This window comes from Periplaneta americana, chromosome 8 (assembly GCF_040183065.1).
Source record: "Periplaneta americana isolate PAMFEO1 chromosome 8, P.americana_PAMFEO1_priV1, whole genome shotgun sequence".
NCBI classification, from domain to species: Eukaryota; Metazoa; Arthropoda; class Insecta; order Blattodea; family Blattidae; genus Periplaneta; species Periplaneta americana.
This window is the reverse complement of record NC_091124.1, coordinates 179,266,793-179,338,881: the sequence shown is the minus strand read 5'-3', so window position 1 is coordinate 179,338,881 and position 72,089 is coordinate 179,266,793. Positions and strand designations below refer to the sequence as shown.

At 36.4% G+C, this 72,089-nt stretch overlaps 1 protein-coding gene across 1 annotated transcript; it reads left to right on the top strand.

The window, feature by feature from the left end:
- The first annotated feature begins 34,708 nt into the window (after nt 1-34,708).
- On the top strand, nt 34,709-54,610 carry LOC138705280 (uncharacterized). Its single transcript, XM_069834125.1, has 2 exons — nt 34,709-34,842; nt 52,370-54,610. The coding sequence occupies exons 1-2, from the start codon at nt 34,831-34,833 to the stop codon at nt 53,546-53,548; spliced, it is 1,191 nt and encodes a 396-aa protein (XP_069690226.1). The 5' UTR covers nt 34,709-34,830; the 3' UTR covers nt 53,549-54,610.
- Nucleotides 54,611-72,089: the final 17,479 nt, after the last annotated feature.

Here is a 72,089-nt window from a genome sequence, read left to right as displayed (position 1 = left end):
TTCACGTCGTATAAGTTTTTCTTGCTTATTAATTTACCTCATTTTGCAGTGGTAATAATTTTGCGCTGAGAGTTCATTTCTGTTGCTTCAATTATTTTTTTATTGTTAGTGAATGCTGGTTTGGCTGTGATTTCGTAAGTAAGATGTTTTATTTCTATAAAGGTAATTACTTCTTTCCCCTAAAAACACGGCTTAGGCCTAAGCAATGAGCGTTTTTATTGCTTTATGTCAGCTTTGTTGTTCCACTTTCATGACTTCTTGGATAGTGATGATGTCTAAGTAATTAAATTGTAATAATTGTTCTTCAACTGCGCGTTCTATAATTTCTTTAACAATTGAAAAAGAAAAAAAAAATATTCTGCGACTTCTAACCCACATAAAATCAATAACTTACTTACTTACTTACTTACTGGCTTTTAAGGAACCACAAGGTTCATTGCCGCCCTCACATAAGCCCGCCATTGGTCCCTATCCTGAGATAGATTAATCCATTCTCTATCATCATATCCCACCTCCCTCAAATCCATTTTTATATTATCCTCCCATCTACGTCTTGGCCTCCCTAAAGGTCTTTTTCCCTCCGGCCTCCCAATTAACACTCTATATGCATTTCTGGATTCGCCCATACGTGCTACATGCCCTGCCCATCTCAAACGTCTGGATTTAATGTTCCTAATTATGTCAGGTGAAGTATACAATGCGTGCAGTTCTGTACTGTGCATTTATTTGAAGGATTCGTAACAAGCTGTTTTTTTTACTGTGATGGGTTGTTACCCCTTCGCCCAACCCCCAAGCTGGAGGACCACCCCTCATCGGCTGTCCGCGACTGCTTATTCAATATATTCACAGCTACCCTCCATATCTGGAGGCCGTCTCCTCTATCCGCAACCTGAGGACGCGCCATGCCGTGGTGATAGGGACCCACAATACATGCATAAAATCAATAACACTTACTGAAAAGGGATATGTAGTAGCGTATAATTAAGAGCTACAAAGCTTAAGGTCGCAGGGTTGATTCTCGAAGGGATTATGGATTTTTTTCTAATTGATCTTTCGGCTGCACTATGGCCTGATGTCGATTCAGCCTCTAACAGAGAAAAGTACTCGGAAATTTTCCTATGGTGTGAAGCACATAGAGTCCTCCAAGCAAGAGCTCGCCTCTGCCTGGGTAATGAGGTGCGGAGGGGTCATTCCACTAGCAGGTGGATTCTGCCATCCTTAATTAAACATTATACAAAAAAGTACAATTTTAATTACAAAAGTTAAGATTCTTCTTCTTATAACTCTCTCATGCAAGTTCAAAGCGACCCACATAAGTCTTTACAATTTTAATGCGTTATAATTTCTCTCTGGAAGCTAGTATAAACTTGAAATTGAGTTTAATGATCTCAGTGGCTCTGGGAGAATCTATATTGGTACCCCTGCCATCCACTGTTGACTATTAAGACTATTGTTGGCTATTAGCAATTGGTTCGCAGTCTCTAGTTCTTGCAGTCATTACACGAACATGCAGTTTTCAATTCGGCAGCGTGTTTTTATTTTGGAAACATATTGGAAGGCAAATTCCTTGGTTCAAACACAACGGGCATTTCGAGAGAATTCGGTGTGTTCAATGTTCCAACCAGACCAACAATTTTGTCGATGCCAAGAAAGCTGAAAACAATGGCCCGCTCCTTAGGGAGAGTGGAAAATACAGTCAAGATTGTGTTGATGGTGTTCGAGGACGTTTAATGAATTTACAAAAGAAATCATTGCGCCGATTGAGGCAGAAGACAGCTACTTCCATCAAGATGGCGCAATATGTCCATGAAACTTACAGGAAGCTTCTTTGGTGGTCGCCTAATCTCAAAAAAAATTCTGTGGCCACCCAGATCACCCGACCTAACCTCTCTGCACTTATTCTTACAGCGCTACCATAAGGGCAGAATATACAAGAATAGACTGTGATCACTTGCTAAACTCCGTAAGGCCATTAGGAATGAAATCAGCAATATTGAAGAGGATACGCTTCGGAGAACATCACTGAATACGGTGCGACGAGTGCAGTTGTGTAGGGATGCAGGTGGAAGACATTTTCATAATTTACTCTGGGAAATCTCCCACAGTAAAGGCTCATTCACAATGAAAATTAAACATAACATAAGCGTTAACTTAACGTTACAGTAAAATCAAGAAGTCATACCATCATTCACAATGGGGACATAAACATAACAGCAAACATTCTTGGTAACCATGGAAACATAACAACGACGCCATTTTCTCATATTCTGTCGTATACTTTAGCGCTCCACAATTGTGTTCTGTTTGCAAATCACGTAAGCATAAGCATGAAAGTTTAGAGTTTGCAAACTTTCACGTTAACGTCTTACGGTAATGTTTATGTCAATGCTTATGTGAATCTTTGTGAATGATCCCATTTGGTAGCCTGGGCGCAAACTTCTGTGTTTATGTTACGGTTATGTTTAATTTTCATTGTGAATGGGCCTTTACTTTGTAATTCAGAACAGATTGCGTATATTTGCTATTATTGGTTCAGAAGTTATATTATTAAAATTATACAGGTTTATATGGATCGCTCTGTACTTTCATACATATAACAACCATAATAACTTAAGACTAACATGGCGACGGGCTTTGGCCTAAGACAACACAAACATATTGAAATTGCACAAACGTCCATGCAGTAGACAAAATTCAGAACTACGATCTTAGCATCTGCTTACACTAGGAAAATACTTTCTTTGGTTATCTACAATGGCCATCGTAGCTATAATATTTCTAGTTCTCATTGATATTCTTTTTGAATTTGGTATTCCCAAGAAACTAGTTCGATTAATTAAAATGTGTCTTAGTGAAACGTACAGCAGAGTTCGTATATGTCAGTTTCTGTAAGATGCGTTTCCAATTCACTGTGGGCTAAAGCCAGGAGATGCACTATCACCTTTACTTTTTAACTTTGCTCTAGAGTATGCCATTAGGAAAGTTCAGGATAACAGAGAGGATTTGGAATTGAACGGGTTACATCAGCTGCTTGTCTATGCGGATGACGTGAATATGTTAGGAGAAAATCCACAAACGATTAGGGAAAACACGGGAATTTTACTGGAAGCAAGTAAAGAGATAGGTTTGGAAGTAAATCCCGAAAAGACAAAGTATATGATTATGTCTCGTGACCAGAATATTGTACGAAATGGAAATATAAAAATTGGAAATTTATCTTTTGAAGAGGTGGAGAAGTTCAAATATCTGGGAGCAACAGCAACAAATATAAATTATACTCTTGAGGAAATTAAACACAGAATAAATAAGGGAAATGCCTGTTATCATTCGGGTGAGAAACTTTTATCATCCAGTCTGCTGTCAAAAAATCTGAAAGTTAGAATTTATAAAACAGTTATATTACCGGTTGTTCTGTATGGTTGTGAAACTTGGACTCTCACTCTGAGAGAGGAACAGAGACTACGGGTGTTTGAGAATAAGATTCTTAGGAAAATATTTGGGGCTAAGCGGGATGAAGTTACAGGAGAATGGAGAACGTTACACAACACAGAACTGCACGCATTGTATTCTTCAACTGACATAATTAGGAACATTAAATCCAGACGTTAAGATGGGCAGGGCATGTAGCACGTATGGGCGGATCCAGAAATGCATATAGAGTGTTAGTTGGGGGGCCGGAGGGAAAAAGACCTTTAGGGAGGCCGAGACTTAGATGGGAAGATAATATTAAAATGGATTTGAGGGAGGTGGGATATGATGATAGAGAATGGATTAATTTTGCTCAGGATAGGGACCAATGGCGGGCTTATGTGAGAGCGGAAATGAACCTCCGGGTTCCTTAAAAGCCAGTAAGTAAGTAACTAAAATGTCTTTGTCGTCTTCAATGGTGTTGGAGTTACTGTTTTAGCCGTTGGACTCGGAATTTGAGAATTGAAACCCAGCGGAAAGCGATGGATTTAAAGCGCGATAAAATGCGTGGCATTGCTTCCTCCGGGAGGGAAGTAAAGCTGCAAGGTAAGGGTCGTAGATTTGCGGCATGTACAAGAACTTGTCCATTATTATTGTTATTGTTATTATTTTATTAATAATATTATTATTATTACTATTACAACTTATAAATGACTTTCAGAGAACCCCGAAGTTCATTGCACCCCTCACATAAGCCCGCCATCGGTCCCTATCCTGAGCAAGATTAACCCATTCTCTATCATCATATCCCACCTCGCTCAAATCCATTTTAATATTATCCTCCCATCTACGTCTCGGCCTTTCCAAAATTCTCTTTTCCCTTAGGTCTTCCATCTAACATTCTATATGCATTTCTGTATTCAACCATACGTGCTATATGCCCTGCCCATCTCAAACGTCTGAATTTAATGTTCCTGTTGGGTGAAGAATACATTGCGTGCAGTTCTGTGTTGTGTAAGTTTCTCCATTCTCCTGTAACTTCATCCCTCTTGGCCCAATTATTTTCCTAAGCACCTTGTTCTCGAACACCCTTAACTACTTATGTTGGGGTTTTCGTAACAAGCTCTTTTTTACGGTTATTAGTTGTTAGCCCTTTGTCCAATCCCAAAGATGGAGAACCACCCCTTATCGGCTGTCCACGACTGCTTATTCAATATATTCGCAGCTACCCTCCATATCTGGAGGCCGTCTCCTCTATCCGCAACCTGAGGACGCGCCATGCCGTGGTGATAGGGATCCACAATACATGGAGTATTATTATTATTATTATTATTATTATTATTATTATTTATTATAAATGGAAGAACTCTAGTGCTACGTCTATCTCAGTGAACTTTCGCGCTGAACCCCAGCTGAACGAATTTCTAACCAAAACCAACCGACTACATCAAAGTTCGCTGGTTACCCAACAACCTCCCCCCTTCCCATAGACCTACTAGCCCCTCTCTCAGTGTCGCCAGCCTACCATCGAGAAATACTATGAAATGATAAAGAAATGGAGATCAAACAGATAACTAACGTAGGAGACAGGAGAACTCCGAGAGAGACTCTTGTCCACCACAAATGTCACTTCGAAGTTTTCAATTAAAACCTCAGACCAAACCAGGACTCGAACCCGGATCACTGTGTGACAGCCTGACCGTCTAGACCACGCAGACTCCGCTGCAGTTTCTCGCTCACGCTGATTTCAATGCTGATGGCATCTGCAGTTGAGATCGTCGTAAAATGAAATACTACCACTGCTTAAAAGCGGTCATAATAAATTTGTTTAGATGTCGGAATGTCCACTTTCTCGAAGGGAGAGCAACGTTAATTTCACCATTTCTATTCCTAAAGTAGGTATTTTGACTCAGTCATTTGAGTGTACTATTTAGCCTATATCTTCGTACAGAATTTTGTCCAATATTCTATTGAAAAGATTAACTCCATGTGTAGATTAAATTATTAGTGATCATCAGTGTGGTTTTAAACGTAACAGATCGACTATTGATCAGATATTTTGTATTCGACAGATATTGGAGAAAAATGGGAGTATAAGGGCACAGTACATCAGTTATTCATAGATTTCGAAAAGGTATATGACTCGGTTAAAAAAGAAGTTTAATGTAATATTATTATTGAATTTGATATTCCTAAGAAATTAGTTCGATTAACTGAAATGTGTCTCAGTGAAATGTACAGCAGAGTTCTTACAGGCCAGTTCCTGTCTGACGTGTTCCCAGTTCTACGTGCGAGCTAAAGCAAGAAGATGCACTATCACCCTTACTATTTAACTTTGCTCTAGAATATGCAAATAGGAAAGTTCAGGAAGACAGGGAGGGTTTAGAATTGAACGGGTTACATCAGCTGCTTCTTTATGCGGATGATATGAATGTCCACAAACGATTAGGGAAAACACGGGAATTTTACTTACAGCAAGTAATGAAGTAGGTTTGGAAGTAAATCCCGAAAAAAACAAAGGATCTTGTTAATGTCTCGTGACCAGAACATATTACGAAATGGAAATATAAAAATTGGACATTTATCCTTTAAAGAAATGGAAAAACTCAAGTACCTTGAAGCAACAGTAATAAAATATATAAATGACATTTGGGAGGAAATTAAACGCAAAATAAATATGGGAAATGCCTGCTATTATTCATTTGAGAAGCTTTGTCATCTAGTCTGCTTTCAAAAAATCTGAAAGTTATAATTTATAACACAGTTATATTACCGGTTGTTCTGTATGGTTGTGAAAGTGGGACTCTCATTTTGAGAGAGGCACAGAGGTTAAGGGTATACGAGAATAAGGTGCTTAGGAAAATATTTGGGGCTAAGAGGGATGAAGTTACAGGAGAATGGAGAAAGTTACACAACACAGAACTGCACGCATTGTATTCTTCACCTGACATAATTAGGAACATTAAATCCAGACGTTTGAGATGGGCAGGGCATGTAGCACGTATGGGCGAATCCAGAAATGCATGTAGAGTGTTAGTTGGGAGGCCGGAGGGAAAAAGACCTTTGGGGAGGCCGAGACGTAAATGAGAGGATAATATTAACCCCCTGAATCCTGAGAGTATAATATACTTAACCATACTTCATACATGATTATGATATAAGATGTTATGTACAGAGATACGAAGTATAGTATAATATGCCTGCATTTGTGCTCTATCTGTAACCTCCAGAATTTTTTAGCTTTTTTTTCCTCATGACAATGACTTTTTTTAAGGGTAGATTTATATTGAATTTTAAAAATAAAACAAAATATCTCAGAACTCAGGAGGATATAATAGATTTGAGAGAGGTGAGTTATGATGTAGGACTGGATTAACCTTGCTCAAGATGGCGGGCTTACGTGAGGGTGGCAATGAACCTCCGATTTATCCAAAAACTATTTGTAAGTATTTAGCCTATGTACCAGCAAGAATAAAATGTAGATCACTTTGGCGAGTTCCACGTTGCATGTATAGAGACGCAGGTTCTATCAGAAGTTTAAGGACACCCCTTCGAAAAGATGTTTCACTCCTGTCCTCATACTTAAGTGAAATCCCCTGATGTTTATACAGGGACCAAATGCCTGTGAAAAGTGACGTTTTTTGTTGCAAACCCTATCTCTCTATCTTTCAAACTGTGGATTATATAACAATTTTTGTGTTATGAAAACTTACAGAAAAATAAAATTTTTTGTAGGAAAAAATTAATTATTCCGGAATGGATGTATTTGGGTCAATGAATTTTGGGAAAAGTGTTAGATATTACCTCAAGTCGTTCTTCTACATCTCCATAGCCTGCCACTTCACGTTCACACTCCTGAATTTCGACCCGTTTCCCCTTTTTTTTCAAGGAAGAAATTTAATCTTTTCACACTTGTAGCAAACTCCACAACTGTTTAGGCCCTACCAAAATGGAGGGAATAAGCTGATTGACCAGTATTAACAACTCCCAACGTTATGATGTAAGTGACAGTGACGGTCCAGGGTCATTTTTCTGCGAATTTCAAACTCAAGAGAACATTATATCATGACTATTTTTCCTAAAAAAAATCTGGATTTTAATACGTGAACAAGGTATCCCAATTTCACAATTTGTTTAAACAAAACTTAATATTTGCGCAGTGGCCTTTCAGATATTTCTGACTCTGTCCCAAAATTCATTGATCTAAGTACATTCATTCTGGAGTAACTGATATGATATAATATCATATGATATGATATGGTATGGTATGATATATGATATGTTATGATGTGATGTAATGTGATGTGATTTGATATGTTATGATACGATATGATATGATGTGATATGATATGGTATGATATGATATGATGTGATATGATATGATATATGATATGATATGATAAGATGTGATGTGATATATGATATGATATATGATATGATATGGTATGATATAATATGATATATGATATGATAAGATGTGATGTGATATATGATATGATGTGATGTGATATGATATGATATGATATGATATGATATGATATGATATGATATGATATGATATGATATGATATGATATTATATATGATATGATGTGATATATGATATGATATATGATATGATAGGAAGTGATATGATATGCTGTGATATGATGTGATGTGATATATGATATGATATGATGTGATATTATATGATATATGATATGATATAAGATGTGATGTTATATATGATATGATATGATGTGATATGATATGATGTGATATGATTTGATGTGATGTGATGTGATATTATATGATATGATGTGATAAGATGTGATGTGATATATGATATGATATATGATACGATATGATGTGATATGATTTGATATGTGATGTGATATGATATATAATATGATATGATATGGTATGATATGGTATGATATGATATGATATGATGTGATATGATATGATAAGATGTAATGTGATATATGATATGATATGATATGATATGATGTGATACGATTTCATATGATGTGATGTGATATATGATAAGATATGATATGATATGGTATGATATGATATGATGTGATATGATATGATATGATATGATATGGTATGATATGATATATGATATGATATGATATGATATATGATACGATGCCATAAGATATACTGTATGATATGATATGATATATTTATTTCTACAGCTCTTAGTTAGTAATAGGTCGCCACCACAACTTTTTATTTTGAAGTAATTAATTTTACTTCTATAGAAAATATAATTTTTCAATAAGTTTCCGTAGCAGAAAAATTGTTACATAACCCGCAGTTTGAAAGATAGAGATACAGGGTTTGCAGTAAATACTTAATTTTTTCTGAGACATTAGGTTCCTACATAAACATCAGGAACTTTCATAGAAGTATAAAGACAGGAGTGAAACATCACTTTTGAAGAGGTGTTTTATTTTTATTTTTTATTTTATTGGGTTATTTTACGACGCTTTATCAACATCTAGGTTATTTAGCGTCTGAATGAAATGAAGGTGATAATGCCAGTGAAATGAGTCCGGGGTCCAGCACCGAAAGTCACCCAGCATTTGCTCGTATTGGATTGAGGAAAAACCCCGGAAAAAAACCTGAACCAGGTAACTTGCCCCGACCGGGATTCGAATTCGGGCCACCTGGTTTCGCGGCCAGACGCGCTAAACGTTACTCCGAAGATGTGGACAATCCGATCTTAGGCATCGGAATCCAAACACTAGTTATTCCGATAACAATGCTCATACGCTTGTTCGAAATAATCTCAAAATTATCGAGTTACCAGATTTGTATATTTCGTGAAATGAATAACAGCCCACAGTAACGAGCAGTTAAGATAATCGTGATTAGAAAAAAGCACAGTCCTTTAACCTAATGTTCTATTGTGTTCAGCGATACAAATAGCCACGACGATGGATCATTTCACAATACACACACAGTAACTGTCATTTCTAATAGTCATATTTCTCTGGAAACCAGTCAGATAGAGGAAAGTGGTCGTTGGACACTTTCTTTCTTCACATCCATCACCTTGAATTTGCGGCATCCAAATTCCAAGCAAAGCGTGACACGAATGTTAAGGCTTCGTAGACATAAGCTGCCAAACCGTAAATTCGTCACATCGAAACAGTTGTAAACAGTAAAGTAAATCGTGACTAAAAAGAGCTGTGTATTATTAGGCAAGTATGTCAGACGGGAGTGAAATGAATTTCTTGTCTTACAATCTGGAAACAATTCAATTTCTATGAAAATTCATTGCAATTTCTTCGTTCACGCAAGATCTTTCTGTTGTAGACTAATCCAGTTGCAACCATTCCTTTCAACTTTACTTTCTGTTTTTTTATTTTATTCACATATTATCCTCATATGTTTGCGATTCTTGAAACTATCTTTTGCAGTCCAGAGAAATGTCATATATTAATTGAGGCGTTAGTTGCAAAATCAGATACATCACTAAAACATAATTTCTCAGTATGAAGGAGAAACGTTTGCAAGGAACCAAAGATTTTCAAGCAATACTATTCTTTCATCATACAAATCCATGTGATGTACCTTGCTTTGGGGCGTAATAGCAGTTGTAGAATCATATGAAGATATGAAATACAGCATTAACTGATTTTCGAAGATGTATCTAAGTGATGTATCTAATTTTGCAACTACACACCTCAACTGTCTTAGTATTTGTACTAGGTACTTATTTCTATTATTCATAGTGTATGGGGTATAATAATAATAATAATGATAATAATAATAATAATAATAATAATAAATGAGGAAAGGAACTGGCCACCCTACCCCAATATCTCCTGGCCTAGTTGCCTCATAATATGTTCCTTTTTGGTATCACCCTAGATCATATATGTAACAGATATGTCGGGGTTATAGGCTTTGAGGTTAACAACTTTTGTCAGGTTTACTACGCTGCCATCTAGTTGTTACCTAAGGAGTCACGTCATAATACCCATTTGAATTGCATTAGCGACTGTGCTGCCATCTCGTGTTCGTTTACGGTGGACGGGTGGCGAACCTGGCGGTTGTTCTCTTCAAAGTGCTGCCGATTTTAACGTAGCGATGAGATATCTGTTACATATATGATCTAGGATATCACTTGTGAGGTTCAGACCTGTCTTCGGACAGTTGACTAGATAATAATAATAATAATAATAATAATAATAATAATAATAATAATAATAATAATAATAATAATAATAACAATAATATAAGATTTATTTGTCCTATTTTGATCTTTAAATTGGCGGGATTTACATAAACTAAATTTAATTGTAAGTATTTGATTATAGTAATAAGGAAATTAAATTTTTGTCTTTCCATTAAATTAACAATGGAAAGACCAGCAACGATATGATACGGTTTCAAACTTTCATGGTGTTGAAAGTTATGCGAGATTTTTTTTACCGTGTCATAGATTTGAAAACATAGAATTTTTTATGGTAGCCTACGTGTTGGCTCTTTCAAGAAAAAGTGGAAAAATATCTGCGGTTTGATCCTTGTCGTTGGCTATTCTCATTTTCTTGCCTTTCCAGAAAGTGAAAAGTATATCCATGATTTAGTGAAAAATATCGCAAAATAAGATGGCACGACCAATATTACATTATTTTTCTTGTTACAAAGAAAATGAATTTGACTGCAGTTCATTAAGTGGTTTGCAATTTATTTTTTTACTATTTTTCTTCCATTGATTATTTAACTATGCTGTATCAACTACTAGGTTATTTAGCGTCGGTCAAATTAGTGATAGCTAGCTGGTACAAGGTGTCTCAAATAAATAGGTTGCGTAATGAGACGAAATAAAAATACAAGAATTGTAACATTATATATTCCCATTTATGTAACAATATCAGCCACATTCAGGTTTTGAAAATGATGTCCGGCAGGAGACGACCTTGACTGCATCTGATTATTTCCCTTGGGGGCACCTGAAAAAAAAAATTGTATTGAAGAGCTCAAGAATAACAACCGTGTTGAAATTGAATTCAATCCTATTGCGATGTTGGAACGTGTCATGATTGATCTTCATCGCAGGCTGTCTGATTTTAAGTCAGGGGACCTTGGGGGCCAATCAATGTCACCATTCCTGGAGATGACGCGGTTGGGGAAAATTTGGCGCACTGCTTGCACAGAAATTCTCTCTGAATGTGATGTTGTTCCGTCTTGCTGGAATCATTATGATCTCTGTGTAGGGAATCTAAGAAGTTCCCGCACGAAGAATGTGTTTACCATGTTGGCATATCTGACAGATGTTACCGTGGGACAGAACCATGTCTTCTGATTAAAATAACGCTGATATTCTCTTCGAGCAGCTGCAGCACTACTTTTATAGAAAGCTTTAACAGCTATTGCTCGTTGAGTTCCATTCCATCGAACCAGGTTTCTGTCGTAGTAGCCTATTGTCAAACAGATGGCGGTCAAACAATGTTTCTGCAAATGGCGCAGTATTGTTAAACAAATGACGGTCAAAAGTAATTGTTGGCAACATCAAAAAGAAACATTTTTTCAGCAAATTAAGAGACCCGTTTATTTGAGACACCTTGGGTCGATTTCTAAAACGAGGTCTAGACCACGGCCATGGCTTTAAACCGCGTTTGGATTTATAAAACGAGGTCTTTTTCATTTTTCTGAGCCATGGCTCGAAACCATGGTCTGAAGCAGAGACCACGGCTGGGGTAGGTTTAAGAATAGAAGATGGAGGTAGTAAATCAGCTGGATAATTATCAAAGGAAAATTTGTGTCTATGAGTATTAAATCTCCGGATTAGAGTGATCAGAGACAGCAATAATCCTTTGTAACTATATAATGGCGATAATTTCAGCCGAATATTTCTATTTTCGAAGAAATCAACGTAAAATTTAGCAAGAATGCTAAATAATAATCTGCAACGAAATGCAAGAGGCGGCGGGTTGACAATTTTTATACACCTTCTTGTTGCTTTCAAGGAAGTGAGATATAATATTTTTATAATTATACCTTTATGCCTATAGGACGATATATCTTAATTCTTAGTCTTTACAGTAGTTTTGGACATTTCATTTAATACTGGAAAATGATATGGACCTACAAGAATATGAAGCAAACGTGATTTTATCTTCTTAATTTAACTTTTATGCTACTGTGGCTTTCCACGTAGCACTGCCTATTATATGTGAAAACAGAACCATATTACATTTTAGTTTCAATTGAAATTTTAATCCAGTTAGTATTTAGGTGAATTCCTTAGAGCCGGAATTTCAGGTTGTTAATGTTGGTAGTAGTTATGAACAAACGGTAAACTTCAACATAAACGCTTGACTTGCGCTAATTATTTGGGTAATATAATTCTGGTACCTAAAAATTCGTTCGCTATTAAATACTAAGTAATGCTAGTACCGGTACTTTAAATGCACGTAATACTACTAGGTTCAAAAAGTTCCCGGAATTTTACTACCATTTTTCGTATTAATATATAACAAGGGATATTATACATTTGTTTTGTTGGTAACATTCATGATGTCATTTCCTTAAAGTTTGCTGATAATGGCAATTATTGGTTTTGAGTTGTAGGCAATTGTTTATCATAGTGTTTTGTTTGTTCGTCGCATTTTGTAATTATGTCCACAGAGCAAAGTACAAACATCAAGTTCTGTGTTTTGCTGGGGACATGATCAGTATGGCTGATGAAGATGGTGATTTCTTAAACAAAATGAAACTGGTGCTACTTGTACGACCCAGTCCCTAAACGACAGTCATCTGAGTGGAAATCGAAAACATCTCCTCGGAAGCAAAAATTTCCTAGGGACACTTCCAAAGGCAAAGTTATTTTAAATGTTATGTTTTATTTAACGACGCTCGCAACTGCAGAGGTTATATCAGCATCGCCGGATGTGCCGGAATTTTGTCCCGCAGGAGTTCTTTCACATGCCAGTAAATCTACTGACATGAGCCTGTCGCATTTAAGCACACTTAAAGCAAAGTTATGTTGGAAGTTTTCTTCGACTCTCAGGGTCTCATGCACCATGAGTTCATTCCAGAAGGTCGTACTGTAACGAAAGAATTGTACGTAGAAACCCTCCGTCGCCTCTGGGACGCAGTGAGAAGGAAACGTCCAGAAAAGTGGGTAGAAAACAACTGGTTCCTTATGCATGACAATGCACCTGCTCATCGCGCAATTATTGTAAAGAATTTTCTTGCCAGGCACAACATAACTGCTTTGGATCACCCACCATACTCTCCTGATCTCTCACCACCTGATTACTTTCTGTTTCCCCGTCTGAAAAGTCATCTGAAAGGACGGAGATTCAATGCTGAAGAGGTTATCGCAAACGCGACGAGAGCACTAAGACGGGTTTCACAAAATGGCTTCCAGGCCTGCTTCCAGGAACTCTACACGCGTTGGCAAAAGTGTGTTGTTGCGGAAGGCAACTATTTTGAAGGGAATGCTGTAGAATAGTGTTTAAGGTACGTTGTTTCTATGATGCTAGCAAATTCCGGGAACTTTTTGAACCTAGTATGTATATTCCCTAAATATAACAATACCTTAACTGAGAACAAAAGAACGTGACTTACTGCAATTCAATAAAAATATTAATCCCGATGTTCATTTCTTTCTAATATCGACTAAAAATCGATTCTTAGCTGCGTTGCCATATATAAAACCCACGAACCTCGGTTTCTTCACAAGCCGCGTCTCGACTTCGTTTTAGAAATCACATAAGGATTCAGACCTCGATCGGGGTTTAAAAGCCGAGGTTTGGAACCACGTTTTCGTCCGTGTTTTAGAAATCGACCCCTTGTGTTTGATGAGTAAATCAGCAAAAATAAAAGTATGGAAAAATGAGCTTAAAATATCGATTTTCCAACACGAGAACCTGTAGGGATTGTAAAATATAACTAAAGCATTAATTTCAATTTTGAGAGCAATTATGTTGAGAAAATACCAAACATATAAATGAAATGTCAATGATTATTCAAAAATCTAAAAATGAGCGAAGTTTCATTCATCTCCTCCATAATGGGGGGCCGCGAACGAAATGATAATTACTGTAAGTTTTAAATTTAATTTAATACCGGTATTGTTTAATTCTTTGGATACTTGCATACACTACTTAAAATACAAGTTACCACATTAATAATATCCTAACGACCAAATCCTAATACATCTAGACCTTGCAATGTTTTTAAAATAAACCGAATTTCACACTCATATGCCACCATGTTCTACACAGGGTGTCCCATTTATCTTGTGCACCTATTATAATTTTTTTGTTTGGATAGCTATTGAAATTTTTGTTTTTGAGAGTTACGTTAGAACGAGGGACTAACATGAATGTAGAGATTTGATGCATGTAACTACATTATGGTACAAGATACACGTGACGTCATCAAATTTTTCAAATAGCACCACATACTTTAATCATGTTGCATTGATTACACACATTAAGACGATTTCAAAAATGTATCACAATGTCACCTTCCCAATCCATAACAACAACAAAATGCAAAATGAATGCCATCAGAATGTGCCATTTGCTGTGGTGCCCCATTCATCTTGTGCATTAACTTACACAAAAAGAAAGACGACTGACGTCCGTACACGTCATATGTTGTGTGATTGCTGACTTGACATGTAAACAAACCACAACAACTGTCAACGCCACAATTCACGTACAATGGCCTGCACGTTCTCCGGACGTGTCGCCACTCGACTTCTTCCTGTGAGGAACTGTAAAGGACAGTGTGTACCAGAACATTCTGACAACACCAAACGACATGCAGCAACGCATTCGACAGGCTTGTGTGTCCATTCAGCCACAACATGCCGGGCAGTCATACGGTCTTTCGGGGAACGCCTTCGAATGTGCTTAATGTGAATGTTCACCATTTGGAACATCTTCTGTGACTCTCAAAGCATAACATTATGACATTGGAAGTACGTTTTTGTTTAATTTTGTTGTTATTGATTAGGAAGGTGACATTGTGATACATTTTTGAACTCGTCTTAACGTGTGTAATCAACGTAACATGATTAAAGTATGTAGTGCTATTTGAAAAATTGATGACGTCACGTGTATCTTGTACCATAATGTAGTTACATGCACCAAATCTCCACACTCATGTTAGCTCCTCGTTGTAACATAACGCTTAAAAACAAAAATTTCCATACCTATCCAAACAAAAAAGTTATAATAGGTGCAAAAGATAAATTGAACACCCTGTATTGTACACCTAAGACCAAGAGGCCGTATTAAAATAACGAGAGGAAAAGGGAGAGCCTCATCCAAAAAGGTGAGAAACACTGGAGTAGAATGTACGCGTAGAACAGAGTAATATTAAATTGTGTAAGCTATCAATTAAAAAAGGAAACAAATTGTCTTTATTTAATACAAAATAGTTGCTCCAACTGTACTATTTCCCTATCGATGTCTGGCGAAGAGCAGAGGAGTCTGGTCTAGGGAGAAGACGAGCTGTCTGCACAAAACGTAGACAAGGCGAACCTTAGCGCAGTGTGCTGGTGTGAACTGGGAATGAGTCTCGCTGGGAGTTAAAGTCTGTGTGATGTATGTCTCACTGTGAAAAGAGAGAAAGGAGATATGTCTTACTTCGTCTGTGTTGTTATGGTGATGGGGGAATGGAGCGATGCCGTCCATCCATCCAGTGGCGGAAGGGACTAGTTGATACATTCTGTAGCGCAAAATAAAATTACAAAATATCTCTCTTCGTACTGTGTAGTTCCGTCACTGAGCTTGTCTTTCAAGAAACTGAGTTCCGGCAGCCTGTACAATAACAACGTTTTGAAAGGAATCCTGAAAATTTACAACCCTCCTATAATCTTCACCCTCATTTGAAGGGACTTGGTTTTATTGCTACTGAGACAAGATAAACCTTACCAGGTATAGTAAAAATACTACAAGGTCATACTGTTGAGTCACAGTACCCCTCCTCCAGTAATATCTGTATTAGTACCAGGACTGTGGTTAAACATGACAAAGGGACAAGCTTCAGATAACCAAATACTAACAACCAATCAATCAATCCTCAAGAACGTTTACACTAAAATGTAACAATTATGAATCAATACATTATAAGTGATTAAAGAAACGTTTCTGTTCAGAAATATTCACTCACTCTCTCTTTCTCTGTGTGTAGTTACGTAAATACAAAACCGAAACTAATTCATTTGACGCAAGAAGAATACGTGTTTGTAAATCCGAGCATTTCACACTGATTATCTAATAACACTCCATGGAAAATTCGATATTCCTAGTATTACAAGTCATAATAAAATTACTTGCTTTAGATAAACGCTCACATGTCTCGCTGTAATCTCTGTGAAATATAAGATCACATTCTGTTACATTCACTTCATTCAGACCTAGTAATAATCGCCAATGGCAGTACAATTAATTTACTACGAAAGGTAACTAAAAGGAAATATTATTTTAAGCACACCTTGAATGTAATGTTAGAATTTGACTCTAACAGGTGAAAAATTACAAAAAAAAAAATCAAATTAGGTTAGACATAGTTTAGAAATTGGATCTGAATAACAGACCAAAGAAAGAAAATTAAATTCCGAGAATGACATCCTGGAAAAGAACCGTTAGATTTCAGAAGACAAAACCAAATTATATATAGTTCTGAATTTCTGACACAAACAAGAGAACAAGGATCAAGAATTGAAGTTGCGAAAATGAAATTCCTGAGAAGTGTAGCGGGCTTCACAAAATTCTACAAAAAGAGAAAGGAAGACATTAGACAGGAATTGAACACATTCAAATTACATGACGAAATAGCTCAACACACAACCAATTGGCTGAAACACATTAATAGAATGGATGACTCCTTCTTCCACAAAAATTCTATCTTATAGTTCAAGAGGAAGAAGGGCTATTGATAGGCCTAAGAAACGTTGAATTCAACAGTTTAATACTTCATGATAATAGATAACCAAGAGGAAGAAGGGCTATATATAGGCCTAGAAAACGTTGAATTGAACAGTTTAATCATTGATGAGAACGGATAACCCAGGGTGAAAAAGGGTATATTGATAGGCCTAGAAAACGTTGGATTGAACAGTTTAATACTTCATGATAATGGATAACCCAAGAGGCAGAAGGGCTATATATGGGCCTAGAAAACGTTGGATTGAACAGTTTCATCATTCATGACAACGGATAACCCAGGAGGAAAAAGGGCTATTGATAGGCCTAGAAAACGTTGGATTGAACAGTTTAATACTTCATGATAATGGATAACCCAAGAGGAAGAAGGGCTATTGATAGGCCTAGAAAACGTTGAATTCAACAGTTTAATACTTCATGATAATGGATAACCCAAGAGGAAGAAGGGCTATTGATAGGCCTAGAAAACGTTGAATTGAACAGTTTAATCATTCATGAGAACGGATAACCCAGAGGGAAAAAGGATTTATTGATAGGCCTAGAAAACGTTGGATTCAACAGTTTAATACTTCATGATAATGGATAACCCAAGAGGCAATGGGCTGCTGATAGGCCTAGAAAACGTAGGACTGAACAGTTTAATCCTCCATGAGAATTGATAACCCAAGGAGAAGAAGGCTATTGATAGGCCTAGAAAACGTTGGACTGAACAGTTTAATCCTTCATGAGAACGGATAATCCAAGAAGAAGGCTATTGATAGGCCTAGAAAACGTTGGACTGAACAGTTTAATCCTTCATGAGAACGGATAATCCAAGAAGAAGGCTATTGATAGGCCTAGAAAACGTAGGACTGACCAGTTTAATACTTCATGAGAACGGATAATCCAAGAAGAAGGATATTGATAGGCCTAGAAAAAGTTGGAATGAACAGTTAATCCTCCATGAGAACGGATAACCCAAGGAGAAGAAGGCTATTGATAGGCCTAGAAAACATTGGAATGAACAGTTTAATCCTTCACGAGAACGGATAACCCAAGGAGAAGAAGGCTATTGATAGGCCTAGAAAACGTTGGACTGAACAGTTTAATCCTTCATGAGAACGGATAACGCAAGGAGAAGAAAGCTATTGATAGGCCTAGAAAACGTTGGACTGAACAATTTAATCCTTCATGAGAACGGTTAACCCAAGGAGAAGAAAGCTATTGATAGGCCTAGAAAACGTTGGACTGAACAATTTAATCCTTCATGAGAACGGATAACCCAGAGGGAAAAAGGATTTATTGATAGGCCTAGAAAACGTTGGATTGAACAGTTTAATACTTCATGATAATGGATAACCCAAGGGGAAGAAGGGCTATTGATAGGCCTAGAAAACCTTGGACTGAACAGTTTAATCCTTCATGAGAACGGTTAACCCAAGGAGAAGAAAGCTATTGATAGGCCTAAAAAACGTTGGACTGAACAATTTAATCCTTCATGAGAACGGATAACCCAGAGGGAAAAAGAATTTATTGATAGGCCTAGAAAACGTTGGATTGAGCAGTTTAATACTTCATGATAATGGATAACCCAAAAGGCAGAAGGGCTACTGATAAGCCTAGAAAACGTTGGACTGAACAGTTTAATTCTCCATGAGAACGGATAACCCAAGGAGAAGAAGGCTATTGATAGGCCTAGAAAATGTAGGACTGAACAGTTTAATCCTTCATGAGAACGGATAATCCAAGAAGAAGGCTATTGATAGGCCTAGAAAAAGTTGGACTGAACAGTTTAATCCTTCATGAGAACGGATAATCCAAGAAGAAGGCTATTGACAGGCCTAGAAAAAGTTGGACTGAACAGTTTAATCCTCCATGAGAACGGATAATCCAAGAAGAAGGCTATTGATAGGCCTAGAAAATGTTGGACTGAACAGTTTAATCCTTCATGAGAACGGATAATCCAAGAAGAAGGCTATTGATAGGCCTAGAAAATGTTGGACTGAACAGTTTAATCCTTCATGAAAACGGATAATCCAAGAGAAGGCTATTCATAGGCCTAGAAAATGTTGGACTGAACAGTTTAATCCTCCATGAGAACGGATAATCCAAGAAGAAGGCTATTGATAGGCCTAGAAAATGTTGGACTGAACAGTTTAATCCTTCATGAGAACGGATAATCCAAGAAGAAGGCTATTGATAGCCCTAGAAAATGTTGGACTGAACAGTTTAATCCTTCATGAGAACGGATAATCCAAGAGAAGGCTATTGATAGGCCTAGAAAATGTTGGACTGAACAGTTTAATCCTTCATGAGAACGGATAATCCAAGAAGAAGGCTATTGATAGGCCTAGAAAATGTTGGACTGAACAGTTTAATCCTTCATGAGAACGGATAATCCAAGAAGAAGGCTATTGATAGGCCTAGAAAATGTTGGACTGAACAGTTTAATCCTTCATGAGAACGGATAGTCCAAGAAGAAGGCTATTAATAGGCCTAGAATAAGTTGGACTGAACAGTTTAATCCTTCATGAGAACGGATAACCCAAGGGGAAGAAGGGCTATTGATAGGCCTAGAAAATGTTGGACTGAACAGTTTAATCCTTCATGAGAACGGATAATCCAAGAAGAAGGCTATTGATAGGCCTAGAAAAAGTTGGACTGAACAGTTTAATCCTTCATGAGAACGGATAACCCAAGGGGAAGAAGGGCTATTGATAGGCCTAGAAAATGTTGGACTGAACAGTTTAATCCTTCATGAGAACGGATAATCCAAGAAGAAGGCTATTGATAGGCCTAGAAAAAGTTGGACTGAACAGTTTAATCCTTCATGAGAACGGATAATCCAAGAAGAAGGCTATTGATAGGCCTAGAAAATGTTGGACTGAACAGTTCAATCCTTCATGAGAACGGATAATCCAAGAAGAAGCCTATTGATAGGCCTAGAAAATGTTGGACTGAACAGTTTAATTCTTCATGAGAACGGATTTTCCAAGAAGAAGGCTATTGATAGGCCTAGAAAATGTTGGACTGAACAGTTTAATCCTTCATGAGAACGGATAATCCAAGAAGACGGCTATTGATAGGCCTAGAAAATGTTGGACTGAACAGTTTAATCCCTCATGAGAACGGATAATCCAAGAAGAAGGCTATTGATAGGCCTAGAAAAAGTTGGACTGAACAGTTTAATCCTTCATGAGAACGGATTTTCCAAGAAGAAGGCTATTGATAGGCCTAGAAAATGTTGGACTGAACAGTTTAATCCTTCATGAGATCGGATAATCCAAGAAGAAGGCTATTGATAGGCCTAGAAAAATTTGGACTGAACAGTTTAATCCTTCATGAGAACGGATAACCCAAGGGGAAGAAGGGCTATTGATAGGCCTAGAAAACGTTGGATTGAACAGTTTAATCCTTCATGAGAACGGATAACCTAAGAAGAAGAAGAAGAATAAGGGCTATTAATAGGCCTAGGAAACGTTGAATTGAACAAAACAAGTCTATTGGGCTTAACATATGTTTGGCTGATAATGATATTGAAGACCAAGTTTATGAATAGTCAATTGGCAGTTTTATTGACTGTCATTCATAGAAATTTATTCAAGTTAATTCCTTTCATGATCATTCATTATTGTATTATACGAATAAGGATTTCAAGTTGAATCATTTCGACTCATAATTATGTAAAAAGTTACGAAGACAATTTACATTGAATTGAAGAAGGTATCTTGGTTTCGTATTCTTCGTCATGGACTGGACTCAGTTGTAATGATCTGTTACACATTAATCATGATTATTCAAAATGGGGTTACATGATTGGCCAATTATTATAATGAGGTGTGAGAAACTCGTATTGTAAATAGAGCAGTCTGCATAACAGTAAGGGGAGAGGCTAATCTCTGAGAGAGACTGTTTCCAGTCCCTGATCATAATAATTAAGATCTTATTTCTGATACTTAATGTTTAGGCAATTATGAAAATCACTGACTGAAATAGATAGGAAAATGAAACAGCAAGCCCAGCACTCTTCAGTAGACTGGACTCCATACTATGGATCTCACGCACTGAATGTGCAAAATGTGTGGAAGATTATTTTTTAATTTTATAATCTGGTACTACCATAACTGTGGGCTAAAGCGGGGAGATGTACTATCACCTTTACTTTCTAACTTCGCTCTAGAATATGCCATTAGGAAAGTCCAGGATAACAGAGAGGGTTTGGAATTGAACGGGTTACATCAGCTTCTTGTCTATGCGGATGACGTGAATATGTTAGGAGAAAATCCACAAACGATTAGGGAAAACACGGAAATTCTAGTTGAAGCAAGTAAAGAGATAGGGTTGGAAGTAAATCCCGAAAAGACTAAGTATATGATTATGTCTCGTGACCAGAATATTGTACGAAATGGAACTATAAAAATTGGAGATTTATCTTTCGAAGAGGTGGAAAAATTCAAATATCTTGGAGCAACAGTAACAAATATAAATGACACTCGGGAGGAAATTAAACGCAGAATAAATATGGGAAATGCGTGTTATTATTCGGTTGAGAAGCTTTTGTCATCTAGTCCTCTGTCAAAAAATCTGTAAGTTAGAATTTATAAAACAGTTATATTACCGGTTGTTCTGTATTGTTGTGAAACTTGGACTCTCACTTTGAGAGAGGAACAGAGATTAAGGGTATTTGAGAATAAGGTTCTTAGGAAAATATTTGGGGCTAAGAGGGATGAAGTTAAAGGAGAATGGAGAAAGTTACACAACGCAGAGCTGCACGCATTGTATTCTTCACCTGACATAATGAGGAACATTAAAACCAGACGTTTGAGATGGGCAGGGATATAGTACGTATGGGCGAATCCAGAAATGCATATAGAGTGTTAGTTAGAAGGCAGGAGGGAAGAAGACTTTTGGGGAGGCCGAGACGTAGATGGGAAGATAATATTAAAATGGATTTGAGGGAGGTGGGATATGATGGTAGGGACTGGATTAACCTTGCTCAGGATAGGGGCCAATGGCGGGCTTACGTGAGGGGGCAATGAACCTCCAGTTTCCTTAAAAGGCAGTAAATAAGTAAGTAAGTAAGTAAGTTGTGGTATTTGAATACCAAATAAATGTCATCGTATCACAAATACAATACATTTTAAGCTCTACAATCTACATCTGTTCTACTTAGATGCCGAATCCACATATTTATGTGTTGCAATATATTTATCCATGTTAAATATTCTTAATTTTTTATTACTTGGTTTTGTGTATATTCTTTTGTTTACTACCGTGCTTTAAAAATTTCACTTGATTCTGGACGAGTTTCGTTTTCTGCCTCATCACCCACTTTTCACAATCCACTCATCAATTCAGGTTAACGATGACTTACAACCCACGAAATGGATGTTGTAAACCTAGACACCTTCGAATCGTGGCTATAACTCGCTCTTCTGAGCAAGTTTCTGGTAAGATTCCAAGTTTGTCACTTGACATGCAATATGAGTACAAGCTAGTGAAAGCGGATGACATTTACAGCTAAAATTAAAACGTTATGAAGCGGATAATGCACAGTGCTATAAGAAACTTCGCCAGAGAGTTTATCGATCGTTCTGGATATCAATACCTGCAGAAACATAATGAAGGCTGGTGTATAGAGTACATGTTATTATGAGTATTATTGATTTAAATTAATGCGTTAGGCCTATATTCATACGCTAATAATGTCCTCTTCTTTTAATTACCTATAAGCTTACGTTTTCCAACTAAAGGAAGTCTCTCCATCTCTTCTTTGGTCGATCCACATCTCTTGTACCAATTGAAGATTTGTTACATGGTGTTTGTACGACTCTACTGTAATCCATTTGACTCACATGTTCGTTCCCATTTTTGTCTTCGTTCTTACCCATATTGTTTATTGCTTTCATTTTACAAGTTCTTCTCAAGTCTAGACTACACTCTGTTCTAATCTGGTTTTCTCTTACTTACTAACTGGCTTTTAAGGAACCCGGAGGTTCATTGCCGCCCTCACATAAGCCCGCCATTGGTCCCTATCCTGAGGAAGATTAATTCAGTCTCTACCATCATATTCCACCTCCCTCAAATCCATTTTAATATTATTCTCACATCTACGTCTCGGCCACCCCAAAGGTCTTTTTCCCTCCGACCTCCCAACTAACACTCTGTATGCATTTCTGGATTTTCGTCCATACGTGCTACATGCCCTGCCCATCTCAAACGTCTGGATTTTATGTTCCTAATTATGTCAGGAGAAGTATACAATGCTTGCAGCTCTGCGTTGTGTAACTTTCTCCATTCTCCTGTAACTTCATGCCTCTTAGCCCCAAATATTTTCCTAAGAACCTTATTCTCAAACACCCTTCATCTCTGTTCCTCTCTCAAAGTGAGAGTCCAGGTTTCACAACCACACAGAACAACCGGTAATATAACTGTTTTATAAATTCTAACTTTCAGATTTTTTGACAGCAGACTAGAAGATAAAAGCTTCTCAACCGAATAATAACAGGCATTTCCCATTTTTATTCTGCGTTTAATTTCCTCCCGAGTGTCATTTATATTATTATTGTTGCTCCAAGATATTTGAATTTTTCCACCTCTTCGAAGGATAAATTTCCAATTTTTATATTTCCATTTCGTTCAATATTCTGATCACGAGACATAATCATATACTTAGTCTTTTCGGGATTTAGTACTTCCAATCCTATCGCTTTACTTGCTTCAAGTAGAATTATCGCGTTTTCCTTAATCGTTTGTCGATTTTCTCCTAACATATTCACGTCATCCGCATAGACAAGAAACTGATGTAACTCGTTCAATTCCAAACCCTCTCTGTTATCCTAATGGCATATTCCAGAGCAAAGTTAAAAAGTAAAGGTGATAGTGCATCTCCCTGCTTTAGCCCGCAGTGAATTGGAAAAGCATCAGATAGAAACTGGCCTATACGGACTCTGCTGTATGTCTGACTAAGACACATTTTAATTAATCGAACTAGTTTCTTGGGAATACCAAATTCAATGAGAATATTATATAAAACTTCTCTCTTAACAGAGTCATAGCCTTTTTGAAATCTATGAGTAACTGATATACTGTACCCTTATACTCCCATTTTTTCTCCAATATTTGTCGAATACAAAAAATCTGATCAATAGTCGATCTGTTACTCCCAAAACAACACTGACGATTCCCAATAATTTCATATATTTATGGAGTTAATCTTCTCAAAAGGATATTCGACAAAATTATGTACGACGTCAACAAAAGTGATATTAGTCGAAAGTTACTACAGTTAGTCTAGTCCTCCTTCTTAAAAATAGGTTCTCTACAATCTGTTATTCATTTAGGAAGTTTCCAGTACTGTAAAACCTTGAATACGAGCATAATTTGTTTCGGAAACGTGCTCTTAATCCAAAACACTCGCATATCAAAGCTACGTGCTCCATAAAAACAATGCAAACTCAGATTAATTAGCTGGACAACATTTTATTCATATAAAATACAGTATTTAGGTAAAATTCAAACAATAGTGCAACACAAATTACTTTACTGTATTTTGTATTTGAGTGTATTTCACCTGTTTTACTACTTAGTAAACTTCTTGAACATATAAAGAAAATATTTTCACTATCATTAACATAATCACTTCTAACTGCTTGACTGACTGGAATCTTTTGCTTTGACTAAGAACTTATCCGATGACACCTGCTTTTGCCTCGTTTTGAGGATTTTGCGGAAATGTGGCATTACGTTGTCGTTAAGCAGATTTATCCCACTCACTGCTACAACCTTATCAGGGTGGTGAATTTGAACAAAATTTTGTACCGAATAATTTCGAGGGAAAAATTGTTCCGGGCCAGGGTATCGAACCCGGGACCTTTGGTTAAAAGTACCAACGCTCTCCCAACTGAGCTACCCGAGACCCTACCCAACACCGATCCAATTTTTCCTTCTATATCCACATACCTCAAAGTGGGCTGACAACCTTCAAGCAACCAACACTGAGTGCACACTAACTCTGTGTAACAATTTTTCCCTCGAAATTATTCAAATTAACTTTACAGGGACTTATACCTGAAAGCTTTATTTGCATGATACACGTCACTGTACGTAACAAAAACCCACAATTTAAGTCACACAGAGTTAGTGTGCACTCAATGTTGGTTGCTTGACGGTTGTCAGCCCACTTTGAGGTCTGTGGATATAGAAGGAAAAATTGGATCGGTGTCGGGTAGATTTCCCGGGTAGCTCAGTTGGGAGACCGTTGGTACGTTTAACCAAAGGTCCCGGGTTCGATACCCGGCCCCGGAACAATTTTTCTCTCGAAATTATTCAAATTAACTTTACAGGGAGTTATACCTGAAAGTTTGATTTGCAAAATTTTGTACCGTTTTCTACTTTTTACACATCTCTTTAATCTCATTTGAAGCCAGTAATTCGTCCGCTCTTTTCTCCTCTTCCTCCTCAGACGAGGTCCCCTCCATTGCCTCTTGCTGTTGCTCCCAAGCGAAGCAAGTTACCTACAAATCGTGCTGCTCGTATTACAAGACATCGCTCGTGTATCAAACAACTTCCTCATTGTTCCCTGTTTTGCAAAACACCGCAAACCAAGTCACCGCAATCTAAGGTTTTACTGTATTTGTTTAGTTCTTGTTGTGTCGCTTCGGGTTTCAGAACTTAAGTTCATAATGTTCATACAGCACTTTTGTAGATGCGGACTTTAGTTTAATAATTTAGATATTTATTGTGATATGTCAAAAAATGAGGAAGGGACATGGTGAGGAGATAGTAAAAGATTTAGGGTGGGGACCTCTCAAATCAAGGCGACGAAAAACCAGACTCACCGCATTGTTTAAGGCACAAATGGGACACAAATCATGGACCGATATCAATGCTAGATTAGCAACAACATCATACTTAGGAAGGGCTGATCATATTAGGAAGTTTAAATGTAGAAAACAAAGAACGGACGTGGCAAAATTTTCCTTTGTTAACGCACAATAGTAGACTGGAACAGCTTACCTGCGGCAATCTTTCAGGGTGGTCCTCTTAAAATCAATACATTTAAGGAAAGGTTGAGAAGATTAGACTGAAAATGTAATTGGAGGTGCAATGTAATTATTTAATTTGTGTCATGTAACTAATTGAGTTGATATATAATTAATTAAGTTGATATGTAATTAATTAAGATGATATGTAATTTAGTTGATATGTAAATAAATTAAGGTGATATGTAATTAATTAATATGATGTGCAATTAAGTTGGTATGTAATTAATTAAGGTGATATGTAATTATCTAAATTGGTAATATTTGGGTGAAATAGAAGTACTTATAAGTTAGATTTACTTTTGCTTATTGTCATTATTATAAAATAGTTTTTATTTATAGTCCTAGATTTATTGCATCTACTATTTATAGATTTACGTTTATTTTATTTACGTTTATTTTATTCTATTTCATGTAATTGTAATTATTGTATATTATATATCACTGCCACCGGGTGTATACCCAATTGTAGTGTTAATAAATACGTACATACAAATAACGTCGTTTATGTATTCTGATTTTTGGTTGTTTTCATAGCATGGTTGAAAACTTCTTCTTTGGTAAGACGTTGGCCTGCAATATTAATTCCGAGATACTTGTAGCTGAAAAGTTATTATACAGGGCGATTCGAAAGGTTGCGCACAAACTTAAGGAGCTTATAGAGGGTTCGAAATATAACAACTTTCGAATAGGAACTTATGGTCTAGGACAGCGGTCATCAGAACACTGCACCCTCGGGCTAGCGTTTCTTACCCGCGGACAAGACACTGCCCTAGCGTGCATTCGTGGCTGCTGGCGGGTATGCTGTCTTTCTATCCCTTGTACACGAAGGAGCATATTTCTTTACCCTCCTTGCACTCTACTCATTTCAGCGACTGCTGACGACCACTGGTCTAGGAAGTAATTCTGAGTCAAGGCACGCATGGGAATGTTAGGAACGGTATTACAGATGTAAGCTTACTTTGCAATGAGACACTGGGTTCGATAAACTATAAAATAATGAAGACGTTCAGTCTGATGTCTTACCGTTAGGGTACAGTACAGTATTACTCGACCGAGGCCAGTGGAATCCTGCAGCCCGGAGCACCACTTGTACTGCTCCTGCGTTCGTATAGCGCAGCCGTGGCGAAAATGTGATCGTGCGCCGAGCCACTGTGTAACCTGCAACGTGCATAGCACCTATGGAGGGAGGCGGACACCCGAAGGGGAAGTGAAGCAACTGTCTGACTTATTAAAGGATTTCATTTTCCTTACGTCAAGCACTTAAATATAATTTTATACAGTACAAGGCTACAAACTAATGTTTAATACGTGCAACTAAGAAAGGAATGAACAAGAAAACATAGGACACATTATCACAACCTAAAATTAATTGTCTTCAGAATGTCTCTGCGACAGAGTTTCAAAATCAGGAATTATGTCACTTATTGCCAGTCGTAGTTGATCACGACTTCGTGATCTAAATTTGGTTTCTACTATTTTCATTGTTGAAAATAATTTTTCACAAACGTAAGTTGTAGCGAACATGGCTTTAACAGAGGAAAGCGAAAGAACGAAGCTTCGGATATTTATTTTTTGGAAAAGATTTGAAAGGTTGAACAATTGTTAAGTCCTTACATCTAGCTTTCATTTAACATCACATTGTAAATCTGTGAGTTTAAATTGAAGATCTAACCGCATTATTCGTACATCTGCTGAAAAAGGCTCGACGTACAGAGATAATAATAATAATAATAATAATAATAATAATAATAATAATAATAATAATAATGATAATAATAACAACAATTAACCTTTTAATGTTTCATCAGTAACATGTGGTAACTTATAATGCCGTTTTATGTTATATAACCGTTTTCCTCGTAATACTTTTGAAGAAATCATACAATTAATATTATCATCATATTGTCAGCAAAAAAATGCGTCCTCCCATCCTATTTGAAACTTTCGTTTTTGTACAGCTACATTGTTTTTTTGAGAGAGACATTGCGACGATACGCCACTCGCAGGTCAGAGACAAATACAAATGGAACGCAGTTTGACTCCAGTGAGTGAGAGGGTGGGGGTTGTGGAAGGTAGAAGCAAGGGAAATGCACAGATATCATTGCGAGCCACAATGTGCTCGTGAGTCACATTTTCGCCACGACTGGTATAGCGTCATCGCGATAGCTCACATTATGCCTGCGACTCCACTCGCCTCGGTCCAGTAATACTTGTGTATCATTTTCTGTTTACCTCTGCTAGGCATTCATGCACTCTGCAACAAATGGATTGTTTGCATAGCAGTAATATATCGGTAGTATACACTATGGCATTATGGTAACTGTAGTTTGTGATATTGTATTCGTGAAATGGAACAATACCTGTACGTGTTGCCAGAACTCCGAGACATGCATCTCATATATGGCAGAGCCGATGGTATAACACGAAGCTCAACACGGTCTAGGAAGTAAACCTGGGTGAGTGCAAGCCTGGGAATGTTGGACAATCACACACTTAAGTTACATTGAGAAATTCCCATGATATGAGGGTTGGTACGTGTGCTGGTAGATGGCTGCAGCGCCCAATATCCAAACAGACGTCAACCACAGCCTCGAACGTTTCAAAACGTTTACCACCGACTCGGGAAGACAGGTTCCTTATATCTAGTGCACCATGTGTGTCGACCACGTAGGACTCGAACGGTCGCTATGGGAGAGGAAGTACTTGCACACGTAGAAGAACAGCCATCAGTGCTGCTCATCGGAGTGACTACTACCGCGAAGGAATGTGAGATTACGAATAAACCTCTCCACCGGTGATCTCCGATACTACCGTAGGTGGAACAGGGGACATACTGAGGGATGCGGTGGTTCGGAGCGAAGCGACAGTTAGCTCAAGGACGACCGGCGCGTACGGACTGACGGTAGTTGTGAGTGGAATAAAATGGCACCAAATCGGATATCAGTCGCATGGAAATTCTTTAATTTAATTGAAGGTAATAATAAAGTCGCACGCTGTAAACTTTGTGGGCGAATTTACTCTAAGGGTGGTGGAACTTCGAATTTGTTAGACCATTTGAAGCGATCGCACAATCACGAACTTGATGAAAACAATTACGCAAAACATTTGATACGATTTCTTTTTAAATTGTTTAAGTGCTATTGTTCTCAAAGGCCAACAGTATAGGAAAAAGTCTTGAAATTCCTCTAAAACGTAACTTTCGAGGCAATAAAAACATATGAAATATTTACAAGACGACTTGAGTTATATTTTGCTGTTTGGATTAAAATATTGGGTTTCTGAATGAAGCTAAAGAAACATTTGGTAATGATATGATTACAATTATTCTTAAGTTGATATCCGCTTATATTTTTATTACAGAGAAAGAGTGGCGCGTTTTAGAAGTGGCAGTTGAAATACTGACACTCTTTAACACAATAATCACAATCCTGTCCGGTGAAGAATCTGAATAAATTATTTTGGACAGTAAACTTTAACCCATTGATATCACACGTTTCTTTTGTTCCATTCTGAAACTCCCTTAATATATTTTACGTTAAACTAAACCGATTAGAATAATAATTGACAAACACTACTTGCGATTAAACGAGAGTTTCTAGGAGAACTACAGTATAAATGTTTACATTAGCTACTGAAAAGCTTTACTTCTGCGTTAGTTTTGCAGTTAGATTGAATGTTATTAATTTGATCAATGACATAAAACTAATACGGCTTTCCACATATACTATGAATTTTAAAAGTAGAAAAGAATGTCGGCTAACGTAGCACTTCAAGCAAAACATGAAAAAAAAAGAGCCGAAGAAAAAGAGAGAGATTAACATAAAAGAGAGATTAAACAACAACAAATTACAACTTATTTTAAAAGATACGCGGACGTCAGCGGACACGAATCACTACCTGATCCGATTAAAGGAATGCTCAGCGGAAATTGTATGTCTGCGCCACAGCACATATACAACCTGCCCGGCATCAATCGGAGGTAACCGGAGGTCTCCGATTGAAAGCGCGCAAACAACCGCTCCGGAGAAAACCTAATCATAAGCAGCACTAACAGCCATCTAGTAATATACGTATCATTGCTCTTACATTGGGAATTTATCAAAGTAACTTGAGTGTGTGATTGTCCGCCATTCCTAGGCTTGCATTGACCCACAATTACTTCCTACACCATAAGTTCCTATTCTAAAGATGTTGTATTTCGACGCCTATATAGCTCCTTAAATTTGTGCGCAATCTCTTGTATCACCCTGTATCATGGCACGTTCAATATTTCTATATATCGTCATGTTATTTTTGCCCGCGTTTTACGAAAGTGTGTAGCAGCCCGTTATAAATCAAACTCTCATTCCCCATAAGTATAGAGTGCTTCATCTGCATTAGAAGATAATTCTGATTTTCCCATTTCTAATATTACAATCTTCATTCTACCTAGTTTCTTTTTTTATTCCACCTATAGTATTGTTAAGTAAGAGCCCATTTAGTGAAGATTCAGTACATCACTTTTCGAAAATAAAATCTCGCGACTTAATACAGTGCATTACGAACGTAAGTAATTTATTGGCTTACCTTATAATAATAAATGTTCGAATTGTGAACCATCCTCTAATGAATATTTCAAATTTAAAAAAAACTTCTACATACACACTGCATTTCGTATCTACCACTTCAATTGAACCCTAAACACTTGGTTTGTTTCTTTCGGGCAGGGCATTGTTGCGCCCCTTTCCCTTCAAGTAGAGAAAAGGTCATGGCATAGTTGCGCCCCGATGAAATAGGTAGAGAAAAAGACACTACGGAAACTCGAGCCTCGTAATCAACCAACCTTATTGATTTCTTATTCGATTTATATTCATTATCGATACCGTTAAAATGAACGCCATGAAGTTGGCAGTATTTTATTAACTGTTTTTCTACTGTTTATACAGTGATTATCGATAGCCTACCGTTAAAATGAACACTATGAAGTTGGCAGTACTTTATTAACTGTTTTTCTACTGTTTATGTAGTGATTATCAATAGCTACGTTAAAATGAACACCATGAAGTTGGCAGTACTTTATTAACTGACATATTCAAATGAGTGAGCCGTTGGAATATGGAGCCTTAGCAGTCTTGACATTTTATTAGTGATTTTCACACCGTCTGTGGCGTATAGTGAGGTTAATTTAAAATGAATATTAAGTTTAGTGAAAAGGGTGAAGAGTTAATAATTGATAATGGTTCTAAGTTTCAATTTTTGAAACCCTGTACCGTAGGGTTAAGTTATCGATGTAGAAACAAAAAATGCAGTTCATTTATTGTGTGTGATCAATAAAAAAGTGTTATTTTAAATAGCTAAATTGATCATACGCTAGGCCTACCTGATTTCAATGCAGCTATCACTGTAATATTTTTAAGTAGGCCTAATTTATTTATTTTATGACGATCACTTTCCTGTGTACTATGCTCATCGGGGCGCAACTATGCCATGTCCATCCTGCTACCTGATTTCTTCGGGGCGCTACTATCCCATGTCCATCCTGCTACCTGATTTCTTCGGGGCGTAACTATGTCATGTCCCATCTGCTACCTGATTTCTTCGGGGCGCAACTATGCCATGTCCCATCTGCTACCTGATTTCTTCGGGGCGCAATTATGCCATGCCTAGGCCTCCCAATTGACAGCGGGGCGCAACAATGCCATAACGGTTTCTTTCAATTTACGAATAACTGTTATCCTATAAGGCCTTGATTTGAACAATTTCATCGTTTTACAAACTGATATCTTTGATAGACTTACCTGTTGAGCTAATTTTCTTAAAGATTTAGTCTATGCCTTCCAGGTTTTCTTTAGAGAACGATTTTCAGTATCATATTTTTATTTTAAAGAGGAGGTTTTTCTACTCTTTTCACTTAATTCTGCAGTGTTTAATCAGATGGTTGTTGAACCCCAGAATATTTCCGTATACATACACACGGCACTTTTTCTACGATTTATTCGTAATGTACAGTACATATCATAATGGTATTCTACTGAAATGCATAATGCATTGCCACGAACCAAATTTAAGTACCTGACTGGAAATCGGCTGTGTACTAATGCTCTAACTTTGAAGTCACTTCACTCCACACTATGCAACATAAAACCTTCCCATGTTCGATACAGGAGAAATTTTCACACTATTTCCTAAGTAGTTACATTCGATTTACAGTATAACAGCTTCAACGGCATATACAGGGACATCATTTTATTTTTACTTCAAATTTAACTGTACTTGACTTTTTTAATGTACTTCACTCCCACCCCTTCTACTAGTAAACTTCCACCCGTCTTCCACACACAGAACCAAGACTGTATATGCAGTCAGAGTCGCAGTAAACAGTAGGCCTACTGAGTGAGTACAGAACGTTCCAGAAATATGTTCACGTTTTCCAGTGACGAAAGAGCTTTCAACATTTTCGCACAGGTGTCGTCCGTTTGCCTACGTCGCATCCCGGTTTCCCCCACCCGCTTCTGTTCGCCCTTCTGTAAAGGTTAGTGGCTAGACTGTCTTAGCTCTTTTCTGAAAACATTAAATTCTGTTTATAATTGGACGTCTACGTAATATTATACAACTGTTTAAAATAACTTCAATAAAAGGGCCTGTTAAGTAATTAACTGTCACGTGATTTCCCCCCTTTCTACGACTCTGTGACATAATCACTTGGACGGACAGTAGATAGCATGTCTGAGTAATTTTATCTTTTTGGATCGAGCAGAAGTGGAGATTGAATTTACAGTACGTAAGGTACTCTTTTATAGCGTAGGTACAGAATTATTCCAACATGAGTTGCTAGTACGAAGGACGAAACTGGTAATTGGAATTAGGTACAATAGTCTATAGTGCGATAATATGCACAAAAGAACTGAAGTCTGTATCGAAATGAACGATCACTATTTTCAAAAATGTCTTTAAATATTCATATTACGATAATTTTTCAATTTAACTTCATTCTCTATATTGTACGCTATTGTGCTATAGACAGTATAATATACACTGCATAATGAATACGTCCACATGGACAGCTCAGTTCGTGAGTAAAAACACTTATTGTTAATACTGTACTGTATTTTGATTAAACAAAAACCTAATGAAAATTATCAAACTCAAAATCGCGATATTTCCTAGTTTACGTAAATGGATGAGCTACTTATCTTCCCTCCTATACCTAGTAAAGTGATTTGTTTGTATTTTACGCCAGTATTGTCGAACTCCAGTCTTGGAAGGGATAGAAAACGATGTTTCCGATTCTCAACAGTTAATCCAAAGATATAGCCAGGTTAATATTAGAAATGTTAGTAAAATTAAAATGATGCCCCAATACATGTTTCCTGGTGAACGTTCTATACATACATACATACATACATACATACATACATACATACATACATACATACATACATACATACATACATTAGACTTTGTCCGATATGATAATCATCATCATCATCAACAACAATATAGGCCATTTGGCCTGTTTCGTCTCAGAAGTTGTCTTCCCAACGACGCCTAGGTCTGCCAGGTTAATTATTAGAAATGTTAGTAAAAATAAAATGATGTCCCAGTACATGTTTCCTGGTGAACGTTCTATACATACATACATACATACATACATACATACATACATACATACATACATACATACATACATACATACATACATACATACATACATACATACATACATACATACGACTTTGTCCGATATGATAATAATTATCATTATTAATGAAAATATGGCGGTATGCTGATGGGAAAAACGGATTATTTAGCGAAAACCTACCCTAAGTGCTGCCCTTGTTGATGACAAAATCCGCTTGGCTGGTCGGTGTTTGAACCTAGTTCCTGTCATGGAACAATCGACGTCCTAGCCGTTCGACTGACGAAGAGTCAAACCCGGTCATTATAGAAGGATCACAAATCAGCTTCTGTCTGGAATTGAAAATTCAAGTCAACTGAATTTAATGCTAGGAATGCGAGCAACTGAACCATAGTTGAGGAGTGAATTTCTTCAGAAAAACTTGTGGATCAAGGTTAGATTAATAAGAAAGGCGAAAGTCGGAAAATGTGAGCACTTATTGCAAACAGAGGAAGGTGCAAGATGACTTAACAATTTTCGGCTATTTTAACGGAGAAGTCGGAAACGGCGGCTAGGAACGGTAACCTGTTGTTAGTACAGAAGGCACCGGTGCGGACGTCACGGCCACGATGACCTCGAAGCGGACACGCCTCCCTCGTCTCATACAGTGACCGGGTCAGCACCACGCCTCTCCGCTCACCTGCCGCGAGTGAAAAGGACACTCAGAGAAAGGGGAGCAAAATATCGAGAGGGCGACACGTAAAAAAAGGGAGAGGGAAAGTGGCGTCCGGGCCGGGTGCGCGAGGAGAGCTTCTTCTATATAACGGCCGCTGCTGGGCTGTCCCTCACTCCAGTCGACCTCCGCCGCTCATCCGCTCGTCAGCCGCATCATGAAGACCCTGGTAAGTGCCCGGCCGCGTCCCTCATCAGTGCCAGTGCTTCGCCAGTGTCAAGTTCAAAGCCAGACATGAACGATTTCCTAAGTGCCAGTGTGTATGCAGCTGTATTTGATCTCACTTACCCTGCCTAACTGGACTCTAAGGCCCGATTGTATAAACCACTTAATCTTAGATCAGAGGTTAAATTGATCCTTGTTTCAGCTGAACTTGGAATTTTGTGTTGTATAAAGTCTAATCTGATATTAATTTGTCTCAAACTAAAGTCAATTTTGACTCAAGAAATTTCTCCGATTAAGTTAGATGATCCAAGTTCAGTTATTTCTTTTCTGTTTGAAATATACGAGTGACAGATTGTGCAAATAAAATATCCATTATTATTAATATTAATAGATATGATAGGTACATTTATATATATTTCTTCAATTTCTTGCCTTAATACACAAACAATCTTATATTTTATAAGGCTCTATCGTGTTCAGCAGTATCAAATAACATAACCTATAATTATATTAGGTTTATAAAAACCATTAATTATTAACGGATATGATAGGTACATTCATAAATTTTCAATTAACTGTATTACTAAACGAAAATTGCCGTTTTATAAAGCTTTGTTATGTTTAGCAGTATCAAACACCATAACATGATAACAACTCGGAGAACAGTCAACCTTCTTCTTATTGTCCGCCATTATTTACATTGCACAAAAAACCAGTGTCTCCAACAGAGTGTACGGCAAGTCGCCAAAAAGTAGTTGTAAAGTCTCTAGATTTCTCATTATCAACAATGAAAGATTAAATTTTGTCACTATGGGGTGCTAAAAAGGTCGCTAAATCCCTATTTAAGCAATATAAAAGTTAAAAGAAATTGTTGTTGAAAGAGAGTTAAAGTCGCTAGATTGGCAACACTGAACAAACCTGTCCGCGCATCACGTATTTCACCTGTTTATGCGATGTTGCCAAATCCTTTTCACGTGAACTTAGACTGCATTTGAACCAAGGTAATTTGATAACAGAAAAGTTTTATACAATAGAAGAAGTGTCTGAACTCGGTTCACTTTTCGATCTTCGATCAAAGTTGATCTTTAGTCAGGGAGTTTTATACAATTGGGCCTAAATAGGCTAATTCATATGAAATCGATCAGTAAAAAAACCTCGCATTTTTATACTCTAATTTTTTCCTTATTTATACAAGGTGCTGAGGAGAGTGCATTTGCAAAATATACTGTCGAAAGTCAAACGGTTTTCGTACTGTTGGCGACAAATTTAGCGATTTTATAAGAACAAGCCTCTTTCAGCGCTCAGAACTCTGGAACCATTTACTGCAGAACATTGACCGGGAGCTCATTTTGAAGCTGACATTTGGTAGGTCATGATAAGAAGTAATCCTTATTTTTATTGTATACAGAGCGACAGATAATCTGATTTTACTAACTTTTACGCTTTTTGCCCATTTGTAAAAATGTAAAAAAAAAAAAAAAAGAATTGAGAAAAAACCTTGTATTATTAAGAGGGATTCGGCATTGTTTGCTTGGTGTCACGGCAATAAGTTTCGGGGGTATTAAATAAATTATATTCACACGCCTAGACTTGAAAGGCGCAACACAGCAAGCACAGACCGAGAGATGAAGATAAGCGAGCTTAGGGCGTCATTTTACTGCTGTGTTTATGAAAACCTGTGATAAAGCTAGCCCAGCTATGCGCTACTAGACGAAACATCACGTGTTTATGTCTCCTGGCCTTGCTTGCCTAGGCTAGGTCCCGCCTCACAGTCAGCTGGTTAGTTCACGCGCGTACTATTTATTTTCTTTATTTGATATTTTAAATACTTTCTTATCAACGGTGCACCAGTAAAAAATATGTCTTTATTTGTACATTCAATTCGGAATCTAACCATATATTTTAAAAATATTTTTTCGTGGGCAAAGGTGTCTTAATTAAGAAAAATCAAAATTTCTCCATTTCCATAAAAAGTAAGAAAAATTGTTTACATGTCAATATAATCTTTACCTTCTCAGCATCAAAATGAACCATGATTTTGATCATTGGGTGAAAGGGTTTCGGAGTCACAACAGTTTAAAGTTGCTAATTTTACGAAAATACGATAAATTTAAGTATTTTTAATTTAAACACTATGTAGTTCTGATGCCTCAAACTTTGCACAAAGCATTGTATCATAGTTGTCTGCGGACAGAAAAAGTTTCATTGTATTTAAAAATTGCAAGGTCAATTTTCTCTATATTTCGGTCGATTTGAGATGGAATAGTCCAAATGCAAGGATACAGATAATTGGCATGAAATTAAACTAATTCAGCGGCAAATTGATTGATGCTCTATTAATCCTCGATATTCTCTGTAACGCAACTTTCTTTTCTCTTTAATAACATGCTATTTTTTTACTTTCAATTTTGTAATGTTTCGTGAGGACGATGTGTACATATTATACAACGAAATTAATTGTAACGTTGTTCAAAAAGTTACAGTTAAACTGTATAAGTAATAAAAGCAGACTACAATACATGTTCAGTAATTCACAAAGAAAATTAAAGCGCAGACCCAAGTGAAAATCCATAAAATAAAAAGCTTAAAAAATAAAACATATACCGCAACGCGTGTACGTGCTATTTCAAGTTTATTTTCGCTAACCTTTTAGGGCCGTATTCATAGACATTCTTAGCGCGTGCTTCCGGTGGATGATCAGCGAACTAACGTTTTTCGTATTCATAAACCAGTGTTAGTGATATGATATGATATGATATGATATGATATGATATGATATGATATGATATGATATGATATGATATGATATGATATGATATGATATATGATATGATATGATATGATATGATATGATATGATATGATATATGATATGATATGATATGATATGAATCCTGTACAAGTAATCAGTCGATAGCCGGGGCTAGTTTAGCACGCTCATAGCGCGGGCTAGCGAAATGTCTATGCATAGCACCCTTAATGTCGTGTTCTAGATTTTTCTTTTAAAGTGAAGTCATCGAGTAACAAGAAAAATATTAATTTATTATTATTTTTATTATTATTATTATTATTATTATTATTATTATTATTATTATCATCATCATCATAATCATTAAATACAACAAACTGTAATAATGTTGGCATTGCAATAATTTTCCTTTACCCAAATCTAATTTTACTTCTACACAATAATTGTCCACCAAGAGTCATTTGTCTGTCAAAATACGGTTATCCATACTTAGGACAATCACATTCATTACTTCGTTGGCTTTTTCTTTCCTTTTCTCCTTCCTAATTGTAATTTAATCAAATTTTCTCTATAATTTTCTCATTTGAGGTCATTTCTGGTGCTCATATCAGATTTCTTTCTCTTCTGCTACTTCATAAAAAGTCCATCACATCCACCACGGTGCTTCTTTTAATGTGAGTGCTTTTCTTTCTGGTTCAATTCTTTCAAAAATTTATTTTACATTATAGCAGACTAATAGAGAAAAGCAAAAGAAAATTCTAGGCAGATCTGGCCGGGTTAGGTAACAGAGACTCTGTTGTACTTCCTTAATTATTCTCTTCTATTAAGCCTAAACAGACTCCTCAAAAACAAGGTTCTTCAGCATCTCAGTCAGAGTCGGATGAAACGCTTTGGACAACTGATATTTTATTTGCAAAATTATTAACTTTACATTCTTAGGAAGAAATTGGTAACATGACTTCAATAAAATTGTAGCTCTGTTATCCATAACAACTTTAATTGTAGATTCGTAAAAATGGTTACTGAAGCAGGTTCCTCTCTTTTCATATACTTCTCGATTCTTATCCCATATTGGTCCACAACAGAAACCATCATCTCAATGACTTTCTCCTTTTCAGTTTATAAAATTATATTTAATATTAACGGTGTAGTTATGGAGATCCAACTTTGTATTAACACTAATTTTGATTCTTCAATTATCCATAAGACTAATTCCCAAATTCACCAGGGTTTGGTATAATTTCACGCATTATTCATCATGAAAATCAGAGAAAAGGGAACATTTAATAATTTAGAAATGCCTTTTGTCATGTCAGTATTCGGTTCATTAGTCCACACCTGTGGAGTAACGGTCAGCGCGTCTGGCCGCGAAACCAGGTTCGAATCCTTGTCGGGGCAAGTTACCTGGTTGAGGTTATTTCCGGGGTTTTCCCTCAACCCAATACGAGCAAATGCTGGGTAACTTTCGGTGCTGGACCCCGGACTCATTTCACCGGCATTATCACCTTCATATCATTCAGACGCTAAATAACCTAGATGTTGATACAGCGTCGTAAAATAACCAAATAAAATAAAAAAATCGGTTCATTAGAAGTGAGAATCATATTGAAAATATATCTATTTGTGAGATTATCTGTCTGACAGCAATTTCGTTCATCACAAATGTGAATATGCGATACAAATTTTGTTCATTTGGGTGAGAATCCATTAGTTGTTAGTAAACTTTTGGAGAGGGAGGTAAGATAAAATTGTTTCATTAACAAGAGCAATAACTATGATTAATCTTTGGATTTTGGTATACTTCCCTTTATTATGATATATAATTCAGTAGTCTTAGATTACTGAAAATAAGTTATGTCTTCTACATGAAAAAGAATATGTATTCTGAACAATATTTATGAAAAAAAAAAATGTATAATTTGCGATTTAGAAACGGCGGTTGAGCTGAGAGTCAACAACTTTTAAGATATTAAATCTCAAAACATGGTTGGAAAAGTAAAAATATTCTTCACAACAAAACTATCGTGAGTCGTCTTAAAAATTCTGGTACCCGCAATTTTTTCAAAATATTATTAGAATGTATAGCCCGCCTATTTAATATGAAGCTATTCATACGAAATACTTATTTTTTTTAATAAAACCTCCTAAATTTTCTTGCATAATTTATCAATACGTAATAAAAAAAAATATCGACAATTTAAGAGTTATACGTATTTTTTTGCTGATCGCCTACTTTCCAAATAAAAGAAATAGACATCTTAAATTGTTACACAACTCACCAGCATAAACTAAAATTAACCATTTGAGAGGTGATATTATATGTTTACTTCATTTAAAATATATTACTTTGAAATAAAAGAACATGTAGCTATGCATTATTTTTGACGATCAGACACAAAGTTTGCCGACCTCATGATTTTGATGAATCCCATAGAACACATATGGTCTGAAGGGCCTACATATCAAGTGGTAGTAGATTGGTAATTATTAGTGCGTATAATTCTTAATAAGACATAAGATGTACGTCACATTGTGATGTTGTATTTTCGGAAACCGGAAAGATAATAATTATAGTACGTATATTTTCATCAAACTGCACAACGCTGGACAAAGGCTAAAAGAATAAGACGTGCGTAATTATAATAAAGTAGTTAACTTTTACAACAAGAAAATTACGTTGAGTTGAAACATCAGTATAAAAATTTATTTTATTATACTCTCAATTTTACGTAGAAAACAGAGCTTTACGAACAGTGTCTTTGCCCGGAAGTGCTTTTTCGTTATTAACTTCCTTAGCCACGTTTATCAGACACTTATTTGCAATGCAATGAACTAGGAACGTTTTTAGTTTGCTACGACTCCAAACGTGGGTCAAAATAGCATTTCTGTTCAGTTGAAAGTGATCAGAACAAAACTGGGATAGACATTGAAATGTTCCTCAAATTTATGTACAGTTCCAGAAAAAAAATTCTCGCTTAATTTTACTAAGTTCCAGATAGAACGCTTTGCGCATGTGCAGTAAACAAGACCGCCTGTATATATGCTACTTGTGGACAGTCGTGCGAAACCTGTTGCGTACATACAGTTTAACTCCCATCAAGACTCCGGCTATTTTTTTTTTCTGGATCTGTACAAGAAACCTATTTTTGTGCGAGATCGTGCGTATTTGCTTGCTTTCCGCACAAAACCAATACGCGGTAAGTGTGAAATACCACATTCAGTATTCCCAACGTAACACACATAACAATTTCCCTCTTCTTACCGCTTGAGCGCGACATTCATTTTACTGCTTTAGGCTTTTAACATATTATTTTTAGAGACGTTTAACATAGTAATAATTATAAATTGGAAACTTACCACTGCAATTTCACCTAAATTGCAATGTTAATTATTGTTTTTAAATATTTGCAAAAATTAAGTAAAGTCTACTACTCCACGAAACTTATTGCATTCCTGATACAAGTAGCATTAAGGAAGCCGTGAAAAAATCGACAACATTCCAGATGCCGATGTTATTACTGCAATATGTTATATAAATAATATTGTTAAAATATTAAAATGAAAAATAAATCATTACATAACCTTACCGTTTGTTTTAAGTTCGCATTTATAGACTGGGGGGGGAAAAAAAGACAGACGTATATCACGGCCTGCTGGAATATAGTAAACACAGAAAACATTTTATAGCAACAATGTTGAAAATAGATATTTTAGTTTTTAAAAGTTGCCGTCATTGAACAGAAACCAAGATGGAGATTTCATTGCAACTAATCAGAAGTTCCTCTTTCAGGTATGTAATAAACGATCTTCGCACAAAATAATGTACGATACACGAGCGTTATGTTTGTTTTCATGTTCTCGGAAATTAAAAAAGCTCAACTACGTTTCGCTTTTTCAATCTTTTCCTCCAACATGAAAACGTTAACATACCGCTCTTGTAACGTATATTACTATTGCAGATAGTTGATAGCCGTCCTAACCAGGGTTTAATAATCGGCCTCCTAATCAATTCTAAATGAATATTTATATTTAATTCAATTTTTTCTTTAATAGAAACCCTTGTTACGTAGGCTATTATTGAGAAATTTATTGGAAATATAACAAACAATTTAGGCTACAAGACAAATTACATTTTATAAAGAATATAAGTGATGATTAATTATGCCAAACGATGACTTCAGTGCAGTGGAGGATATCATGTCCAGGGTGCTGTCAAGAACTTTTAATTTCCGGAACACTTCTAAGGACTCCCGTGGGATTCTGCCTCTAGCCCCAATCATAATTCCTATAACGTCCCACGTCTTGATGTTATATTTGGTCCCCAAATCGCTGCAGCATGGCAGATAAATTGCCTGTTTTTCTTTGCAGACTTCTCTAGGTTGTTCCTCGCTGTTCTCAAAACGGACTGTGGGATCGAGAATGAGTCCACAATTTTTTTCTGTCTATTATAATGATATCTGTTCTCCGAGTTGAACTGTCAACAGAAAGGCACCCAATTTCCTCGTATCTCATTCTTTTGCTTCGTAACTGCAAATTAAAATGCCAAGGCTACCTTCAGTGTTTGATAGGGTTATTTTCTACGTGTAAGATTGATCGTAGAAATGCCACTGGATTGGTCTCCTAGGAAAATGATACGGTATACCAGATTTCCATAGTTTCCGATGTTTGCAGTACTGATAAAATATTGCATAAATTATGGAGAAACTATAAAATTATTATGGCAAGAAATAGGAAAACCGCTGTAAAGTTACAAATATTTTGTAATTCAATATTCTACACAAATATTTGAAAAAATTTGAAGCATTTAAGCCATTTCATTATCAAATCTTTTAAATCTGAAATATCATCTCTTAGAAAATATGAAGCAATTAAAAGTATACTGACCCAATGTGAGCAACAGTTACTTTCTTTTCAGCTGGAAGACAGCAAGATAGTTAATGTGATATAGCTGAATGACCAACCCAGAATTAAATCTGTGGTCTGAGAAAAAATAGAATAAACAATTTGGTTATGCTTTTCATTCTCCTGCTCTTGATCTCCTGGCGGCTTGTCCTCAAAGACGCCTCGTTCTGCACGTGTACTCAGCAACTTACCGCATTCCCACGCTTCAAAAACATCTGTATGCGTGGAGTGAATGCATAAGGCAGTCGCACCTTCTTCCTCTCCCCATATTCCATTGAAAATAATTTTACGCTTGGATAATCAAGTTTGGAACGGGTTCACAAAAATAATATTACAGAGATTAACTGGAGTTATACTAGTATTCAATATGAATATATTCAAATCCCAATTTATGTATCTGAATGGAACTGTAACATCGTTGTCATTATGAAAAATATTTTGGATTTTTCACCGGTGTGTTCCAGATTTAAGTTCATATACGTTTCGTGAAGTATTTCTCTGTTTCTCGATCTGTGAGAGCATAAATGTAGAGTGAAAAATCTAAATGGGCTAAGTACCTTGATGAAAGAAAAATTATTATGACCATCAAAATGATCTGTGCGATAAGACCAGTATTCCTCTAAAAACGCCTTGTGCTACTGGAATTCGAGGTAGTTCTTATAACTACACATAAATGGCATCTGGTGTACCACTGTCGTGTTTTCATCCTCTGAAGGAGTTAAGTGTGTATTCGTTATCTCGGCCAATAAAACTTTTGCTCTTTTGTTTGTAATGTACAGGGACATCATTTTATTTTTACTTGCATTTTTATTGTACCTGCATTTCTGAATGTACTTCACTCTCACCCCTTCACTAATGTCCTTGCTCCCGTCAGACACACAAACTTGCGGCCGCTGTTGCGTTCGAAGTCTTCAAGCAGTGAAGTAAAAACTGCAGTGTATAGTGTGTTTCAGAAATATGGTTGCGTTTTCTATAACCTATATTAATAATATTGTACTAAAAATTATATTGAAGAAACGATAAATTCAATTTCAGAGGATATGATTCAAAATGTTTTTAATAATATGCGTAAAGAATTGAAGCCTGCATTGTAATGAACGGCAACCATTTTCAGCAACTTCTTTAAAAATTCATATTAGCTTATTTTGAATTGAGGTGGCTAGAAGCAAAGGAATGCTAGTGACATTTGTAATAACATGAGTTAAGTGCATCCAGTGTAAGCTAAAGTATCTAAAATTCTAGTGGCAAAGGGATATTTTAATCGCATCACACATTAAAATTTAAATAGAAATTTCACCGGTTTTACGAAAGCTTAAATATTCAATCCCCACTTTCTCAAAAGTAACTTAAGTGCACTTACAGCCCTTTACTTATGACCCCCTCAATTTAAATGCACTCTCTATATTGTATGTTAACATCAATAATTAATATGCTAAATAAAGTAGACATTACATAACGAACATAGCCGCCTGAAAAGTTGAGTTTTTAGAAAAAAAATGTTACTACTCTACTGTATTTTGATAAATTCCGTAAAAGTGATAATCAATCTGAAAATCGTAATATCGTATTTCCCTACAACATAAATGGATACACTACTTTTCTCTCCTCCTATACCTAGTAAAATGATTTGTTTACATATTGCACTAGTAACATCAAACTCCTGTAATGGAAGGGGGCAACAGTGTTTCCGAGTATAGCCAGGTTAATGTTAAAAATGTTGGTAAAAATAAAGTGATGTCCCTGTATGTCTTTTATACTTATTAGTGAATTTTTCGTAATCAATATGGATGATACAGTTGATAACGCTATGACCACAAAAGCGGGAAATTACAATATTCTGATTTCAAATTTAACAGACTCTGAAGAGCATTTCTTGGAAATATAGATCTACAAATAATCAAGTTTAATACTTCTTCCGCCAGGTTGTCTGTAGTGAATTCCCTGAACTATCATTAGAAATCTTCGTGTAGACTGTATACATTTGCGTAAGTAAGTATAAACATGAAACAACTTCAGCAAAAAGTCAAAAAGTCTTACGGCTTGAATCTTCCAGAATGTGAAAAATGAAATGTTTTGTGCAAAGGTTTCAGTGTCCGTGATATAGTAGCTGTTGGGTTGTAATTTCTCTCTGATGATCATGAACTCATTCAAGCTAAAAATAAATATTGTTTTATATGATAAATTTCATTAACGATCTATGAGCTTACAGAACTTTCGACACATCTCTTTAAGAAGGAGAGTGACTATGGCACTTAGCCCATTTCTGTTTTTTTTTTAGTTGGTTATTTAACGACGCTGTATCAACTACTAGGTTATTTAGCGTCGATGAGATTGGTGATAGCGAGATGATATTTGGCGAGATGAGGCCGAGGATTCGCCATAGATTACCTTGCATTCACATTACGGATGGGGAAAACCTCGGAAAAAACCCAACCAAGTAATCAGCCCAAGCGGGGATCGAACCCGCGCCCGAACGCAACTTCAGACCGGCAGGCAAGCGCCTTAACCGACTGAGCCACGCCGGTGGCCATTTCTGTTTTTCTTAAATTGCATTTTAAAACATATTTTCAATGTGCTTATGTAAATAATCTCCAAACATGGTACTGACAACTTCACTCTGTATGCAGATGTGTCTAGAGTGATACACTGCGCCATCAATTATAGAGGATGTGCAAAATTAATTTATTTAAAAATGACACTTTTGGAACTTAACCCATAGAATTTCCTTTCCACAAATACGGAACGTGTAAGCAGTTCCGAAATATCGAAGAAACTTAATTCAAACATACATTTAAAAAGACCAAAGACCTCATAATAATTTAGATTTCCGTGATGATTGTGTCCAGAAGAAGATATCTGGGTATTCTATCGTGTGCTGAAACTCAACATTCCCAACGTTTCGGAACTGAGTACAGATTTAATCTAGGAAAATGAATTAAGAGCTGAAAGGTCATCAACTCTATGAGGTGCGTTATGTTATGTCTGGCTAATATAACTTAGCTGATCCACGAGGTGTAAAGAAATCTGAGTCCTGTATCTAACAAATATCGCAAAATCCTAAAATATACTTTAGGATTATTGTTGCTATCATCATCATCATCATCCATTCATTCATTCATTCATTCATTCATTCATTCATTCATTACGTATACAGCATAATGTAGATCCATCGTGTGTGATGGACTCTGGATAGTCTCTGATGAACTAAGAGGTCTACTTTTTACGGTTCTAGCGACATTTATAAGCCACGGTCATAGAATCGGGGCGAATAACGGCAAGTTCAGGACCATACCATTTTACAAAAATGTTAATCTTCTGATTTTTACTAAAATATTTCAAACATGAATGGATCTCTGCGTCAGCCAGGTTGTCGACGTTTACTTTCAAACGAAATTGAGACTTTCGCGATCTAACATTAAGCAAACATACAGAGAACTTCTGTGAATACAGAACCCCACATCAAACTTGGAAATATATTTAGGAATAAAATGTCCATTCGCATATAGGAATTCGATCTTACAAATCCTCCAGCTAAATCTCTGACAATCCTGGTTGAGACAACTTACTTGGTTGAGGTTTTTCCCGGGGTTTTTATTCAACCTATTAAGAGCAAATGTTTTATAACTTTCGACGCTGGACCTCGCAGTCATTTCGCTGGCATTATCACCTTCATCTCATTCAGACGCTAGATAATCAAAGCTGTTGATAAAGCGTCGTAAAATAAGTAATTAAGGAAACCCTCTGACGTTTCGTAATACAGAAAATAATTTTAATAAAAATGCAAAGGTAGTTCATGGAGCACATATGTTAAAAGTAAAAATTTGATCCATTAGTTACGAAATTAATAAAAAAATGTTTAACCGAAAAGCCAAAGGGTTACGATAATTTACAAACTTAAGAGTGATTATCTTTGAAGGGAATATGGTTGCAGGCCAGAAATGCTTCAACTGTTCATGATGCGAAAGCAAACATTTAAAAACTAAATTACCAGATGGATTTTTCATAACGCGAAACAAAATCAAAGACAATAATTTTTTAGTGATCAGTATAGTTTTGTTGTGAATTAATTGGGACGATAGGCAAAAATTAAAAATGTAAAATGAAACAGGGCAACGTTTCTCCAATGACACACCATGGTTATAGGCGGTATTAATAATGCGAATTATAAGTTTTGTAAACTATATTATAATTCCACAAATTATATTTCGTGCATCTTTATTATATTGATTTAAGCTGTTCAATATTCGCAGATGTTCCTTTCACATGATTTTTTGTATTCGACAGATATTGGAGAAAAAATGGGAGTATAAGTGTACAGTACATCAGTTATTCAAAGATTTCAAAAAGGCATACGACTCTGTTAAGAGGAAAGTTTTATATAATATTCTTACAGAAGTTGGTATTGCGAAGAAACTAGTTCGATAAAATAAAATGTGTCTTAGTGAAACGTACAGCAGAGTCCGTATAGGCCAGTTTCTATCTGTTGCTGTTGTCTATGCGGATGACGTGAATATGTTAGGAGAAAATCCACAAACGATTAGAGAAAACACGGGAATTTTACTTGAAGCAAGTAAAGCAATAGGTTTGGAAGTAAATCCCGAAAAGCCAAAATATATGATTATATCTCGTGACCAGAATATTGTAAGAAATGGAAATATAAAAATCTGGAAATTTATCCTTGGAAGAGTTGAAAAAATTCAAATATCTTGGAGCAACGGTAACAAATATAAATGACACTCGGGAGGAAATTAAACGCAGAATAAATATGGAAAATGCGTGTTGTTATTCGGTTGAGAAGCTTTTGTCATCCAGTCTGCTGTCAAAACATCTGAAAGTTAGAATTTATAAAACAGTTATATTACCGGTTGTTCTGTATGGCTGTGAAGCTTGGACTCTCACTTTAAGAGAAAAACAGAGATTAAGGGTGTTTGAGAATAAGGCTCTTAAGATAATATTTGGGGATAAGAGGAATGAACTTACAGGGGAATGGAGAAAGTTACACAATGCAGAACTGTAATTGTATTCTTCACCTGACATAATTAGGAACGTTAAATCCAGACGTTTGAGATGGGCAGGGCATGTAGCACGTATGGGCGAATCAAGAAATTCATATAGAGTGTTCGTTGAGAGGCCGGAAGGAAAAAGATTTTTCGGAATGCCGAGACGTAGATGTGAGGACAATATTAAAATTGATTTGAGGGAGGTGGTATATGATGATAGGGACTGGATTAATCTTGCACAGGATAGGGACCGATGGCGGGCTTATGTGAGGGCGGCAATGAACCTGTGGCTTCTTAAAACCGTAAGTAAGTTCTTTTGAATTACTTTAGTAATCGTGGAACATTTTGCAAGCAGCAAACGACCACGAAAACACCTGCAAGACAATAAAACAGAGTAGGGGTTGTATAATTAAGTTAAAATGCATTTCTTTCCGTTCTACTGCGTACTAGAGTGTGTTGTGATGGCCCAGATATCGACTCTTTGTTCGGATTCTTGTAAGAAGAGGATAAAGTGTTATAAAAAACGTCGTCACAGTTCCATTTACGTCACTCACCTTGATTGTAGGACCTTGAAATTCAATACACAATGTACGAAACCTTGTATTGAAAAAGCAGGCCAGATCTCAATATAATATTGTTACACTATAAAAATGAAGTCTGGCTTCTGTGAAATCTAATAATATGACAAGAGAAAACTCGTTATTTTACTCACTGACACTCTCAATTAGATCAGTTCCTTACATTGCCATTTAATACACTCGCTTACATAAAAATATCATTCGAAAGTCTAACGAGATACCATCGTATGTGTGCTTAGTGATATCTCATTTCTTTTTCATTATTCTTGTTTGCTTTTCATTCTTCCCCTACCACTTTTCCTTTCTCTTTTCACCTCCTCCTCTTTAAAAGCGATCAATCAAGAACCGGTATGACGTGACATCCTTCCAGCTATTTCTTTATTTCTAAAGATCATAGTGATGTTTTGTTACCGTTCTCGCTAGAAAAAGTAAGGTAATAACCTAGATCATATACCCAGATTTGCTCGACCTCGTAGGCTTTGACGGTAACAACTTTTGTCAGGTTTTCTATGCTGACATCTAGTTGTTAGGGAAGGAGTCACGTCATAACTCCCATTTGAAATGCATTAGCGACTGTACTGTCATCTCGTGTTCGTTTACGGCGGACGGGTGGCGATCCTGGCGGTTGTTCTCTTCAAAGTGCTACCGATTTTAACATAGGGATGATCAATCTGTTATATATGTGATCTGGGGTAATATAATTGGGAAAAAAATACGATTTCAAGATATTTTACGGAAACACTGTTTCCCGTACGACTGTTACTGAAAAAGTGACTTTTGTCGTGCAGCCCGTCTGTGCATGTCAGTTTCTCAATAACTAGTCAGTTTCTCAGTAGCCTATTTATGAGCCAATTTAGGATAAGATAATGATGTACATTAAGTATGATAGTATTAAGCAAAATATTAATAGATATTTATACTGGACCGTATCTCGCCCTCTGGCGTCGTGATCCAAGGCATCCTGCCTAGGACTCTCGTTACGGAATGCGCGCTGGTTCGACTCCTCGTGGAGGAATAAGTTTTCTCATGAAATTTCGGCCAATGTGTGGGCCCAATGCCCACACAGCATCGGGATGCACTTGGGGAGCTACGATAGGTAGCGAAATCGGGTTACGAAAGCCAGCTATAACGGCTGGGGGATCATCGTGCTAACCACATGATACCCCCATTCTCGTTGGATGATCGTCCACCTCTGCTTAGGCATGTGATTGTGAGACCAGCAGCCGGCTAGTCAATCTGGGAGTAGCGTCACGGATTATTATTATACTGGATCAAAAGAACACAATACAGATTAAGTGATTTCTTTTCAATTTCTTTCCTCCAGAAGCTGAAGAGATAAGAAGTCAGCTGTCCAGAATGTCCACCGCCCTCTATATTTCCAGAATTAATTATTACAAGCACAATCATTTCTACTTTTATTGAGATTTTTTCTAATTCAGCAGTTGACAGACCTAGCTGGGTAATTACTAACCTAATTGTCTTAGGATTAGTATCTCTTGACAAACATTTTTGTCGTACTTGAGTGAAGCAATGCAAAATATAAAACGAGTATGATGTTCATGTGTAACTTTTACGTAAATTCTTATTTTTAAAAATAAGGATAGAATAGTAAAAATCGACCGTGACCTCGGCTCAGTGAATAGCATATGCGCTTCTCACAGAGATATATATTATACAGGGTTAGTTAAAAGACGCGCACCACCTAAATAACTTTTGAAGCATATGGTTCAGTGACATGAAACTTGGTATGTGGGGATAACCATATACTAAGAACTCAATAATGGTATTACCGAGTTTTTTCTACTTCCGGTTTAACCGGAAGTAACTCAAACTCTCTTATTTTAAATGGAACATCCAATATATGTTTTCTATTTTTGAATAAAGCTCATTAAGAGCTTTTCAAAAAGTACCCACACTTGATACTTCTGTACAAATTCAGTGTTGCTAAATAAAAATGGAAGTGGTGCAAGATATTCCTAAAGCCTGGTTAAATCATTCCTTAAATGGTTTCTATGATCGAGTGACACATCGTAAAGCAGCTGAGGGCTACCAATTTGAACACATAATTTAGAAGGTGAGCTAGCTTTGTTTTGTTTTTGTTAAGGAAGGAGTATTTTATTATTTTAATATTCGATACACTTTTCTGTTTTCTTGACTTAGCAACACTGAATTTGTACAGAAGTATCGAGTGTGGGTACTTTTTGAAAAGCTCTTAATGAGCACTAGTCAAAAATGAAAAATATATTGGGTGTTACATTTAAAATAAGAGAGTTGGAGTTACTTCCGGTTAAACCGGAAGTAGAAAGAACTCGGTAATACTATTATTGAGTTCTTAGTATATGGTTATCCTCACATACCAAGTTTCATATCACTGAACCGTATGCTTCAAAAGTTATTTAGGTGGTGCGAGGCTTTTAACTAATCCTGTATATTTGTTAATGTTTAAAATGAGTATGTACAAAAAGCTGCAGCCATAACTAGATTAAATTTTTCCAGCCTCATAGTTGATCAATTAAGAGTATTGTAAGCTATGAGATACATTTTAGGTTTATTATTTCTTCTTTACTCACATACTATGTGAAAAATGTCCTTAAATTTGTATATAGTGCACATATCTTTAATATAAGTTACGTTAGGAAGCTGAAATTTTGTGTAAACCTTTTAAAAGTAGACTATACTTCGTTCTATAATATCTGACAGGAGATGTAAACAATATTGGCAGAGAGTGAAAGAAATATAATTGCTGTTCAACCAATGGCAGAGGTCTCATTCCATGTGGACTTGAAGTTAGGCGGTCTGAAACGTTCTACCCCTGCTCAACTTCTAGACAAGCGTGGAATGACCTCTGTCAATGGTTGAATAGCAAGTATACTTATATCCTCCTGTGCTGGCAATGTTTACTCCTCCTGTTAGACATTATGGAACGAAGTATAGTGTTATGATAACGTTGTAAGAATTTCAAGAACTCTTACAGAAATTACGAACTTTAATTAAAGTGATTTTTGATATTCAAATGAAAAATTCTACTTAAATAATCACAGAAACGCTTTAATGGTTTATTTTAAATGTTATGTTAAGAATTACCAGGAAATACCAAGCTAGTTACATGCTTTGTTTCTGAGATAGGTGCACTCATACATATGCAAATTTAAAAAAAAAAATCTTCTCATAGATTATAATAGTGAATAAAGAAAAATTATGCACCTAAATGTTATGTATAATCCCTTAAAATAATCCTAAAATGATTCATCATAACATTGCAAAATTATATGAAATTATGACTAGCACTTTTTGTACACGTGCAGTTTGGATATTAACAAATGTGTAAGGATTTTTCGAGGAATTCACGCAAAAACCTATTTAAGCATGGAGAAGAAGGAAAATAAAAAGAAAGGACAGAAAGAAGAAAGAAAAATGGATTAATTATTATGATCTGAATTAAGCTATTTTATGTAATTTTGTGAAAAATTAACTACACATAATTCTATTTGGATGCGTGTTAAATGTGATTTAATTTCAGTGCATATTTTAATCAATAGTTCGAGTACCATAGCCTATTTCAATATCAATCTATATGATAAACTGAATTACCGAGTAAACGTTATCTGTGAATGTTTGTATCACCTTGGTAACACATAATATTTTTGTTTTTAATACACTTCTTACTCACGCTTAAATGTGTAAGTTTTATAGATGTTCACTGACTTTTAACGAATGATTTATTTTATTTGATACATAAACGTTTTCTCTCATTTCGTTTCTCTTGATGATCACAAAATATCTATATGTCTTTGTTAACCACTAATACATTGTGTGCTGTAGGATAATATACGTAATGTAAAAACCCCTGATATAACAGATTGGCCATCTCTATGTTAAAAACGGTAACATGTGGAAGACAACAACCACCGTCAATTGAGAACGACCGGTAGATGGAAGTACAGTTGCTCCATGCAATTCAAATGAGAGTTATAACGTTACGTCCTATGCAGAAGCCAAATGGCAGCATAGAGAAATTGATAAAAGTTTTTGTCGTCAAAGCCTAACAGGCTGAGCAACCTGTTAAGTCATCAGGGGTGAAACTTAGATGATCTTCTGGCGACAAATCTCTTACGCGTACGTCATCCTGGGACAAAACTGTCACCTCCTTCAGTGTACATATGATCAGTTCCTATGACATTCACATTGATCAAAGGTGGTGTGGTGTAGACTCGCTACAAATTTTCCTGTTTCTCTTCATTATCATCCTATCAACATACTGACGAAGCAGCATCCTTCAATTAATGGTACGTTTGACTTGCAGATAGTATTTGGCCTCATCGCCGCGTGCGTGTTGGCCGAGGCTCCAGCTGAGGACAAGCAGTCAGAAGAGGGAACGTCCAAGAAGGACAAGCGCACGACGTCGGGCTATGGGTTCGGCGGGGGACAGGGAAGTGGCGGCGGCGGCTTCGTCGGCAGCTTCGGGCACGGTGGCGCCGGTCTCAACTACGCCCCCGCCTTCACCGGTCTGAGTCTCGGCCACTTCCCCGGCCTTGGCCTTTCCTCAGGCTTCGGGCACGGAGGAGGATTCTCTCTCGGCGGTGCCGGTCTGGGACAAGCGCTGGTACTCCCGAGTCACGGGCTTGGAGGTCTCAGTTTCGGAGGTCATGGTCTAGGCCAACCTCTTCTCCTTCAGGGCAGCCACTCATTTCCTTCATACAGCTTCGGAGGCATCGGCGGTCTGAATCTTGGAGGTGGCCACGCAGCTCTAGCTACTCCCGTTGCAGTAGCTTCCATTTCTGGAGGTTCTGGGGCCAAGCTGGGTCCTGTTACCTTCGGCGTGGGTACTGGCGGAGGTTCCAGCAGCTCTTCCGCAGGCTACTCGGCACCCAGCATCAGTTACTCTCCCAGTGTCAGCAGTGGATACAGCGCTCCCATCTCGCTGGGCCAATCCTCATCCTCAGCTGGGTCATCTTCTTACAGCTCGCCAGCCGTGAGTCATGGCTCCTCCGCTACTCTGTCAGGCTACAGCTCACCTGCTGCAAGTCAGGGATCCAGCGCAGGCTACAGTTCACCTTCTAGCAGTTACAGCTCACCTTCCAGCAGCTACAGCTCACCTTCCAGTAGCTACAGCTCACCTTCTTCCAGCTATAGCAGCGGTAGCAGCTACAGCTCTCCTTCTTCGACCTTGAGCGGCTACAGTTCCGGCGGATCCTACTCCACACCGGCCTCGAGCTTCAGCCACGGCGGCGCCGTTAGCTACGCCGCCCCTAGCCAAGGCTCAGGGTATTCTTTCAACGGTCATGATTCTGGTAGCAGCTATAGTGCACCTTCCAGCGCATACAGTTCGCCCGGCAGCGGATCCTACAGCTCTTCGTCAGGAGTCTACAGCTCACCTGTCAGTAGTGCGTACTCCGGTAGCAGCAGTCTGCCCAATTTGGCTGCTTCCTACTCTTCTGGAGGCTACAGCAGTGGAGGATACAGCAAAAGATACTCACAATAACCGGCTCCATTTCTGTTCAGATGAGGATTAACTCGCCAGATTACACACATTTTACACTACGCACACATGCTGTAGTATCATGCGCTTCATCAAAAGTTCTGTATTCATTGCATTACATCATCAATTCACGTCTCGCTAGTATTTCCAGTTAAAATGACTTCATCTCTAGTATCATGTTCATGTCACTGTTCCTCATATCATTCCATCAATATTCACAAAGATTATGAAACCAGTAACGACTTTCCAACAACACAACAAGTTCGAACTGGAAGCGACATCTTTTCGTCGATTTCATCTTGGCTATGGTAGCTTTATTTTCACAACATTCCTTCAAACGAGATGTTAACGAAAAAGGATAGTCGTTGTTTAGCCCGAAATACATAACAAGTTATGTAATTTTATATCTTTAACGAAACTAACTTAAATAAAATATGCAATTATAATTTGTATTATAGATGCAATCAAACAAAAGGGCTTCATTAAGCTATCATAAACAGTTGCAATTGTGATCATTAGAAATATCAGCGCTTGCCATAACTATATGTTATATTTCTCTACGTTCTATCCAAAGATCTTTTGCCATCTGAAAGTATTTCCAAATTCAGATGAAATAGCTCCTCGTTCATTCAAATATGGCATATCTACTTTCGTCATTTGCTGATGAATACTCATAATATTCTGATATCGACATAAATTTGTTAGGTATCTCAGGGCACGCCAGAATTTCATCATGCAAAGTTATCGCCCACTTCATGTACATTATCATAATCACTTCAATCACTATAATCATCTTCATCTTCACCTTCATTTTGTACTCGCAAATCCATCATTACATGTAGATCATTTTATCACCATCATTATCAAGCCAAAGTCATAGTTCATAAAGTGCGAATTATGTTTCATAACCCGCAATTGCTTTAATTATAGTAACTATCTTAATTTGAAATGTGCTCTTTCTTTCATTGCAGTGTGTAAGATACTTGTATTTCTCATGCATTTTTGTTAATGTTTTTGTTATATTCAAACTTTTTATTCGTTGTTAATAAAGGAATTTTATAGAAATGTGGTGTTTGGATTTATATCTTTGAGAAACGGTAGTGACAGCAATGACCTTTACATACCTACATGACACAGTTATCCACATAATAACTAGTTACTTGTATTTGCATTAGCTGATTGTGAGAAAATTGTTTATTAATTTAAAATACTAGCATAATATCAGTCATATGATAACAGAATTATATCGCTTAGTATGTGGGTTATAGACTAATCTTAAATCCTTGTCAACATCATTTGTAAAGGAGTTAATCTCATATAGAATTGCAGTGACAATATTTTATGTGACGACGCGTTCAACCGGATATATTACTCAGTATCAAAATTGAACTTGGACGAGAAATAACCAACAAATTCTACCCAGAGATTTCCTTCATGTGCCGTATATCTACAACATGGGACCCAATCCTTACTTCCTTCCCGGAAAAGCCATGCTAAGAATCCTATAACCCTTTAAGATTCGCTGTCCTCGACAGGTTTTGAACTCGCAAAACTCGGGCCGACGGACAGCATACCAACTGATAGACCATAGAGAACGGCCTAAGGATTGTACAGAACCCTACATCGTCTTGATATATGTTTACATTACATTTTAAATATTTTAAAACAAATATAACACAATTAAACAAAACATTTGTTCCTAACACATTCAAAGCAGTTATCAGGCGATCCCAAGCCGAGTATAAAGACAGGCTTAAAGCTTATGCAAATGTTTTACCAGCTGTAACTAGCTGTATCCGGAATTTCATTTGTCTTCTAGTTATTTTCTCTTCAATTGGGCATCATATTTTACAATTCATTTTGTCTTCAGATAAATCTAATATAATATAATGAAAATTTTTGAGTTCAATCTATGAGATTTATCTATTTTGCAAATGTTTATTTGCTACAACATATATAGAATATTAACTTTTTCGCCTTTTCGGCATCATCAGATATGTTAAAAAACACGTAATCTAAACCTTGAACAAATTAACGAATGTACATTGTAATATGCATGACAGATAGATTTTCATGAGTTTTATGTAGTATGTCTTATAAATAAATATTTGCAAAATAGATAAATCCTATAGATTGAACTCAAAAATTTTCATTATATGGGCATCATATATTTATTATATTGTACAGTGCAGATGTGAGAGCCTGAAAAATTAATAGTACTTACTTGCTGGATTTTAAGGAACCCGGAGGTTCATTGCCGCCCTCACATAAGCCCGCCATTGGTCCCTATCCTGACCAAGATTAATCCATTCTCTATCATCATATCCCACCTCCCTCAAATTCATTTTAATATTATCTTCCCATCTACGTCTGGGCCTCCCAACTAACACTCTATATGCATTTCTGGATTCACCCATACGTGCTACATGCCCTGCCCATCTCAATAATGTTCCTAATTATGTCAGGTGAAGAATACAATGCGTGCAGTTCTGCGTTGTGTAACTTTCTCCATTCTCCTGTAACTTCATCCCTCTTAGCCCCAAATAATTTCCTAAGCACCTTATTCTCAAACACCCTTAACTTATGTTCCTTTCTCAAAGTGAGAGTCCAAGTTTCACAACCATAAAGAACAACCGGTAATAGGCCTATAACTGTTTTATAAATTCTAACTTTCAGATTTTTTGACAGCAGACTAGATGATAAAAGCTTCTCAACCGAATAATAACAGGCATTTCCCATATTTATTCTGTGTTTAATTTCCTCCTGAATATCACTGATATTTGTTACAGTTGCTCCAAGATATTTGAACTTTTGCACCTCTTCAAAAGATAAATTTCCAAAATTAAAAAAGAACCTATTAGCACTGATGGAATAAATTATGTTTTATTAAGTGTTTTCCATAAATTCAGAGTTTAAGAAAAATAGTGATTTTTATCTTGTGAAATTTCAAAACTCTATTTTATATATTATATGTTACAAATAATAAGACTCCTAAGCTCTATGCATAAAATACATGCAGACATCATAACAGAAGGCTAAGAACAAGATCAGAAATTGTAAGTGGAGAAAAACAGAGAGGATTCAGAATCGGATGATCAAACGATACTGTATTGATATTACAAGTAACTGAAAACATATCGCTTGCATTGAATTTGAAAGGAGTTTTACCACTTAAATCGTGATCAGCTACTATGAACGTCGAGAAAATAATTGTCTTGCCGAAATTTGAAATACTTTTAAATATTTTGCCTTGGGATCTTCAATTGGAAAGATTCCTTCACGTCATTTAGAGTAACATAAAATTTCAACTTCAACTGAGACAATAGAATGTCACACGACAAAAAAAGATATCCATGCTCCATATTAACAGACTCTATCCCTCAATCCAACACATTCCACAATCGGTAAAGAGATTCAATTTCATTCTAAAAACATAATGCGTAGCCTAGTTGATAACATGTCAAATATACGATAGTTTTTCGGGATATGGTTCTGGGTTTAATTCCAGATTTGTTTTGAGAAATTTCTGGCGTAATAAGTTGTCTCTAAGTACTTCTCTACCTGTGCTACTTTCCATTCTACTATCTGTGAATAAATGACGTCATAAATTTAGGAACGTCGGTAAATAAAATTTCATGTTATTGCTATCAAGTTAGCTCACCATCACGAGAAAGTAGTCATAACACTCATTTCGCGACTTCCTTGCTTAAGAGATTTTCAGATTCGACCTGTAATAGCCAGATGGCGTTCATACCGAAGAGAAGAGTTGAAGAAGCATGTGAAGAATTAAATAATGCGTTTAGAATCTTTATGTTATGAACAAAGATTGACGTATCGTTGTACATTAAATGGAATATATATAAACAAGGAATATTACCTGAAACCAGGATTGGGCGAGTAAATTACCTGTACATATTTTGTGTGTAATTTACATGTAAAATGCGTAATGTAGGAAATTATTTTATACAGGGAGTAATAAACAAAAATTTATTGAATTTGACAATCTAAACATCAATTAGATATCCATTCCTTTGAAGTCCTTATAATAAGAAAAATGTCTGTTCTCTATATAGCTTCTAGATGTTTGATTTCAATTTCCTGATTCATACACACAGAATATATATATATATATATATATATATGTGTGTGTGTGTGTGTGATTTTATACTGTAATTTTCACATAATAATAATAATAATAATAATAATAATAATAATAATAATAATAACGAAATAATTTAAATATTTATTCTGTGATATATATAACTATTAAACATTGAGAAACCTGAAACAGCTATTATTGTTAACAAGAATTGTTAGAAAAATATTTCGTTAGTCTATTCTTAAATTGGTTTGATGTCTGACAGTCCCTGACATTACTCGGTAGGGAATTCCAAAGCCGAGGAACAGCCACAGTGAAAGAAGATGAATATAAGCATGTTCGGTGGGAGGGAATGGATAATATTGAGGAGTGTTGTGATCGTGTGTCTAGGTTATAGATTATGACATTGTTGATACTTACTTTCATTCATTCTAATACTTAGAAAAATAGCATTAGTTTGCTTACTTTCAGTTTGCTTGTTGAGAAAACCCTATAACATCCTAACTAATTCATTTTTTGGGAGACTATATATATTCTATTGTAAAACAAAACCAATAGTGAATAAACCTAACATTTAGCAACTAATATCACTTTTAAATACATTGTCACAATTAAAATGAAATTAATTAACTAAACAGTTTTTACTGATTTCCCGAAGGTTTTGTTTTTGTCACTTGAGGAGTTTAAAAATAAACAATTCTAGTGGTAAAGGCCTTTTTGTAGTATAACTGTTTAAGGTAATTATTATGATTTGAACATAATAACTCATTAAATTTAATAATTTTTCACGTTTTATGTAAATGACTAATCATCAAAGAGTTGGGAAGCATGGCTGAATTGACCTTTCGTATGTTAGAACATCAATAAACTTGTTTTTCCAATCTTCGCATCCACTGTCATAACTATTTTTGTTGATTGTAAACCCTATGTACAGTTCTGTGTATAAACCTTTCATTTCATCCGGTATCTACTGCAAAATCTTCTTAAAATCTCCATTTTTTTACATTAATTGGTAGCCTCGAGGTTTGTTGGCAATTCAAACGGTACATTTTTTATCACAAACTGAACAAGAAAGAGTAAAAGTTCTTGATGATTTTTTTTTACATATTTTACATTTATTACATTAATTACGCATTATTTTCACGTATTTTACTGTAATATAAATAACCTTTTTTACGTGTAAAGTCCCAACCCTCCCTGAAAAAAACTGGAAAAGATAATTTAATGCAGAGTGTGTTGAATTATGGACTTACGATCTTCAAATCAACGGATTTTCATATGACGTATTTTGACTCATCACAGACTTATAAAGAAATCGAAATTAAACAAATGTAATCTGAAGGTATTACTTAAAACATATGCATTTTGAAATTCGATAGTTAAACTGTTCTTATTTAAATCTGTAAAAAAAAAAAAAACAGAAAAATATTCTGGCATACATAAAGTTGAATAGTTCCTTCAGTTATATATATATGAATCACTCTGTGTGTATACTGCGTGTTCATTTCAAAGCGTGTCATGACGTCACTGTTGATGAGTCAGCGATTTGAAGCGAGTTTCAGCTTTTGTGTCAGAGAAGTTGCCTATTAATCAAGGCGTTCAATCTGAACTTCAGAACGTGTACGGTATAACTTGAACGTCGTAGCAACAGATGGCGGTCTGTACGGTCTGTGTGCTACCATAATCTCTTTCGAACTGTGTTTTCCGCGAGCAAGTCGTACGCAGGGTATTTGTTATCATCGGTTGCGTACGGCAACATTCCACAATACAATCAAATGCTCCGTGTCCATGTTGACCGTCGAAGTTAATGTCAACAAAAACGCAAGTAATCGTCTTAACCCTCTCCCCATAACCCAACAATAAGAAAAACTCACCTCAGTATATGTTTCGAAACAGTTCATATTTCTGCCACTACCGGCGCTACCGTACGTATCGGTAAGTATTCTTCTGAATGAACGCCATACTTGCTAGGCAACTTCTCTGGCACATAAGTAATACACCTCTGCGGAAGTGTAGGAAGATTGAATTCTCTAGGCTCATCGACTAGCCACATGACGGCATACAGCGGGCCATGACACGCTTTGAAGTGAACACTCAGTATATACACATACACTTTTGTCAGTATATCCCTCCTTCTGTCCTAATCTGTTTCATATGAAGTGGCCGGTCAAATGTGAAGCTAGGTACACTAATATTTGTAAATGATTTCAGAGTAATAGTTTCTTAAAGTCCAGCATGTTCTTGTAGGAAGAAGATAAGGTAATAGGAGAACTGGTGAATTTACTGAAGGAGAAATAGAAGTATTCTCGAATGGAATAACAAGAGTAAAGTACTGTACTTCAGGAATGAATTTAAGACCTGTAACCAATAAAAAATTATGTGCATACGAATCTGGTTTTACATTTATTTTCAACTTAGAGTCATTTTTGTATTTAAACAAGTTTATATTTGGGCTACCCTTCGAGGAATTTCTAAAAACATGTCCCAATGCAAGCCTGACAACCCATGCACACAGAAAACTTAACTCGCTAAAAAATATCAGACGTGTGTCAGATTCGCTGAGAGTCATCAATTACTGTGTAAAAGCAATTCATATCAAAAGTTGACAAACAAACCTCTAGTCGACACAGATTTTGTTGTTTGACAAACGACGGTTACAAATGCTGTGCACTAACTGCTTTCATGTCAAACGATATGTTTTATTTAACGACGCTCGCAACTGCAGAGGTTATATCAGCATCGCCGGATGTGCCGGAATTTTGTCCCGCAGGAGTTCTTTTACATGCCACTAAATCTACTGACATGAGCCTGTCGCATTTAAGCACACTTAAATGCCATCGACCTGGCCAGGGATCGAACCCGCAACCTTGGGCATAGAAGGCCAGCAACTGCTTTCATTCTATAATAAAATTATTCTATAGGTACCTTAGATTAGACGATTGACTGTCACCTCTCGACTTAAGAAATTCTCCTCCTCATCGTCATAACCACCACCATCAGCAAAAGAACAAAGAGTAATCACGAGTTAAGCCTATAAAGTTTGTGCTGGTGATTGTATTTATTTACACTGCAAGTGGGCAAGCACCCGGTGGCAGTGGTATACACAATATAAACAATACACAATAAAATTACAATACAATACAATACACAATACAATTATATACACAATACAATAATAATACACAATACAATAATAATACACAATACAATTTAACACAATAATTACATAAAATAACCTAATTAATAAGCGAACCTAATTAGGTCCTACGTAAGTTTCAATAGTCGTTCACTTTACTCTCATCTCACTCACCTTAGTGGCACTATGACGCATTTCACTGACACTTTAGGACACATTTCACTGACACTATAGAACACATTTCATTGACGCTATAAATTATCACTGATCGGAACTATTCACTGCACTGTAAAACCATAACTTCACTGACTCACCTCGCTTCACTGATACAACAGTTCAAATAAGACAAATAATTTCACCCTTATGCATACTTATAAACAGAACTACATTTAAGCTAAACATTTCTAGTCTACGGGTCTTACACGCTATTTTTAAATAATTTACAATTCAAAGTAAGGTAGTAACTCGTCAGGCTAAATAAATACATTACACCTTAAAAAATTAAATGTTACATGTCACCTTAATTTTAATTTAAAATTTATACACAACTTTTTAAGTTATTCTTGAATCTCCTTAAGGAAGGACAGCCCTCAAAGACCGCTGCAGGTAGGTCATTCCAATCTATTTAAAAATGAGAATTTACCTACATCCGTTTTCTGTTTCCTACATTGTGAGGAGAATGAATCTGTTGTAAGTATAATAATTTATAGTAAGTTTGAAATTAATGTCTTTGCCAAAAGAAGTAAAGAAATAGGCCTAATAAGATGTAAATAACGTGTAAAATCATGACGTGATGAAATGTTTAGTGAATAAATCAGATGTTGAGGATGGTTTTTCTCGGAATACCCCATTTCCTTCTATCGTTTCACCAGCACTCTCTACCTTCCCCTTATTTCATTATAATCTACAGTAGTTGAAAAGACTGAGATGAAGTTTCTGGGACAGTACGGGTTTTCGATGCTGATATAGAAAAAGCTTAGGGCTACGGATTATCGAGTACTGGCTTTGCAAGGGCTATGGTAGGATGGCCCATCTGTCAGGATCGGATTCACGAAGGCCATCTGTCGAACTTCGCATAGGCCTATACAGGACGCACGATGGACCGAAATAGCCTAAGTGCAAATATCCGTCATGAATTCGACCTTCGAAAAGACAAGCCAAACCAAACCTTATGCAACATAACCTAGTAATTCAAATAAATTATTAAAATATCTTCTTTGTGAACATTTGAATGGAAATCGAAGCGTTAGTCGACCTGGTTGGCGAGTTGGTATAGCGCTGGCCTTCTATGCCCAAGGTTGCGGGTTCGATCCCGGGCTAGGTCGATGGCATTTAAGTGTGCTTAAAGGCGACAGACTCATGTCAGTACATTTACTGGCATGTAAAAGAACTCCTGCGGGACAAAATTCCGGCACATCCGGCGACGCTGATATAACCTCTGCAGTTGCGAGCGTCGTTAAATAAAACATAACAGTTAACATTTCGAAGCGTTAACTCTGTTCGTGGAAAGAATTACTCGATTTCAAGACTAAATATAACTCATAAGAAAGGGGATATCAGGTTCATGCAACAAATACTTTGTTTTTGTTTATTTGAAGTCCTGACTCCATCCCTGAAAAAGTTACTACAAGTTGACAAATTCTGTATAACTCTGTATAGTGTGTGTGTGTGTTTATATGTTATATGAGAAAAAAAGACATTCAATCAATATCAAGTTACAAAACTAGTCAGCAGTTCAATTTCACCAAGTACATTTGAAAGGTTCAGAACCATAGTGGGCCAAGCGCCATTTACTAAAACCGTAGAAAACAAGGGTTAAAGTGAAGTTATTACCATAATTCAATGGGAACATACTGTATAACAAGTAGGCCCTAATATGAAGTATACACATTCAAACTAAATGATATATCAATCTTCATTAAACTATGGCATTTACTTAACTTTAAGCCTTGCGTTCTCCGTTTTTAATAAATGGCGCTTGGCCCATTATGGCTCTGAACCCTTCATTTAAAGAAGACTTAGTTCTACAGCGAGCATATACGTTAACAGTCTTACTAATAAACTGTGTATAGTTTTTATACGAGACATACATAGTTGAGACAGAAAACTTTACTAATAAATCATGCATAAGCGATGGATGTATAAACAGGCTGTAACTATACAATGGGAATTGCTTTGCAGTAGTTATATACACGAAACCCCTTGTTTAAGAGTTGTATATAGAGAAAAACAGCTGCTCGTATCGACTGTCATTTTATGATGATGGTTGCCTTGTAACCACAGAAAAACAAACCAAAGAGCACATAATAATTCGAATAATATTGTTGTAGTTTGTACTCTTTGACCAAAATATAGTATGGCAATCGATTAGAGCCACTTGTACTATCGATACTTAACACGCCACACTAGAGCGCTCTACCGGATGCAATAGAGAACCTCAGATATTTTATTACCTTTCGTAACGAAGTAATGACGAAACTAAGACGTAGTTGTGTAACAGTATTATAGTGTTATACACGACGTATGTAGTGATTATTAGTAAGAAATTTACACACGACTTATAAACGAGCTACTCATTGTATAAGACAGTTAAACGTCTGTATATAGAGTTTTTATTAGTAAGACCGTAAGTAAAAAAGAATATACACGTATATATTACGCTCTGAATTTTATTATTATTCTGCACGGGATGGAAATTACCGTTCAAATATTAGTCTCCAGTCTGCACTAAACCTCACATCTCAGTCGGGAAGACATTGAAAGTTGAAAGTGAATCCGATATCCAGATGGAAGAATGCCAGCACAGAGACAATGCACTGCTAAGGAATAGTGAAGTCATTGTGCACATGTGAGGCATATAGATATCGCGAATATCGCCACCCTGGTGAGAAAACTTTCATATCCTAGCTCACACCCATGCTAACAAAGCAGGTGACTGATAAAATAGAAACAAGCTTCTTAAATTCCGCAATGGATGCCTTCCACAGGTTGTCATCGTATACGAACAGGTTTCACACTTGCGGGGTGGGGAACGAGTTTCTCCTAACCACGATCAGAATCATATTTGTAAAGGAGGGAAGTGATAACTATAATTATTTCACTCATGTCCATTTCTGACAGAATCTATAAGTCAATCTTCTTTTAAAGGTTTACCGAAAGGCAGTCCATCTTCTTAATTTCAGAATTCAAATGTTTATTTTCCTCTTTTGTTTTAATAAAATGGTTCGGAATAGCTCATATTGATCTCTTTCGCAGTGTAATAGAACGTGAGGGAAAGTCTCGTCAGGAATTGTAATATTTCTGTTTGATTGAAAACTAGCCTAACAAATGCTAACCACACTCACAGAGACATCAACACAGACATGGAAATACTTCACATCTAACCAAAAAGCCAGAAACTAAACACACTAGAACAATATGAAATATACAGACACACAAAAACACACCCCAACGAAATTCTCAATACACAACTCAACTTCAAAACACACACACTCTTTGACTCTACACAATGCCACAGAAAGACACCCTCACAGGAAACAGAACAAGTGGCGCCAAGACCAACAACGACCAGTTCTGAAGATGACACATAAATAGGTCGAAACATGTAAACGAGGTACGTTGAAATTTAACACAGGAAAGTCTTACCATACATATTCTAAAATACATAGATCCTATTTTTAAAAGTGCATGAGATGTACGAACTCCTGTGGAATATATAGCCTACAGGACGAGAGAACTTCAAAATAATAAAAATTAAAATTAAACAAGAGGCAGTTATTTCAGAAACTTGTTACGAAATTTAAGGAACAAGGTGTCCAAAACATTAATGCAGAAGTGGCTCTTAGAGAAAGATAAAAAAAAAACTTAAAACAGTGTACCTTTAAGCAGGGGCGGCTTTCGAAGAGGGGCTGCGGAGCTGCAGCACCCCCAGACATTTGTGGCTCTTGTCTCGTTTTATGCTGTGAAATACATTTATTATACAGTCTCTATTTAGCGGCTCGAATTTTTTTAAAAATTTCGCTCTCAATGACATGCACGCAATCGTTAGTGAAGTCACTTCCTCCCCTGGTGCTGCCAGAGCGAAACCAGAGACAAGGACTATAGGGTGAAGCCACTTCCTCCCCTGGAGCTGCCAGTCTCGTCTCGGATGCTTTGCGCGTTAGTTTTACCCCTCCTCCCTGCTGCCCCTTGCCATGAATCCAGAGTTTCCAGGCTCTGCAAAATTTGCAGCAGTTTTTCAGTAGCGCGCAGTTTTAAATGGGCCTACAGTTTCTTTAATGTTGTGAGTATAACAAGTGCAACAGTGTTTAATTCTGTACAATATTTACAGTCTATTGAGCTCAGTACCTTAACAATTCAGGAGAAATGTGAAATTAAGTGCCCATCAGTTGAATCTCATAATGGAAAGAGCCGCTAAACAAAATACAAAGGCTCGCATATTTTTTGCTGATTTATCCAGTATCCCTGCTTTCTTCTCTCGATCTCCACACAGTCTGTATTAGATTAATGTGTTTCAAAGACAATTCCATCAGCTGGGGCAACAAGATGGATTTAAAATAAGAACAGTAGATGTTATTCATGAGAAGAAGGAGCCATTGTTAGAATGTTTTCAAACCATAATGGAATCTGAAACATCTAAAATCACAATAAATGAGGCAAGCGCCCTGGTGCGTACTCTTGAATATCCTGAATTCAATTTCTGGCTCAGTTATTTTTTTCCTTTATTGATGTATAATATATATATATATATATATATATATATATATATATATTATACAACCAACTACAACATCGCCAGTTAGATATTTCTAAAGTTCAAATATGCATATAAAAAATTAAATTACGGTTTATTTAACGGCACTCGCAACTGCAGGGGTTATATCAGCGTCTCCGGTGTGCCGGAATTTTGTCCGCAGGGTTCTTTTAAATGCCAGTAAATCTACTGACATGAGCCTGTCTCATTTAAACACAACTTACAAGATAAGGCGCATGCAACTAATCTTTAAATAAAGTAAGTTGCTTGGTTTATTTTTGTATGCAGCCCCCCTTAATTCAATACCCACGAGCCGCCACTGCCTTTAAGTATACAACATTCAGCGCGCGTTTTTTTTACGTGGGGAACATGGTTTCAAGTTTAGTGATCACAAATATGGCCTCAAGTTTAGAGGCTCAGAATTGAAAACTGTCCTCCTGTAACACTATACAACGAAGAACTTCCCGAAGCTGACGATGCTAAATATTTAGGTATGCATTTAGCTCGCTGATTAACATGGCGTAAACATATTGAAACTAAACGTAAAGAATTAAATTTTAAAACATCAAAAATCTCTTGGTTATTGGGACCTAAATCAAAACTGTCATTAGAAAATAAACTTCTTGTTTATAAAGTCATACTAAAACCAATCTGGACATACGGCATCCAACTGTGGGGAACTGCTAGCAACTCAAACATTGAAATACTGCAGAGGTATCGGTCTAAAACTTTACGTTCCATTGTCACTGCACCATGGTATGTCCGTAATGATGTCATTCATCGTGACCTCAACATTTCAACTGTGAAAGAAGAAATCTCTAAATTCAGTAAAAAAAAATGCCTGCACAGATTAAATCAACATCCGAATCATCATGCATTAAATTTTCTGGATAATAATCAAACAATAAGAAGACTTAAAAAGACCAACGCTCTTGACCTTCCATTCATTTTTACTACAGCTATTTGAAACATTGTTATTTTTCTTTTGGAGTGTTGTCATGGGATAACATCTCCACTCATGTCATATTCTTTTATAATATTTACACAGACTACTATATACAGTCGCGAAGCTTGAGGTGATTTTTTGCAAATCTCGTGATAAAGCGCTCCAAGCGGTTAGCAACTAAAAACAATAGACTGTCCACGGTCGACTTTGGACTTTGTTGTATTTCCATAGAGTGCTAGCTCGTTGCATATTTCACATTGATGCTTGTGAAATGTTCGTTATTGGTTGTAATGAAAATGTTAATGGCTAAAATACAATAATTGGAATAATAATATTTTACTAGAGACGGAGAAAAATTAAGTTTGTTTTAATGAAATTTATTGATCACGTTTTATTTTCAATTCTGGTGGGATTATTATTGCTTAGGCCTACTTTTTTTTTAAAGGTTATGGTTTTAATTATAGATGTTAATTTTGTTGTTATTTTTATTTGTTACTTTACTAGAGACGTAGAAAAAGTCTGTTAGAATAAAATTTATTGATCACGTGTTATTTCCAATTCTGGTGTGATTATTATTGCTTAACCTCATCCCACTTTGTTAACTACGTAAGCCTACACTACAAGTACCGGTACATGTAAGTTACTCCATTAATTCATATTTTCATTATTATTGTTGTAAAGGGAAATGCAAATTAATATGTATTGGTTTTCATAGTTAATTATCGCTATAATCTTGAATGAGTGAAGCGATTATAATAAATTTCAGTTCGTTTTGCACAAACAAAAATAATATTAATCTATTTCTTGCAGGTATCTTCGAGTTTATGGTGGAATTTAATATACTTTATTAAAATAATAAAATTAACTTTATGCATTTAATATTTCAATAAGGGAAGGAAGGTGTTAATTTTTCCAAAAGAACACAACGAAAGTGTAGTCGTCTACTAGGAGAGAGATCTGCGATGATGAGGCGATAGTAGCGATCCTAGTGGTGGGCAACTACCCATGTTTGCATTTTTACTACATATTGAGCTTCGCGACTGTATATAGTAGACTGTGATATTTACTTATTGTCTCTTGTAGACAGATTGTAAATGTGGCATGTGTTTAAAAAAAAGTTTAGAGGCTTCAAGTCCTTAGTACTTGACTCCTGTAAATTATCCCCGTGTGAATCGGGTTTAAAGAGCAGGCTTCCTTACACTACTTCGACTTTGATACAGCGTCGTTAAATAACCACATAAAAAATATTTCGATTTCCTCATCACACCACGCTCTGAATACATCTGTCAGCATGCGGACTTCAGTAGCTGGGGCGATATTGTTATCAATCCAGAGTGAATGACCGCTGCGCTGCAGCCTCAAGGCCGGCGGTCTGTCCGTCACGGAGGAAAGGACTTTCTCCGCGCTGCAGTCCAATGATTATAGAAGGTCAGTGCCAAACAATAACACTTTGCGATCCAATTGCCGGGGCAGCCGTCGTGGAAAGTGGTTTCAGGTAAAACACTACGCTTCGCTATTCCAGCCCTTCTCTTGCCTTTCTTTGCTCAACTAATGACTCGACACATCTCAACATTCCTCTCATTCAATTGACGCTGTTGGAAACCTAAATATCACAATATTTTCCATTCTCCTGTTTCTTTTTCTCCTGCCCCAATTCTTCTGGTCTCTATTCCTGTTCTCTTCTTCTTGTTTCATTACTCAAACACTAAAACATTCGGATTTCATTTCAATCATAGTTTTCTACTGCCCACGGACAGGTATTTCACTGCAAACCCAGCATTCTCTATTCTTTCCTATTTTCCACATTCCTCCTAGTTTCCGCATACTTTTTGTACAGGGACATCATTTTATTTTTACTTCAATTTTTATTGTACCTGAGTTTTTGAATGTACTTCACTCCCACCCCTTCTACTAAGGAAGTTCCAACTCCACACAGAACCAAGACCGCAGATAGTAAGCACTACTGAGTTACTGAGTATAGTACGTTCCAGAAATATGTTCGCGTTTTCCAGTGACGAAAGAGCTTTCAATATTGAATCATATTTTCGCACAGATACTGTCCGTTTGCCTACGTCACATCCCGATTGCCCCCACCTGCTTCTGCTCGTCCCTCTGTAAAAGCTGGGCTGTCTTAGCTCTTTTCTGAAAACATTAATTTCTGTTAGGAATTGGACGTTTACGTAATATTATACAGCTGTTTAATTTAACTTAAATAAAAGGGCCTCGTTAAGTAATTAACTGTCACGTGATTTCCTCCCTTTCTACAATCCTGCGGCATAACCACTTGGACGGACAATAGATAGCATGTCTGAGTAATTTTATATTTTCGGGTCGGGCAGAAGTGAAGATTGAATGTACAGTACTTAGAGTAGGTACAGAATTATTTCAACATGAGATACTAGTACGAAGGACGAAACTGGCAATTGGAATTAGATGCAATAGTCTATAGTGCGATAATATGCGCAAAAGAACTGAAGCCTGTATCGAAATGAACGGCCACCATTTTCAAAGTTGTGTTTAAATATTCATATTATGATTATTTTTCAATTTAACTTCTTTCTCTATATTGTACGCTAATGTGCTGTAGACAGTATAATATACGCTGCATAATGAATACGTTCGCATGGATAACTCACTTCGTGAGTAAAAACACTTATTCTTAATAGAGTACTGTACTTTGATTAAAGAAAGACCTAATGAAAATTATCAAACTCAAAATCGCGATATTTCCTAGTTTACGTAAATGGATGAACTACTTTTCTTCCTTCCTATACCTAGTAGAGTGATTTGTGTTTTACGCCAGTACCATCGAACTCCAGTCTTGGAGGGGGGAGCAAGCGTTGTTTCCGGTTCTCTAAAGGCATAGACAGGTTAATATTAAAAATGTTAGTAAAAATAAAATTATGTCCCTGTATATCTTAATGCCGTCTATCATCTGATATCTTTTTCCGCACTTAACTTTTCTCCCGTATACCATTATTTCCAATGCTTCATTCGGGAGATAGTTGCTTCTTAGCCAGTGACCCAGACAATTTATTTTTTTCTTCCTCATCACTTTAAACATTGTTCTTTATCACCCACTCTTTCTAGTATAGCTTATGCCACCAGTCGTTTCTCTTCACTTCGTCGTAAAGAGCATCGTTTCAAAACGTATTAAGTCCCCTAGTGGACGAAATTAAATTTGTTACTTTCTATTTATTTATCTTTCATGCTGTGAGTCTGATGGTTCCAAGTCGTCATATTTGTAAACTGTGAAACCAGTACTTCAAAATGATTTTGCGCAGGATTTTGAAAACTTCTCCGGTCTACGAATAATCCAGTTTTTCGGCGTTCGTGTAAAAAAATTGTAAGTTGCACACAATACGTTTTGAAACGATGCTCCTCGTTTCTGCATCATACAATGCCTCACTTAGAATATACTGATATACCCACAGATCATAACACGCAATATGACCACAGATGTTAAAGCGTGTATAAATAAACTAAAAAAATGCCACACTCCATACAAAGCAATTCAGTACTCTCTGCCTTAGTTCTTTTTCCAGAGGTCCGCAGAAGATGCTCCTTTTTTATTAAAAGTTTTCCTTTCCATTGCTATCCTTCTTTTGACTTTCTGGCAGTAGCTCATGTTACTGCTTAAAAATACGACACCCCAAGTATTGAAGCTGTTCACTTTTTCCACTGTTTCAGTTCGAATTAGCACATGTATGTATCCTCTGCCCTCTTCCTCCAGAAAGTCAAAACCGGGACGGAATTATAGTGAGTAGTCTTATCGATATCTGCTCTTACTAGTAGTATTATTTAAATAACTACAGATTTGTTGATGATTGTAGGTTCATTGCAGAGGTAAAATGCCTTAGGTAAGACGCTCAAGCGTGTAATATTGCAGGGCATATTTGAGGATATTTGAATTAATATTTTCACTGTCAATATAGACAACATTACATATTAATTGTGTAAAACAGACGTAAAAGTGACAAAAACAGTGCAATGAAAGGCACTGCAATAACAAAAGGCACAGAAAGTGTTTTGAACATAATCCAAAAAAAAAAAAAATGTATCATCGCAATCTTAAAATCATGAAGATATTAACTCGACGTTTAGCATGGATTTGTGTAGCCTATCATGATGTTCAGTGCCAACATCCCAATTATTAACTCAAATAATCTACATTTTAGGGAATTTCTAGAAAAGTACATAGAAAATTTGTGGTTTTCAGTGATGTGGGACATATACAATATCCTAATGAAACACGAAAAAGTATCATACAATAGGAATATCTTGTACTACATCATGCACCAATAACGTCATGTGCCATTGACAGAATTTCTTGCAATATAAAATAATTTCAAGTGACATCCGCACATGTTCAAGTACCGTAACTTACGAATGCACGTTATTATTCACTGCAAAGGTAACGACGAAAAGGAACATCACGGCTTCAGCATGTGTTTACTAGTATAGCTTCAGAATGTCGGGAGTTGACTGTACTCCACGAACACGCAGCGAGACGTGTTTGTTTATATCCTTATCCGTTACATTACCTGTGTTCGGTGTACTATACAGAGTGTATCTAAATTGGTGTCAAATATTTCGGGGACGTGTTCCTAATATCAAAACAATTAAAAAAGTTAATAAGAACATGAGTCTGAAAACCATTCGTTAGGGAGTTATTAAAGGATTTGTCCCTTCATTGACCGCTGATTGATGGTGTTTTGTTTGTTTGTATTTTGTAGAGTAAAAAATCAGAAGAAAATGTATTCTGTGAGTGAACAGAACGAAATGATTTGCATCATTTAATTGATGATGTGTTTCTGGACGTCATCCAACGAATGTGTTTTATACATGATGCTACTCCAGCTCATTTCAGTCTGATAATTCGTAATTTTTTTAATGATCAATTTCCCCAAAGATGGATTGGTCGAAGGAGATTCATTGCATGGCCTGCTCGATCACCTGATTTGAATCCAATGGATTTCTTCGTCTTGGGACATTTAAAGTCCCTTATTTATGCGACTCCTGTACTTAATGTTGATATTCTGAGAGCGTATCCAAATGGATTTCACGAAATACGAAACACTCCAGGAATTTTCAACAGAGTACGCCAGAGCATGTAACGCAGGATTAGGGGACACATCGAAGCAGGAGGAAGCCACTCCGAGAAATTTTTGTAACATTAAATTTTGTCTTGTAACTCTGAAGTAAATTATTTTGAGACCAATGTTCATATGAACTTTTTGTAATGTTTTGGTGTTAGGAACATGTCCCCGAAATATTTGACACCAATTTAGATACACCTTGTATACCCAATGTGTCTTTAACTTCAGTCTTTAGGTAGCTGGAATACGGAGCCTACATATTACACTAGGCAGACTTCGGATGTATGCAAACAATAATTGTTCTTCCTGTGACACATATCATCAAGTGAGATGTACTGCCTGATAATAGATGTACATATCAGCCAGAACCTCAATCAGAGGTGGTACTGATATTATTGTAATTAAAACTTTTATACAATGCAGTATGCACGAATTGTAGTTACTTTTTAATCGTGATTATTTATAGACCTTACAAATGTAATTAGGCCTATATAATATAATATACATTATT